At 41.4% G+C, this 72089-nt stretch overlaps 3 protein-coding genes across 5 annotated transcripts; all 3 read left to right on the forward strand.

Moving 5' to 3' along the window:
* The first annotated feature begins 17788 nt into the window (after positions 1-17788).
* On the forward strand, positions 17789-37503 carry LOC127784306 (E3 ubiquitin-protein ligase UPL1-like). Of its 3 annotated transcripts, XM_052311523.1 has the most exons (17): positions 17789-18066; positions 21317-21412; positions 21490-21696; positions 21867-28538; positions 28647-29702; positions 29788-30105; positions 30689-30887; positions 31061-31326; positions 31412-31698; positions 32844-33948; positions 34030-34176; positions 34261-34341; positions 34430-34655; positions 34737-34876; positions 35654-35760; positions 35854-36017; positions 37169-37503. In XM_052311523.1, exons 1-16 carry the CDS (start codon positions 18034-18036, stop codon positions 35954-35956), a joined length of 11043 nt encoding a protein of 3680 aa, XP_052167483.1. In that variant the 5' UTR covers positions 17789-18033; the 3' UTR covers positions 35957-36017; positions 37169-37503. The 3 variants fall into 3 exon arrangements, with proteins under 3 accessions (XP_052167483.1, XP_052167481.1, XP_052167482.1); XM_052311521.1 differs by having other exon boundaries at positions 21867-29702; XM_052311522.1 differs by having other exon boundaries at positions 21870-29702.
* Positions 37504-44521: 7018 nt separating this feature from the next.
* Positions 44522-47330, forward strand: LOC127785470 (protein NOI4). The gene is made up of 3 exons (XM_052312926.1): positions 44522-44689; positions 45969-46163; positions 47067-47330. Exons 1-3 carry the CDS (start codon positions 44681-44683, stop codon positions 47109-47111), a joined length of 249 nt encoding a protein of 82 aa, XP_052168886.1. The 5' UTR covers positions 44522-44680; the 3' UTR covers positions 47112-47330.
* Positions 47331-67568: 20238 nt separating this feature from the next.
* On the forward strand, positions 67569-70547 carry LOC127783949 (uncharacterized). The gene is made up of 4 exons (XM_052311102.1): positions 67569-67836; positions 67911-68004; positions 69136-69201; positions 70401-70547. The coding sequence occupies exons 1-4, from the start codon at positions 67739-67741 to the stop codon at positions 70545-70547; spliced, it is 405 nt and encodes a 134-aa protein (XP_052167062.1). The 5' UTR covers positions 67569-67738.
* Positions 70548-72089: the final 1542 nt, after the last annotated feature.

The following is a 72089-nucleotide window of genomic DNA, read 5'->3' on the forward strand; positions in this document are numbered from 1 at the left end:
GTTGCCAAGCTGGTTGCTAAGTGCACCCTGGACCGTGCGCTGGAAAGTATTCCCAGCGGTTTTCAGTCCGAACGGCATCTTAACATAGCAAAATACCCCGAACGGCGTGATGAATGCTGTCTTTTCTTCGTCCTCTTTTGCCATGCTGATTTGGTGGTAGCCAGAGTAAGCGTTGAGGAAGCTCAATAGCTCGCAACCGGCTGTTGAATCCACCAGTTGGTCCATTCGAGGGAGTGGAAAGTTATCCTTGGGGCACGCCTTGTTGAGGTCGGTGAAGTCGACACACATTCTCCATTTTCCGTTGGCCTTCCGCACCATGACTGGATTGGCTAGCCACTCAGGATGAAGTACTTCTCTGATCAAGCCAGCTTTGAGAAGTTTGTCGAGCTCTTCTCGTATGGCTTGTTTTCGGTCTGGTGCAAATCTCCGTAGTCTTTGCTTTACTGGCTTGGCATCGGGTCGCACCATGAGTTTGTGCTCAATCACCTCCCTGGGGACCCCCAGCATGTCGGACAGCTGCCAAGCGAACACGTTGGCATTGTCGCAGAGGAAGGTGATGAGCGCGAGTTCCTATTTCTTGTTTAGTGTCGCCCCGATCTTGACGGTCTTGTCGGGGTTGGCACTGGAGAGTGGAACGATCTTGATGGCGCCGTCTGGTTTCGGCGTCTTGATTGTCTTGGTCACTTTCTTGGGTGGCTCAGTCGTGGCGGGTGGGCTGGGCGTTTGCTCGACCATGTCGAGGCTTCGCTTGTCGCATTGCACCGCCAGCTTTGCGTTCCCCTGAATAGTGATTGTTCCCTTCGGTCCCGGCATCTTAAGCACTTGATATGCGTAGTGAGATGCGGCCATGAAATTCACAAGTGTAGTTCTCCCGATGATGGCATTGTAAGCTGTATCGAATTCAACAACATTAAAGGTGATCTGTTCTGTTTGGAAGTTGTTGGCTTGGCCGAAAGTCACGGGCAACGTAATCTTGCCCAAAGGTCTGGACGATGATTGGGGAGTAATTCCATGGAAGGGTTGATCAGTTGGTGTCAACTCGCTTTGCGGAATTCCCATCGCGTCCAAAGTGCTGGCGAAAAGAAGATTGATTGAGCTGCCACCGTCAATAAGAACTCGCGTTACCTTGATGTTCTGAATAGTGGGTTCGACCACGATCGGATATCATCCTGGGATAACGGCGGTCTTGGGGTGGTCTTCTTCCGAGAACTCTATCTTCTGCTCAGACCACTTCATCTTGGGTGCAGCCCCCTGCCATGTCGAGCAGACTTCACGTTCCACTTTCTTGTATTCTCGCTTGGAGGAGTACGTTGTGGAACCACCGAAGATGTGTGAGATGTGGAGGTCGGAGTCTGGATACGCTGAATCCGATTCGTGAGGAGTCGTCTCTTCGTTCTTCTCGACAACGCGTACTCGCTTGCCTTTTTCAAATGCCATGTGCTTCTCAAGCGACTTTTTGAAAACAAGGCAATCTTCCAGAGAATGTATATCCATCTTGTGTATGGGGCACAATGATTTCTTTGTGTCGCTGCTTTGTGGGTCTGGGCGTTTGGGAGGGTTCGCGTATTCTGCTGCGAGGACTTTTGCTTGAGCTTTCCTTTTCCCATTTTTGCAATTTTTCTTCTTGCTTGACTCAGATGCGTTCGTGGCTGGTTTCTTCTCTCCCCCGGTCTTTGGCTTATCGTTCTTGCGTCTTAGCGCATCATCAGCGTGGGCGCATCGCTCAACGATCTCGAATAATCTCCGAGTGGTTGTGATGCGTCTTGTCGCCAACTCCTGGGTAGTGTAGCGATCTCTGACACCGGATTTGGAGGCGCGAATTACAGAAGCGTCGGTGATTTCAGGAATTGTGTTTCTGCACTCGTTGAAGCGTCGAACATATTCCCTCAATGATTCACCCAAGTTCTGTGTCAACGCATGTAGGTCGTCTTCGATCGCGTGGCGCTTGTATGTTCCTTGGAAATTGGCGATGAATTGTTGCCACAGGTCTGCCCACGAAGAGATTGAGTAGGGAGGAAGATGCATCAGCCATGAACATGGAGAACCCTTCAACGCGGTTGGTAAATAGTTCGCTAACACGTTGTCGTCTGCTCCGGCAGCATAGAGTACTGTGGAGTAGACTTGAAGGAACTCCTCTGGGTCGGTGCTCCCATCATACTTTTCTATTGCTCCGGGTCGGAATCTCTCAGGCCATCGGACATCACGTAGGGAACGACCGAAAGCCCTACACCCAGCGTTGGGGGCAGTGGGTTGTCGGCGGTCGTGTGTCCTTCGTGGATGTCTGTCTGACGATGAGGAGGACGCGGATGATGACGATGACAATGGGTCGCTTGGTTCCGGCGTACGATTACAAGGATGATGGCCTGGATCTCGGGAATCCTGTCGTCGTCTTCCGCTGTTGTCTCGGCTCCGAACTCCATCGTCGTCGTTACGGCGGCGGCCATGACCAGTATTGTCTGGCACCCGTCGTTCGCGATCGTTGTGATCGTGGTGGTTGTCGTGGTCCCGGTCCTCGTTTGAGCGGTCTCCTCGATTTCCGTTATCATGGCACCGTGAAGAGACATGACGCCGAGAGCGATTCACGTTGTCTCGTGTGCGTCGTGCTTCTCGGCGGCCGTTGATTTGATCTCGAAGGTCGCCAGTGCCGCGAGGTGAAGGGGTAGCTCGTTGAGGTGATTCCCTCCGTTCCGGATCTTCACCATTGGCATCACCAGTTGGTGGCTGCTTGTGGTGTGCTGCGGTAGCGGCTTCTTCAAACGCGTTGCTGAGGTTAGTCACCAATTCCCGTAGTCGTTCTGTCCAACGCTCGAGGTCATCATTCAGAACAGGATCGTTAAGAAGTTTCCCTCAGTATCGCTTGAACAGCCCTGATGTGCTGGGCTGGAGTAGTCGATTGATTCCCCGCTTCTGCGTTGGCGTGCGCTGACGTGCCAACGTCATCGATAGCCAATACCTCCCGCGGCGCGCTCGTTGTCGATGACCCATAGTCCTCGAGGAGATGTAAGACTGATGGTTCGTGAGGATCGATATCGATTACCCCAACGAATCGATCTGAAGTTGGAGTCGCTCCTTGTTCCTTGCCGTTATCCCTGATGGGGACATATGACTTAGGAGACGGAGCTTTCATGGCGCCGAGAAAGACTTTGCAGCTCAAGAGGTCGTGATTCTTTGTCTTGTGAATAGGACAATAGACATCCCGAGTTGGAGAAGTACGCTGAATTCCACGTTCTTTGCAGGCGCGAATTTCAGCACGGACGTTGAGGAAAACCCAGCAATCCTGCAGAGTGTGTTTCTTGGTTTTTTTGTGGATAGGACACCAAGACCTTGTGGCTTCAGAAGTCATATTTGTCGGCTCGTGGTTCATGTCGGAAGGACAAGGTTTGGCCGTATCAGAATCCTTCTCGAGCTTGGATGTCGTCGATGTTCCGTTCTCCGTCTTGACGGGAGGATTTTACGACATGGAATCGCCTTGGTTCGTAGCCACTGCATTCTCGTCTCCGGTCATTGGAGGACCGGTTGAGATCGGCGTCGTGGTGTAAACCGGGAAGACGATTTCGCCGACTTGAGTCCATACCAGCATTGTTGAAGCAGGGAGTACTTGGCTGAGGCTGGTGCTGACGTTATTGTCAACGAAGCTGGATGACATAGTAGTAGAACCTTGAGTACCAAGGCCCCCTACCTGGCGCGCCACTGTCAACGGGTGATACCCGTAGACCAGATATAGAGGGTATTGGGGTACGTTGGTACAAGGATCTACATAGTACGACATCAAGCAAACAAAAGACAAGAATTATACTGGTTCAGGCCCCTTGATAGGTAATAACCCTAATCCAGTTGATGTGGGATTATATGGTAGAAAACACAGGTTACAAAGGGAACAAGGGAACTTGTCGGATCCGGCGAGATTGTAATCGAGTTGTCTCGACTAGCTCTCGATGACTTGGCTCCTCGTAGGCCCCGACTTCGTAGGCTCTGTGGGTTGTGTTGGCTCTGAGATTCGATCCCCTAAACCCTCTCCGGGGGGTCCCTTTTATATCGCAGATCTGGAGGTCTCCAAGTAGAACTCGGAGATATCAGACCCTATACGATACGTCAACGACCCAGTTCTGCCCGAATAGGATTCTTCCCGTCTGTAGATTCCGTGAAAGGTTTCCTTAGAATATACAGGAAATATCCGCATGCGCGTGGGTATACGATATCGATATGTAACGTATATCGAAGGGTAAAGGGTATGCCTAACCCATAACCCTGACACAAATATAATTAAATCAGATAAGATCGGCTGACACTCCGATGCTACCCTAATCGACAACTAGAAGACAAGCTAGAGATTGATATTCTAAGCACGACTTAATAGATCAAACTCAACTGATGCAGCATTAAGTATGAAAAGAAAAACAATATCTAGACAATCAAGCCGCTGGAAATTTCATAGAGTGGTAGATATCTTATATAATTTGAGTCAACGTCAGAATCTAACCTAATCGGCTGCCTTCCTCGATAGATGTTAGCCGATTGTAGGTTAGATAGCGATATTACCAGAGATTATGTAAGATATATGATAACTCGACGAATCACATAAACAAGATTAGAGTATCATAAAGATGGAAGCGCTAATCTCAAGAACGCAAGCCGTCATAACAAGTTTTACCTCTTATTGAAGATCGAAACCGATGCAGCTCAACCCGAAAGCAAGAACTCGTCGAAACAAAACTAAAGTAAAAAAGGTGGCGATGCGCCGAAATTGTATTGAACGTGTGTTGAAAGTTACATAGGGCTCAGGTCTATATATACCCGAGAATTATAAGATATGTCCATAACGGACACGACTACTATCTCTAACAAACTCTAAGATACCATAAGTCTTTGCGGCAGACTTTTGCCCAAACATATCTCTAAGGGAATTACATAAAACATCCTAATTAATAGATACAATTGCCTCCTCAGGACTCTATCCACGTGCGGCAATCACCTTGAAGCACCTCAATCCAACCCGACATCACACGTCAAGTTGTATTATCGGAATCGGTTGTATCGGCTTTCCTAGTCCGACTCAGACCCAGCCGATCCTAATCGTAGCCGATACGGACTCCAGCCGATTCCTGCTCTGTTTCCGAACTCGATCTCCGCCTCCAACTTTGCTTCGATCTAATCTTCTTTCCTGATGCTGATGTTAGCAAATCCGGTTGTTAACACATGCCCCCCAAGTCCGGAATATTTTGTAATGTTTCGGATTTGCTGCAAAACAACTCCGAGCAAATTTTGCACTTTTCTATTTTCCGACCGTTATTACCGAGCTTTAAATACTAACCATCACCTTCGAGAAATCTCACACTGTGACTTCCGTTTCCACCGCTCAAGCGAAACCTTGTCCTCTTTCTCTCCGGCGATTCCTCCGACGCAAAAGCAACTTCCAGGCAACTTCATCTTCGGCAAGATTTCCGCCCGCAGCGATGTCGTCCTCCACCAACCCATCTGATGCGCCATCAGCCAAGTACGCTGAGATAAGTCCCCGTCGGCTAGATCCCCTTTCTTAACAGCAGATCGATTTTCTCCTATCTTACATCGCTCTCTTTTTCTCGGTTGTTTTGGATTTGTAGCATCTCTCCAATCTAGTCGTGATTCCAAGCCTCTCACACAAAAACTACTACTTTCTCGGCCCAGTCGACAACCCTGATCCTGCTGAGTTTATTATTGGTGAAACTAATAGGATCCCCTTCAGATTAACCAACCCAGATCTAGGTCACTGGAAGAATACCTTCAAATCTTGGCCGTCTCTAGAGAAAGTTCCACCCGAAAAAAGTTGGACCACATGGTTCAAACGTGTATCAGCAAGCAAAAGGGTTCACTGGGATGAAATTGGAATCGGCCAAGCACTTGACCTCACTATAGCAAACTCGGCCAAAGATGAACCCCTGATGGCAGCTGCTTCTTACTTCTGGTCAAACACCGTCAATGCCTTTTTGTTTAATCAAGGGCCGATGACTCCAACTTTAATCGATATCACCATGATTACTGGATTAGATGTAACTTCATCGGCTAACCCTATGAGTATGAACACCAAGAACCAATTTGACTTCAAGACCAAAAGCATAGGTGGCTGGTCTGGCTATGTGGCGGCATGTATGGGCCAAGGGTCTGTTACCCCTCGAGAGCATGTAGCTTTCTTGCTCATGTGGTTGGAAAAGTTCCTCTTCTGTGGATCCAGTTGTGGCCCTACAACCAACTGGCAATTTGTAGCCGAGGCCTTAGAATCAAAGAAAGAATTTCCTTTGGGCAAAATTCTTCTCGGCTATCTGTACCAAATGTTGAACAATGCATCGGCTAAAATAGCCGTCAGCTCAATAGTTGGAGCAGGTGGACCATGGTGGCTGCTGCAAACTTGGTTAAACCTGATAGTCATGAAGGTTGTCAATCGGCCATCCGTAACAGAAACTGATTTCCCAAGATTAGAGCCGACTGTTAACGATGACGGAGAGGAACTCACTCATCGGAGATGCACATCATATGGAGAGTATGCCTCTACACCAACTGATGCAAGAGCTAAACTATCGGCCGAGCTGCTCAAGATTGGTTTTGTAGCTTTATAAGGGGTTCCAAAAGGATGCTCGAGTTTGGTTTCTCTATGGAGCCTCAACACTTCTGGAAAATCCATGGGACTTCAGATTCGAAGACATCAACAATGACATATATCAAAAGCCGAGAGAAATCTTCTTATTTGCAATCACCCCATGCATCCTTCCAGTCGGAATTCATCAAGGGAGAAACATCCGAGTTTCCTACGAGTTTTATCATCCAATGAGTTCTGCCAGACAATTTGGAATGGGCCAACTCCCAATCGGCTTATTCTTTGCCGATAAGATCCAATGCCGAGGAGAAATCTCATCATCTTTATTGATGGATCGGCTGCTCAATCTCCAAGGACCTCCTCTAGGCAGCATTGACACCATAAAGCTGGCAACCTTTAGGAGCAAAACATTTGACAGATGGTGGGGTGAATGGAAGCTACACTTATTCCACCAATCGGCTTCCATGTATATGACAGATCTTTTTCCAGATATTGTCCCTCAAGTAAGTCCTAACTCACTTGATTTTATTTGAACAACTACTTGGTCGATTAGTCCTTAGCTAACCTTTCTCCTGATTTGCAGACAATAGAATCTTCGCCCCCTCACCAAAGCAACAGCAGCAACGATATCAAGTATGCCCCAGGACTGATCCCCAACGGAGGTGGGCCATCTCCCCCCGTCATCGGCTATAATGCCCCCAAGACTTCAGCTCTTCTCCAAGGGCTTATCAGAGAACCAGCCGATGCCAGCAAGAAAAGAAAGACCAGATCATCGGCTGTAAATATTTCAGCCCCAGCTCCAAAGAAGACAGCTAAGACAAAGAAAACTACACCAGCTGATGATCTGCCTGCTCTAGATCCATCCATTGAACAAGCTCTGGATGAAGAAATAATTGAAGATGACGTTGATGAGGCTGCAGCCGAAGTAAGCGATACAGAACGAACACCATCGGTTTCACCCAAGCAAACGCCTCCAACTCCTTCCACCCCAGTTCATTTTACAAGAGTAAGCATCTCTTTTTGACTTCTACCAAAATTACTTCCCTCTTCAGCTAATTACCCATACACTTTGTGGTTGCAGAAAAAGAAAACTGCTATGAAGAAAAAGCCACCAACAATGATTGCCAAGTCGGCTCCACCAGTAAGATGTCTTTAATTCTTTTACTTAATCAAACTCTACCGGCTCTATATAACACTTGTCTATTCTACAGCATTCGCCTGCTTCTCCTTCTGTACGGCAATCATCAAGTGACCAGACTCCATCAGCTGCGGGAAGTCATCACATCGAGGAGGAAGAACAACCAGTTGCTCCTGTTATCCCAGTAAGTCTTCCTTTGTCTCAACAATTAGATCGGCTATAATTCACCCAGCTCTTACTCTTTCCGAAACCATCTCTACAGGTTCTAGCCGATCTTTTTTCTTTTGACATCAGAGATTACCTTGATGAAGCAGAAGATATTTCAAGCAAAGCCTTAGCTCCCCTATCCGATGATGTGAGAAAAATACTGGAAGATATTTCTCATCGGCTAGAAGCATCACTAGATAACTTGGTGACCAACTGTGGCTCGATCCGGGCGAGGTTCACGGACATCCAAGCTCTACTCCCAGATGAACTAGCCGATGCCCTTACTCCAGCCGTTTACCTTGAGCAACACCGATTCAAACTGGAGAAGGCTAGGCAGAGATTAGCTGATCGCCGGGAACGCAAAGACATTGAAGCTACAATCCAGCACAATCGGCAGCTTGTGCATGTAGAGAAGTCCAAGCTTGACCAGCTGTCTGAAGGCCCAATCAAGTCAAATATCGATCGGCTTGAAGCTCGAAAGATTGATCTCATGGCACAACTTCAAGAATGCAATGCCGAGCTGGATATGGAGCACAAAAAGCTAGCCGATCTCCCGCAAGCTGTTGAAGAACAAAAGGCAAAGTTATCCCTGGAACTGATGCTCAAGATGCCCAAGCCATAGAAGAAGTGGAACAGATTAGGCAGAAGGCTATATCGACTATCCAGCAATACTTGTCTCAATAACTTATATGTAATAGAACTTAGAAATTATGTAATCGGCTAAGACGTTATAATACTTTACTGTCTTGACAATCCTTTGTGCCGATTAATATGACTTTGAAATTAGCTCAAAAAATTTGTAAGCTGCATTGCATTTTGATATATATGTGCCCCCCTAATTTTACAATGTCAAAAGCATTGATAAAATTATAAAACAACTAAGGGCGATATAACAATATCGGCCATTGGACATCGGCAAACCACAACCGATTACACCATAAAAACAACTAAGGGCGATATAACTATATCGGCCATTGGACATCGGCAAACCACAACCGATTACACCATAAAAACAACTAAGGGCGATATAACTATATCGGCCATCTCAAGGCGATGGAAACACATCGGCTGTCATGCATCGGCAATACAAGCCGATCATGCATTAACCCAAATACTTGGGTAATATTTCTTCAAATATTTGCCATTGAGCACTCGCCCATAGACTTCACCATCAAGCCCTTGCAACATATATGTTCCCTTAGACACAACCTTACAAATTTGGAACGGTCCTTCCCAATTCGGCGACCACTTGCCGAATTTGCTGTCACGAGTACCAATCGGCAAAATCAACTTCCATACAAGTTCTCCTTCCGAAAAATCTTTAGGTACCACTTTCTTATTACAGTGCCGAGCAACACGTTCCTTATCCTTGGTAACCTTTGCAAGGGCACGCAATCGTGACTGAACCAGATCCTCCCTCTCATCGGCCATAAGTTTGTAATATTCATCGGCTGTTAAATCGTTTTGTAATTCCGTTCTTCGAGAGCCGATTCTAACCTCCCATGGCAAAACAGCCTCATGTCCATAAACAAGTTTGTAAGGAGGGACTTGGATCGATCCATGACAAGCCATCCTATAAGACCACAACACTTCTGCCAACCGAGTATGCCATCGCCGAGGATAATCAGAAATTTTCCGCTTAATCAATTTGTCAAACTTTTATTAGATGCCTCGGCTTGCCCATTAGCTTGTGCATAATAAGGTGAAGAATTCAACAATTTGATACCCATGCTATCGGCAAACTGAACAAACTCATCGGACACGAAGATTGAACCCTGATCGGTAGTAATAGTTTGAGGAATACCAAATCGGTAGATTATATGTTCTTGAATGAATTGAATGGCATCCCCAGAATCAGCTTTCTTCAAAGGAATCGCCTCCACCCACTTGGTGAAATAATCAGTTGCCACCAATATAAATTTATGTCCTTTACTTGATGGTGGGTTGATCATACCGATCATATCAATTCCCCAACCTCTGAATGGCCATGGCTTAATAATAGGATTCATAGCCGACGCCGGTGCTCGCTGAATCGCTCCAAACTTCTGACAATCTTGACACCCCCTTATAATATCTGAAACAATCTTCCAGCATTGTCGGCCAAAAGTACCCTGCACGCCGAAGCAACCACTTCATCTTATGAGCCCATTGATGAGTACCACAAATTTCTTCATGAACCTCGCCGATTGCAACCTTAGCATGATCGGCACTCAAGCACTTAAGTAATACTCCATCAATCGTCCGATAATAAAGCTCATCATCCAACAGTGTATACTTTAATGCCTTATACCTTAATTTCCTAGAAGCCGATTGAGATGGATTACTCAAATATCGATGCACATCATACCTCCAATCATCGGCTGTCATTGCTGCAATTTCAACTTTAACATCTTTGATCATCGGCTTATGTCCCGATGCCCCTTAGGCTAAATCATTAGCTTCAATATTTTGCTCTCGAGAAACATGCTTTAAAGTAACCAGCCGAAACTCTTTCATTAGTTCTTGGCACTTCTGATTATAAACCATCAATGTATCATTCTTGCATTCATACTCTCCTGCCAATTGACTGATTACTAACAAAGAATCCCCCATGATTTCAATGGTATCGGCTTCAACTTCCTTGAGTAGTTGCAACCCTTTGAGCACTGCCACATACTCAGCTTGATTATTAGTCGCATACGGTTTAATAGTATAAGCAAACTCGAAACATGCCCTCCTACGGGAGATTATGACTAAGCCGATACCATAGCCATGAGTACACACCGATCCATCAAAGAATAAAGTCCACGGTACTATTTCAACCGAAGCGATTGAATCATCACGATGCTCCACAATAAAATTGGCTATAGCTTGTCCCTTAATTGCCTTCGGAGACTCGTACCAAAGATCAAACTCGGTTAAGGAAAATATCCACTTCCCAACCCTTCCTTTCAATATTGGAGCCGATAGCATGTATCTGACTACGTCGGCTTTACATATAACAGTACACTCGTTAGATAGTAGATAATGCCTCAACCTTGTACACGAAAAATACAGACACAAGCATAACTTCTCCACAGGGGAATACCGAGTTTTAGCATCCAAAAGCCGACGACTAAGATAAAATACGACTCGTTCCTTCCCTTCCAACTCCTGAATCAAGACTGAGCCGATTGACTTCTCACCGGCCGATAAATATAACCTAAACGGTATTCCTTTCTGTGGAGGAATCAAAAAAGGAGGAGAGCTAAGATATTCCTTAATATCATCCAAAGCCTTTTGCTGCTCTGCCCCCCAAGTAAATTGTTGATCGGCTTTCAGTCTCAACAATGGTGTAAAAGGTTCTAACCTTCTAGACAAATTAGAAATAAACCTCCTAACAAAATTTATCTTGCCGATCATCTCCTATAATTCTGTCTTATTCTCTGGAGGCTGAATCTTCTTGATCGCATTAACACTCCTTTGAGTTACCTCAATCCCCCTTTCATGAACAAGAAATCCCAAAAACTAGCCAGCCGATACACCAAAAGCACATTTCGTCGGATTCATCTTTAGGCCATATTTTCTGGTTCTCTCAAAAACCTTCCTCAAATTGGCTATGTGGTCCTCTATTTCTTTAGACTTAACAACCACATCATCAATGTAGACTTCAACCAACCAGCCGATTAGATCATGATATATATAATTCATGGCTTTTTGATATGTAGCTCCAGCACTCTTCAAGCCGAAAGTCATGACAACCCATTCAAACAAGCCGATTGCACCAGGACACCTAAAAGCTGTCTTATGAATGTCTTCTTCAACCATAAAAATTTGATTGTATCCCGCGTTTCCATCCATAAAACTCAAAATCTTATGTCCCGAAGCAGCATCAACTAATTGATCGGCTACTGGCATTGGGTACTCATCTTTCGGAGTGGCCTTATTCAGATCTCGGAAATCAATGCACACCCTGACCTTGCCATTCTTCTTAATAACTGAAACTATACTAGAAACCCATTCAGCGTATCGGCAAGGACGAATAAAACCAGCATCATACAATCGTTTAATCTCAGCTTTGACAGGTTCAAGCATATCGGCTTTACATCTCCTCGGAGATTGCTGGCGTGGCCTAAGCCCTAGTTTGATAGGTAGCCGATGTTCAACAATCGATCGGCTGAGTCCAGCCATCTCATAATACTCCCAAGCGAAGCAATCTCTAAACTCTTTTAAGAACTCTATCAGCTTGGTTCTAAACTCCGGAGATAAGTTCTTACTAATAAATGTCGGCCTTGGCCGATCGCCTGGACCTATGTCTATTTCTTCCAAATCATCGGCCGACATGAAACCTTAACCTTGCTTGTCATCGAGATCATCTACTGTATCCTTAGTGTAGACATCTGAACCCTCCACGATGCCCTCAAAATAATAGCTTGGGTTCTCCATCTTCAATTGGCTGTATATCAGAATCGGACACTTTTAGAAAATCTCCATCCCAGACTTTTCCAGATAAACAATCAAGGCCATCCATCTCCCAAAGGGCTAAATCGGCACTGGCAACATTAACTGACCTGTCGGCTGGCACGATCTCTATCTTGTCGCCTTGCCATTGAATCAAACATTGATGCATAGTCAAAGGAATGCAACAATTAGCATGAATCCAATCCCTTCCAAGCAACAAGCTGTAAGAACCCTTCCCATCGATGACAAAAAACGTCGTAGGAATAGTCTTACTACTGACTGTCAGCTCCACATTCAAAACACCTTTGGTTTCCGATGGATTACCACCAAAGTCTTTGAGCACCACATTTCTTTTGATGAGATCCTCGGCATTTCTCCCCAACTTCCTGAACGTAGCATAAGGCATCAAATTTACCGCGGCCCCACCATCAACCATCATCTTAGACATCAGCTTCCCATTGACATAGCCGTTTATATACAATGGTTTAAGATGCCGATGCTCTCTCCCCTCGGGTTTCTTGAACACTGCCTGTTCTGGTGACAGAACCAACTTAGCCGATTCCTCTTCAACCTCGTCGACATCGGCTTAATCGATCCCGAATTCAGCTGGCAAGGTAAAGACCATGTTAATTGGTGCTGTCACAACACTCTTCCCTTTTGCCAACCTCTTTGCCTCATCGGCTGCAACATCATCGGCTACAGGAACTTGATTCTTAACACGCCACTCCTGTCTTGGCTTTGCTTTCCTCAGCCGATGATTAATTTCTTGTTCAACCTCCTGGAAGTGCTCCCTTTTCCTCAATCTTTGAACCCTTCTCTTCTAATTCTTCGTGAAAATATCAGAAGGACACCATTGATTCTTCCTGATTACCTTGTCCTCTTGGTCACGATCTTGATTCACCGGACCCAATCTTTGATGAACAGAAACTCTCGCCTGCCTCACTGATTACCCCGATTATATGATCGACTTGAGCTACCGACGATATCACTGCACCCAGGGCAGTTTTCAATAGATGGCAACCTCATCCCTTCATTCTAGCAGAATCTAAAAAACTCACAACCCCAATGAGGATCAAAACCATCATCGTATTCTTCATAATGCTTCTCCTGCTGCTTGTCATACTTCCTCTGATATTTGTTGATTATCTTAGCCGAATTCACCTGAAAACCCTTTGCGCGGACCCTATCGGCTGTTTGGCCAGTTGTATGCACCATATTAACAGGAAAAGGATTACCATCGACCTTCATCGGCTTTTTGGAATCATCAAATCTAATCTTGCCCCCCTCAATGGCCACCTGAATCTGCTGTCTAAAAACCTTGCAATCGTTAGTAGAATGAGACCCAGAATTATGCCATTTGCAATATCTCTTTTTGCCTAATTCCTAAGCCGATGGGATCGTATGACCAGCAGGAAGTTGAATCTGCTTCTCTCGGAGTAGCAGATCGAAGATCTTGTCAGCTTTAGTAATATCAAAGTCATACTTCTCTTCTTTTCCAGGACTTTTACCCACTGGCATGGTATGACCTTTTTACTCCTCACCCATTCAGCTGCAGCTATTTCGGAGTCGTCCTCCTCATCATCTGACCTATACATGTACGGACAAACATGATTAACCTTCCTAGAGCTTTTCCTGACTTCCACAGACCTATGCTCGTGCAAGGTTACTTTTTGTATCAAATACGACAAACTATCAAAGTCTTCAGACGAGAATTTCTCCCTGATCGGAGCAATCATACCCTGAAAGGCTAGATCGGCTAACTGGGCATCAGTTAAACTCAAGCTGAAGCATTTCTTCCTCATCTTCCTGAATCTCTGAATATACTTGTGCACAGGTTCATCATGCCGCTACTTAATTGCTGTCAAGTAAGATAATTTCATCTCATGAACCCCACTGTAGAAATAGCTGTGGGATTACATCTCTAAATCGGCCCAACTGTTGATCGACCCATACGGCAAAGAGGAAAACCAAGTAAATGCCGATCCAGATAAAGACAACCAGAATAACCTAACCTAACCTTCAGAGCGTCTACAGCCGATGCTTCACCACACTGAGCCAAGAATCGGCTAATGTGCTCATAAGTCGACACACCATCTTGTCCTGAAAATTTTGAGGAGTCCGGAACTTTGAACCGATTGGGAAAAGGAACTCTCTCAAACCACTCAGGGTAAGGTTGCCGATACAAGCTTCCAGTCTCTTTTGGTTTAAGCCCAAACTGTTCCCTCATCACATCAGCAATCACATCGGCCCACGGTCGCTGCTGAGCTGCACCTTGTGGCTGTTGCTGCATGGGCTCGAACTGACCGTATTGAGATGCAAACTGAGGTTGAGCCAATCCCCCTGGCTGATATTGGGCTTGCAGGGAAGGAGGTTGATATTGATAACTCAAGTTACCCCCTTGGTAATTATGAAGGTTCGGCTGGATATTGCGCACCAAGTGCTCAGGAACAACCTGAGGCATTACTGTGACATCCGGCTGTACGTGGTGAACCAAATGTTTTGGGACAACTTGGTTTAGACATTGTTGTACAGGCTGACCACCAGGCGTTGCAAACCCGGCCGATGCGCTTATTGACCGCTGGTGCTGAATCGGCTGAACGATTTGCTGTCTTAACGGAGTCTGTTGGATCGGCTGCAGAGGCTGCTGCCTTGGTGGTGTTTGCTGAACTGGTTGCACGACCTGTTGCTGGATTGGTTATACAACTTGCTGAATTGGAGGTGTCTGTTGAATCGGCTGCTGCTGTACTGGATCAACCGCATGTTGAGGCGGCAAAAACATGGCAGCAACTTGATCTTGGGTTGGCCGATTCGCAACCTGCTCACTATGCTGTGGATGCTCTCTCATTAACAACCGATGGTTCATCGGTTGGCCTGGCGCCATAGCTGATGTAGCAGGTAGGGGAGTTGATGCCGGCGCCGTCGGCTAAGTCGTGGGTGCAACGGAAGGAACCGCCTGAATAGATGGCTGAACATCGGTGATCAAAGACCGATAATTTGAGAAGACACCTCCTTGCAAATAAACCGGGCCTACAGCCTGATGTTCATCTATTGAACCATTGGCTATCGACTTCATCATGTTTGATAGGGTATTGACTAACACCCCAGACTGATTGATCAAAGCATGACGCATAGTGTAATCAATCCGATCTTGGAAGTTATTGAAAAAGTCATGTGCCACATCACTATTAAGATTTCCTCCCTGCAGCCCCTGAGCACCGTCACCTTGAACTCCATGCACCCCGTCACCTTGTACTCCATGGACTCCTTGAGAATTGTCGCCTTGATTTCTTAGAGAGCCGTCAGTAGCACCCTTGATACTCGGCTGAGCCGAGCCGTCTGGAGCTTGTTTCCCATCTCCATCCTTAGAAGAACTAGTCCCAGGATCATCAACAACGACTTTTATTTTGTACTTTCTGAACAAGTGTCCCCTTGCGGGTCTGCATGAACGAGTTCAAGAACTGATCCAGTGCTTGTTGCAACATTGCTTCAAACTCTTTTTTCTGCTCAGGTGTGAATTTTTCTGGATCGACCGGCACGACGTTTCCTTCATTAACGTCAGTCAATCCCAACTTCAGCATCTTTTCCTTAACAGAGCCTGGGCTAGATGGCGGTGGTGGTTGTTTTTCGGCCATGAGAAAGGATTGTTGGCTGACTTCTTAGTGTCCCACTGGGCATGCCAAAAGCATGTTGACAGAAAACACGAGGCCTGGGAGATCTGCTTAACTCCAGTGCAGGTCCAAAGCTCGCCTTCAGGTGTGCTAGCGTGCCAGTTGATTTGATCCTGTAATCAACAAGAAATAGAAGCAAAGAAACCGCGGTTAAATCTATAAATGATAGCCGATCGGCTAGATGCCGATGACATATCATTTATCTTTGAGCCGATGTCATATGTGAATTTATCGGCAGTTGCAAATAAACAATAAAGAACTAAATCTATTCAATCGGCTGTAGATATTTCCAATATATAATTCTTATGTCGATATATACTTAAATCAAGTGATTGGGATAGATCGGTCGCCATGCCGAGACAGTATAAATCACATAGATCAAAATATATATTAATAACATGACTATATATATTTATAGCATAGCCGATCAGATAGATCTAGCATGTATCGGCTAATATTCCGATACTACTCTATATCAGGATATTAAATCAGGTAAAATATATCAAACAAAAGCCTAATATACTTAAATACAACAATATCTTGACATAGAGGGCAGATTTAACATGTCAATGAAGCATATAGAGCAAATATAATTAAATCAGATAAAATCGGCTGACGCTCCGATGCTACCCTAATCGACAACCAGAAGACAAGCTAGAGATTGATATTCTAAGCACGACTTAATAGATCAAACTCAACTGATGCAGCATTAAGTATGAAAAGAAGAACAATATCTAGACAATCAAGCCGCTGGAAATTTCATAGAGTGGTAGATATCTTATATAATCTGAGTCAACGTCAGAATCTAACCTAATCGGCTGCCTTCCTCGATAGATGTTAGCCGATTATAGGATAGATAACGATATTGCCAGAGATTATGTAAGATATATGATAACTCGACGAATCACATAAACAAGATTAGAGTATCATAAAGATGGAAGCGCTAATCTCAAGAACGCAAGCCGTCATAACAAGTTTTACCTCTTGTTGAAGATCGAAACCGATGCAGCTCAACCCGAAAGTAAGAAATCGTCGAAACAAAACTAAAGTAAAAAGGATGGCGATGCGCCGAAATTGTATTGAACGTGTGTTGAAAGTTACATAGGGCTAAGGTCTATTTATACCCGAGAATTACAAGATATGTCCATAACGGACACGACTACTATCTCTCATAAACTCTAAGATACCATAAGTCTTTGTGGCAGACTTTTGCCCAAACATATCTGTAAGGGAATTACATAAAACATCCTAATTAATAGATACAATTGCCTCCTCAGGACTCTATCCACGTGTGACAATCACCTTGAAGCACCTCAATCCAACCCGACATCACACGTCAAGTTGTATTATCGGAATCGGCTGTATCGGCTTTCCTAGTCCGACTCAGACCCAGCCGATCCTAATCGTAGCCGATCCGACTCCAGCCGATTCCTGCTCTGTTTCCGAACTCGATCTCCGCCTCCAACTTTGCTTCGATCTAATCTTCTTTCCTGATGCTGATGTTACCAAATCTGGTTGTTAACAGAAAACTACGCATTATTTTAATAATATAAGAGGTATACTATACAAATAGTACTATAACAACAATCTCATGAACCATCCCAACCGTTTGGCACCGCTGGGGACCACCGTGGGCGCGTTCTATTCCATGTGCATCATCCACCGTGTAACACTAACCGACCTTCCACCGTCGTACGCGACGCGTGCGCATCAGCAGCGGCACGGCAGCCTCCATCCGTCCCCTAACTCTTCTCCCTTCTTCCCCTTTTTTCCCCTCTCCCCTCCACCCTCTCTCTCACGCGCATCTCCCTCCTCCCCCCCTCTTCTCCCCCTCGCTTCGGTTCCGATCGCGCCGCACCGCACGCGCTCGCATCGCATCGCATCGCAGCACCTCCCCAAAACCCTAACCGCCTCCCCCCCCCCACGCCCCGCCCCTTCCCCCCCGGCGGTGGTCCACCGCCGCCGGAGAGACGGCGGACGACGCCTCTGGGCCCCTCGTGGCGGCCGCCCCGCCCGGCGATGCGAATTGCGGGATGAAGCTCAAGCGGCGACGCGCGGTGGAAGTGGTACGTGGCGACCCTCCCTCCCTCGTCCTCTCTCTCGATCGCCGCGATCTGGGGCCCGATCACCCTGATCGGCGGGCGCCGATTTCCCGGTGGGGTACGCGGTCGCGTTCAGTGGGTTGGAGAGGTTTTAGCGGTTGGATTGGGCCTGGAGGATTCTCGGTTCCTGTATGTGACTCTTCTCGGTGGTTTGGTTGCGGGGGAGATTCGATCATGTGGGTGGTTTTCTGGCGGGGAGGGTTCCTGGTGCGTGCTAAGAGCTTAAGTAGTGAGGTGATCGTCCTCTCCTTGTTTGATCAGGAGAGGAGTTGTTTGCTTGATTACTTAAGTCTGGCTGACTTTGCCCGATTACTTAGTCTGTGTATTTGTGTCGATGCAAAAGCTATGTGTTAGGGAACCAATAAGCAATTTCGTAGATTAGTGCCCACAAAGATGTTCTGCAGGGTTTCAGTGGGGAATCGACAATAAGGCATATGTTTTGTCTGTAACCAGTATGCTTACGATTGATCTCATGTCTATAAGAAAAGACGATCGGACCTTGCAGGATTTTGTTAGGGAGTAGTTTTCTGCAGCTCATCACGCAGAAGTGCAGAACCAGATGTGGTTGGGTTATTTGCGCTTTATTTCTTTCTTGCTCAACTTGCCTGCTATAAATTTGGATTTGCATTTCCCATTTGTTCATGTGAGATGTTCTACATATATAACTTGCCTCCCTGTATATGTATTATGTTTGGAATATTTTGTTTTTATTCCTAGTACTAGTTGGACGTTTGATGCGTAGAATAGTTCTTGTTTTAAGTAGTAGGAGGAATATGTGCTAGTGTTTTGATGACTATCAATGCTCTATGACTATCTATACCTCTTTAAAAAGAAATAGTGTTTTGATCACTATCAATGCTCTTATGTTTATGACTCTATCTATACCTCTTTAAAAAGAAACAGTGTTGGTGGTGAATCTGCCACTGCAACTCCTACCACTACATTTTTTATGGACTCCCTGACATATTTTTAATGTTACATACTAGGCCTTTTATATGTTATTCTCTTATTTGGCTTTCTAAAATCACAATTTAAAATGACAAGTCTAAAATGTCTGAACATATAAGTTAATTTCACAATTAGCACATGTAACGCTACCAAGTTCTTTTGTAACAAAAAAGAGTGAAGAACATGTTTGATCACATTGTTTGAACAATATAAGGATATTGATGATTCTTTATGTCCATTCCAAGCACCACGGGCATTAAGATAGTACCAGTAAAATATATCTGTTGTTTAGACCACATGCACTTTAGATACTACTCCCTCAGTCCCAGAATATAAGAAGTTTTAGGATTGGACACGGTTATTAAGAAAGTAGGTAGAAGTGAGTGGTGGAGGGTTGTGATTGGATGAGTAGTGGAGGTAGGTGGGAAAAGTGAATGGTGGAGGGTTGTGATTGGTTGGGAAGAGAATGTTGGTGGAGAAGTTGTTATATTTTGGGACAAATCCTGAGGGCTAAAAGTTGTTATATTTTGGGACGGAGTGAGTACTTGATAAAGAAGTGAAAGTTCACTCAAAGTACTTGAATCTGTAAGTTACATTATTATTGCCATATGCATGAACTAAAGAATAATATATTACATGCATTAATGAACGTGTAAGAGCTATGCCTGTATGATTGTATTCAAAGTCCTAGGTATAGATTATATAGATTGCTTTAATATATTCTGGAGTGTGTGTTTGAATGCATTTTGATTGAATTTATTAGATGGTTGATTATGTATGTCCGAAGCACAACTTACGGAACTTACGGGAGCGTATCCTATGCACACAGGCCCTCGCGTGTACACACCATGTACACCAACTAAAAATTATCACAAAAAATTCTAGGAAAATTCATACATGTACTTTCAATAGTATTACATCTACGTGCAAAGTCGCATCTTCAAATTCATTCTACATAGAGAATAACAAAAAAGATAAAATTCTGACAAAATTGCAACCTTAAAACTGTCAGATTTTTTGTTTTTTTTGTTACGGCTAAAATATAATGAATTTGACGTTAAGATTTTAACCCTAGGTGTAATACAATTGAAAGTATGTGTATGATTTTTTCTAGATTTTTTGGTGACATTTTTTAGTTGGTGTGCACGTGTGTACACGTGAGGGCATGTGTGCATAGGATATGTTGCCGGAACTTACACCTCCATCTACAACTACAAAATACATTACAGTTTTCAGGATTGTGTCCTACTGTGGTTGGTGTATATGTTATATATGATTGGAAAAGTCTTCGAAAACACTTAACAGCCATAGCTTTCCTTGATATATGTAACAACTTGCTTACATGACCTATTTGTCTTTCGCAGTCTTATTTTTCCAAACATAAAATTGTTTTTTCTGCTTTGGACAAACCTTGCAATTTCTCATATGATTTTTGCTGATTTTTGATACCTCCGACGTAGCTTACCAGTCGTATTTTTGATTGAAAAAAACTATTTCTTTGCAATTTGTGTATAAACCTTGAAAACCTTGATTCTGAACTTTATAGTTTAGATATTTGCATGTACCTTTGTTTTGCTCCTGAAGATATTGACAGGGACCAGTTATATTTCTCTGCCTAAGCTTACGGAACGAGGTAAACCAGGGCAAACAAGGCACCTCTAGACTGGGGGCTAAAGTGGGTTTGATCTGACGTCATATCTTCCTTAAACCTCTGATGTGATACGATCTACATCGATGCTATCAAATCTTCAGTATTTTGCATGTAATACTAAAAAAAAATACAGTTACAAAATAAGATGAGGACATGCATGTAATAATAAAAAAAAATAGCTTTTGGTTTTTGAATCTTATCTCTTACGTTCTAGTCAGGACTCTAAATACTTTGAACAGTGTTTGGGGAGCTAAAAATTTGTTGTGAAGTTTGTAGGAGAAAGTACAGCATATGACTGTCACTTACAACACAAATTTGAGTTGTAAACTTGTAATATGAACCTTCATTTTATTTTTGATTTAAATTCAAATTTAACCTTTTTTCTGTACTCTGTCAGGATTTCAGTTCCTATTTATGACTAGAGGATGCCTTCTCCGAAATTTATGTTCACTTGAATCATTTAATTACATTTGCTTAGTGTCTGATAGTGCATGAGAATAGGGGCTGCTATTGCATTAATTAAGCACCTAATTGCAAAACCATTGATTAATCTGATTTAGTTGCTGTTCCCTTCTCATATATCGTTTCTTATCAGTGACATTCTTTGATTTGTAGCCTCCAAATATAAAATCTTTCATTGACTGTGTCACTGCCACTCCTCTCGAGAATGTAGAATCCCCGTTGAAAGATTTTGTGTGGGAGTTTGGGAAGGTATGGATGCCCTACCAGCTGTCGATAAGTACTTTTATGAAGACGACTTCTAATATCTTCTCATCAAACATCTGCAGGGGGACTTTCATCACTGGCTGGATCTTTTTAATCACTTTGATTCTTTTTTTGAAAGATATATAAAACCAAGGAAAGATTTACAACTTGAAGATGATTTTCTTGAGGTGGACCCTCCATTTCCTAGGGAAGCAGTTGTCCAAATCCTTCGAGTCTCGAGATTAATATTGGAGAACTGTACAAATAGGCACTTCTATAGTTTGTTTGAGGTGAATGCTCTATACCTCTTTCCTTTTGTTCTGTAAATCCATTTATTGTTTATTAATTATCCATCCTTATGGACCTTATCTCAAATTTCCATCAACATAGCTTTGTGTGTTTCCTTAGTTTGTATTTCACAGTACTGATTTGTGTCAATTTTTCTTGTTACTGGTTACAGCAGCATCTTTCTTCACTACTAGCATCTACAGATGCGGATATAGTTGAGGGAAGCTTAGAGACATTGAGGGCATTTGTAAACAAATCAGTTGGTAAAAGCTCTATACGGAGCGCATCACTCACATCGAAGTTATTTGCCTTTTCTCAAGGTTGGGGTGGTAAAGAAGGTGGTCTTGGATTAATAGCTTGTTCTCTACCCAGTGGATGTGATCCAATTGCCACTGAGATTGGCTCCACACTCCACTTTGAGTTCTATCGAGGTGCTGATAAATCTGACAAGTCCCAATCTATAGATAATTGTCACAGGTTGGAAATCATACATTTACCGAGCATCATAAGCTGCAAGGAGAATGATCTTGAAATATTGGAAAAGTTGGTCAAGGATTACAGTGTGCCACCATCTTTAAGGTTTTCTCTTCTTACAAGATTGAGATTTGCAAGGGCATTTGACTCTCTGGCATATCGTCGCCAATATACCTGTATTCGCCTTTCTGCTTTTATCGTTCTTCTGCAGGCAAGCCATGACTCAGAAAGCCTAGCATTGTTTTTGAACAACGAACCAGAATTCATTGATGAATTATTATCGTTACTAAGCTATGAAGATGAGATACCGGAGAAAATTAGGAGATTGGGGATCCTTTCGTTGGTTGCTTTGTGCCAAGATAGGTCACATCAACCTACTGTTTTGTCCTCAGTAACTTCTGGTGGTCATCGTGGTATCCTTCCCAGTCTCATGCAAAAGGCAGTGGATTCAATCATCAATGGTTCGACAAAATGGTCCACAGAATTTGCTGAAGAGCTTCTATCTCTTGTCTCCATGTTGGTATCATCAACTCCAGGTTCTTTAGCTCTTCAAGAAGCAGGCTTTATACCCACTATTTTACCCCTCCTCAAAGACACAGACACACATCATCTACATCTAGTTAGTACTGCAGTACATGTCATTGAGGGCTTCTTGGATTACCACAACCCTTCTTCTGCATTGTTCAGAGATCTAGGTGGTCTAGATGACACTATTGCACGCTTAAAAATAGAAGTGTCGCAGGTTGATATTGGTTCAAAGAAATCAGAAGAACCTCAGTCTATGAGTAAAGGTAAAGAAGTTGAAAGTAGTTTGCCTCCGCCAGATATGCAGACTGTTCATTCTGAAGCGTTAATTTCTTATAATCGAAGGAACTTAATGAAAGCCTTATTGCGTACCATATCTCTGGCAACATATGTGCCCGGTAGCTCTGCTCGTGTTGATGGTTCAGAAGAGAATGTATTGCCTCCTTGTTTATGCACCATATTTAGGAGAGCCAAGGAGTTCGGTGGTGGGGTGTTCTCACTTGCTGCTACCGTCATGAGTGATCTCATACACAAAGATCCAACTTGCTTTACTGTCCTTGATGCAGCTGGTTTGCCGCAAGCCTTCATTGATGCCATCATGGGTGGCATTCTTTATAATTCTGATGCTATCACATGTATACCACAGTGTTTGGACGCACTTTGCTTAAACAGCAGTGGGCTTCAGTTAGTAAAGGACCACAACGCTTTAAGATGCTTTGTGAAAATCTTTACTTCCAGATCATATCTGAAAGCTCTGGGTGGGGACACTGCAGGGGCTTTATCACTTGGACTTGATGAATTATTGCGTCATCAATCGTCACTGCGATCTTCTGGAGTGGACATGCTTATTGAAATCTTGAACACCATCTCAAAAGTTGGGTGTGGCGGAGAGTCTAGTTCTTGTACAGAATCTGGTAACTCCTCTACGCCACTTCCCATGGAAACTGATGTGCAGGGAGGTACTTCAAGGAGTGAGGTTGGAACTTCTGAGGTGGGAAGTTCTGAGAAGATGGTAGATGCTTCCCTAGATGCAACATCATCGTCAATCGAGTCATATCTTCCTGAATGCATATGCAATGTTGGTCGTCTTATTGAAACTATTCTGCAAAATTCTGACACGTGTAGGTTGTTCAGTGAGAAAAAGGGCATTGAAGCTGTTCTTCAGCTGTTCAAATTGCCATTAATGCCGGTATCTGTTTCAGTTGGACAGAGTATTTCAGTTGCTTTTAAAAACTTCTCATCTCAGCATTCAGTTTCTCTCGCCAGAGCAGTTTGCTCATTCTGTAGAGATCATCTTAAGCTGACTAATGAACTGCTGGGTTCAGTTTCTGGAACTAAGCTGGTTAATAGTGATCATGTGAAGCAATCACCTCTCCTGAAAGCACTTTCCAGTCTTGAAGGGTTATTGTCTCTTTGCAATTTTCTTCTGAAGGGAAACGCCTTCATGGTCTCAGAATTGGCTTTTGCTGATGCTGAGATATTGAGGGAACTAGGTAAGGTCTATATTGAGGTTACATGGCAGATATCTTTACTTAGTGATTCCAAGGTGGAGAAGCAAGACATGGAACAAGATGATGTGCCTGGAGATGCCTCAGTCTCAAATTTATCTGAAAGGGATAGTGATGATGACACAAATGCAGCATCAGTTACAAGACATATGAATCCTGTTTCAGTGAGAACGTCCTCTGTATCACCATGGAATATGGAACAAGATATTATATCAGCAGTGCGTTCTGCTGCCAGCATACATCGCCATGGTCGGCACACGCTATCAAGGATACGTGGTCGCCTTAGTGGAGCTATGGATGCAGCACATACTGATATAGACAGTCCTTTTTCTCCAGGAGAAAGTTCACAAAGTCATGATACTATAAAAAAGAGTCCTGATGTTGTTGTTTCTGAACTCCTGACGAAGCTTGGACACACGATGCGTTCCTTCCTTTCTACCCTTGTCAAAGGATTACCAGCTCGCCGTCGTGCTGACTCAAGTCTGACTCCAGCCTCTCGAAGTCTTGTGATTGCTCTTGCACAACTTTTTCTTACTGCTCTTGGTTATTCTGGACATTCTACTGCTGGCTTTGAGATGTCATTATCTGTGAAATGCCGATATCTTGGGAAAGTTGTGGAAGACATGGCAGCACTTACCTTTGACAGCAGGCGTCGATCTTGCAATTCTGCAATAGTTAATAGTTTCTATGTGAATGGAACATTCAAGGAGCTTCTAACCACCTTCGAAGCTACCAGTCAGTTACTTTGGACACTACCTTTCTCAGTCCCAACTACTGGCTCAGATCAAGCTTCCTCTATCAGTGAAAAGGTGTCTCACAATTCATGGCTGCTGGATACATTACAGAGTTACTGTAAATTGCTGGAATATTATGTGAACTCTTCATTTTTATTGTCTCCTTCTCATAATCAGCTTCTTGTTCAGCCTATGGTCACTGAACTGTCCATTAATCTGTTCCCTGTGCCCTCAGAGCCTGAATCATTTGTTCGTATTCTGCAATCTCAAGTTTTGGAAGCAGTCCTACCTGTTTGGAATCATATAATGTTCCCCGAGTGTAGCCCGTCTCTTATCACTTCCTTGATCTCCATTGTTAGCCATATATGCTCTGGTGTTGGTGCTCTAAAACAAAGCCGTGCAGGTGTTGGAGCTGCGAACCAGCGTCTTACGAGTCCCCCTCTTGATGAGTCCTCTATTGCTACAATTGTTGAGATGGGATTTTCGCGAGCTAGGGCAGAAGAAGCCCTAAGAAGTGTCAGAACTAACAGTGTCGAAATGGCAACAGATTGGTTGTTCAGCCATCCAGAAGAGTTTGTTCAAGAAGATGTCCAGCTTGCACAGGCATTAGCTTTGTCACTTGGAAACACCACTGAAGCATCCAAGGAAGATGGTTGCAATAAGAATGGTCCAAGTGTCGTTGAAGATAAAGGTGTCATCTTGCTTCCTTTGGATGACATTCTTGCTGTATCAACAAAGCTCTTCTCTTCTGGTGATGACATGGCTTTCCCATTGACTGATCTTTTAGTTACACTGTGCAACCAGAATAAGGGAGATGACCGTCAGCGGGTTATCTTATATCTTTTTGAGCAACTTAAACGTTTTCCATCAGATTCTTCAGTTGATGCAGGCGCATTATATTCTTTTGCCCGTTTGCTGGCCTTACTTCTGAGTGAAGACAGTAGCATTCGTGAAATTGGTGCAGAAAATGGCGTGGTCCCTCATGTTCTTAATTTATTGGAAAACCTTAAATCAAGGACAGAGAAAACAGATCAAACTTGGAATTCTATCAGTGCTTTGTTGCTTATATTGGACAACATGATACAATATGCTCCAGCACTTGATATAGAAATGCCGGAAGGGACTTCTAAAGTTTCTTCTGATGCATCAAATGCTGATTGCAAGGTAAATCCATCTCTGTTTGCTGAGAAGAAAACTGAAACTGATTATTCAGCAACATATCCAAATGTTCATGTGTTTGAAAAGGTTATGGGAAGATCCATTGGCTATTTGACTGACCAGGAGAGCCAAAAGATACTGTTGTTGTGCTGTGAATTCATCAAGCAACACGTGCCAGCAATTGTTATGCAAGCTGTTCTGCAACTTTCTGCCCGTTTGACAAAAACACATACCCTCGCTGCCCAATTTTCTGAAAATGGAAGCCTTGCATCTCTTTTGAATCTTCCGAAGACTTGCATCTTTCCTGGATATGAGACTTTGGCATCTGCTATCGTGCGTCACCTCATTGAGGACCCCCAGACTCTGCAGAGTGCTATGGAACTGGAAATTCGACAGTCACTAAGTACCCGTGGCAGCCATGCCTCGCGCTCTTTTCTGACAAATATGTCACCACTAATATCTAGAGATCCTGTGATCTTCATGAGGGCTGTAACTTCAGTTTGCCAACTAGATTGCTCAGGAGGTAGAACGAATGTAGTTCTGTTGAAGGAGAAGGAGAAAGATAAGGAGAAACAGAAAGTTTCTACAACTGAAAGTGGTGCACTGGGTAATGAGCCTGTTCGGGTGACTGCTGATACTAAGACGATTGATACAGTGAACAGATGTTCACGAAACCAGAAAAAGGTTCCAACTAGTCTTTCCCAAGTTATCGACCAACTTCTGGTGATCATTATGAGCTACTCATCCCCAAAGAAAGAACAGAGGTCTGATGGTTACTTTATGCTGTCTCCTATGGATGTTGATGAACCAAACACAAAAGGGAAGTCAAAAGTTAATGATGAACAAAATCTTGATGGCTCGGAGAAATCTGCCTTGATGTCGAAATTGGCATTTGTTCTTAAGCTGATGAGTGAAATACTACTCATGTATGTACATGCAGTTGGGATAATACTTAAACGTGATACGGAGTTATCGCAGTTGCAGGGTGGCGATCAAGTAGCTGGACACAGTGGGTTACTGTATCATGTATTTAATTTGTTATCTTCTGACAGATCTGCTGATGTGTCTGATAATTGGATGGGGAAGTTATCTGAAAGAGCATCTTGGTTCTTGGTAGCTTTATGCTGCAGATCCACTGAAGGCCGTAGAAGGGTAATTTCTGAAATCATGAAGGCGTTTAATTATTTCATAGATTCAGCAAGCAGCACCTCCAGAGGGTCTTTGATACCTGACAAAAAAGTATTAGCTTTCTCTGAGCTGATAAATTCAATATTGTCTCGAAATAGTCAGAACAACTTGCCTGTCCTTGGTTGCTCACCTGATATTGCGAAGTCTATGATAGATGGTGGCATGGTGCAGTCTCTTTCTGGTTTGCTCAAAGTGATTGACCTGGACCACCCAGACGCTCCAAAGGTTGTCAACCTTATTTTGAAGGCTTTGGATAGCCTCACAAGGACTGCAAATGCAAGTGATCAAATCCAAAAGTCAGATCGATATGCTAAGAACAAACTAACTGGGTCACATGAACAAACAAATGTGGCTAATGAAAATGTAATCCATGAACAAGGTACTAGTAACGGACATGGTACTATTGATACTGTTCAATCTACAAGGCAGCAAGTCCAGGAATTATCTCATGATGATGGGAACAATAATGCTGGCCAAGATCAGCCTGTCGAGCAGATGAGACTAGATTTAGTTGAGAATACTGCTGGTAACTCTTCAACGGGTGGTGTGGAGTTCATGCGAGAGGAAGCCACTGAAGGTAACTTGATGACTACTACGACTGATGCTGGTTTGGATTTCTCAGCTCGGCACCAAGCTGATGACGAAATGGTTGAGGAGGAGGATGATCTAGGGGAGGATGGTGAGGATGAAGATGAGGATGAGGACGAGGAGGAAATAGCAGAAGAGGGAGCTGGTTTGATGTCAATAGCTGACACAGATATTGAGGACCAGGAGAATACTGCCATTGGTGATGACTACAATGATGATATGATGGATGAAGAAGATGACGATTTTCTTGAGAACCGTGTTATAGAAGTGAGATGGAGGGAAACATTAACTGGGATGAATCGTCATCTGAGAGTTTCCAGGGGTCGTGGAGATGCTAGTGGTTTTATAGACATATCTGCTGAGGCATTTCGTGGTGTTGGGACGGACGATATGTTTAATTTGCATCGTCCGTTTGGTCTTGAGCGACGTCGCCAAAGTGGAAGCAGGTCTTTTACTGATCGATCAAGGTCTGATGGAAATGCTTTCCAGCATCCATTACTCTCCAGGCCAGTGCAATCTAGAGATGGAATTGGTTCGGTATGGTCCTCTAGTGGAACACCCTCAAGAGATTTGCACACATTTTCTTTTGGGACTTCAGATATTCCTTTTTACATGTTAGATGCTGGGTTGCCACCTGAAACTTCTGCTCCGGTTTTTGGCGAGCGTGTTGTAAGTACTGCTCCCCCACCTTTGATTGATTTCTCTCTTGGTATGGAATCTCTCCGAATTAGGCGGGGCCTTGGAGATAATTTATGGACTGATGATGGTCAACCTCAGGCAGGTAATCATGCAGCTGCTGTTGCCCAGGCTTTGGAGCATCATTTTATTACAGAGTTGAATGTGTCTACTTTGCTAAATAATGCAATTCCATACACTGGCAATCGTGTGCTTGATATGCAACCTGACCAAACTGGCGATGATGTAGATGACGATTTACCATCACAGGATGATGACATATCAGAACATGTGACAACTGATTCCCCTGCTTTGCCTACTAGTAGCCCTCAACAATTTGGAACTACCAACCAAGCAAACGGTAATGTCTGTCCTATGAATGATCTAATTTGTCAACAGTCAGCTGATGTTGCAGATGTTCGTACTGAAGAAGAGATGCATCAAATAGCTGATGACATGAATGTTATACCTCAGAGTAATGAGGATACTGCTGACAGACAGCATGTTGCTCATCCTGATAGGGACTCACTGTCTGGTAATCTGCAAAGTTATGATCATGTTATGCAGGATGAGGTAGAAATACCTCAACGTGGCCAGATTGGTAATGATATTAGGGACCCATCTGATCTGGAGTCAAGTTGTCATGCTCTTCTCACTTCCACAAGTGCAGCTCCTGAGCTGAGCGATGCTCATGTTGATTCCACCACTATGAATACAGATGTTGACATGAATAGCATTGATATTTCTGAGAACCTAGTAGAAAACTCAGCTCCTGGTTTGTATGGCAATGTTGTTTCTGTTAGGCTAGATGAAGGAGCTCCTCAAGAGACTATGCAGCCTGATCAATTGAATGCTAACAATGAGGCATCTAGTACAAATGAAATCGATCCAACATTTCTTGAAGCATTGCCTGAGGATCTCCGTGCGGAAGTCCTTGCTTCTCAACAGAATCGCGCTGCACCAACTGCTTCCTATACTCCACCAGCTGCAGAAGAAATAGATCCTGAATTTTTGGCTGCTCTCCCCCCAGAAATACAAGCTGAGGTTTTGGCTCAGCAGCGAGCACAGCGGATCGCTCATTCTCAACCCATTGGGCAGCCAGTTGACATGGATAATGCTTCGATTATAGCAACTTTCCCCCCTGATCTACGTGAAGAGGTATGGTTTACTCAATTTGAAGTGTTTCCACTCTGCTTTGTCGTATTTGAACTTTAATAATGTTGACCTATGCTACTTCATTCAGGTGCTTTTGACCTCGTCAGAGGCAGTTTTGTCTGCCTTACCTTCAGCTTTACTTGCTGAAGCTCAAATGCTTCGCGACAGAGAGTTGAGTCGTTACCGTGCTAGGGGAAGCCTTTTTGGAGGAAGTTACAGGCTTGGAGCGAGGAGGTTACCAACAGACAATCAGACTGCTGTTATGGACAGGGGTGTTGGTGTGACTGTTGGTAGGCGGGTTATTTCTACTGTGTCGGCAGGCGCTAAGGGTAAAGATGTGGAAGGGACCCCACTTTTGGATTCTAGCGCTCTAAAAGCACTTATTCGTCTTCTGCAGCTAGCTCCGGTAATTTCTATATTGCTCTCATATTAGCTGTGAACTGGTGTCTCTTTTTCTTAATCATTTGGACATGATTTATTCTCAACAAGTTCTACATTATCCTGCTTGCTTTGTCTTCTGTTTTCTCTGCAACATCACATTTATGATAATTGATAAGAGTAGATTTTTCAATAAGTTAGTGATGTATTCATCTACCATCTCGCAAGATATTCACGATAATAAAAGGGAGATTTTTTTAAAATTAGTCATTGTGGCGAAAGCAAGATACACATGCCACAAGTGGTATTATCATTCCTTAGTAGCAAAAATAAAAATTTCCTATTGTTGCATGTGAATTTTATTTTCCTAATGAGTGGCAAAAGTGAGAAGTATTTTCATGTTATGTGGCAAAAATAAAGGTCTGTGGTGGCAAAAACAACATTTCCCTAACAAAAACAGGATGTTTTCTTATGCAGAAAACATTTCCCTAATAAGTTAGAGACAACAGTATATTGAGAATTGCCCCCATACATTGTGTGTGTTTTCTTCTTTTCTTTTGCAGTAGCTTGTTGCATTTCCAGCTGTTCTGTTTTAACTTCTCTTTTTGCAGCCACTCAGCAAAGGCCTTCTTCAAAGGCTTATGTTCAATCTTTGCGCGCACAGTGTTACGCGTGCTACATTGATTGGCCATTTACTCAACATTATTAAACCTGAAGCTGAGGGGCTTAATGGATGGGACTGCATGACTACATATAGGTTACATGGATGTCAGTGGAACATTGTTTATGCACAACCACAATCTGCAAATGGTAATGTTTTTCTCTATATATGTTGCAATTTTGATTCTTGGTAGTTGTTTTCTGAATGGTTCTTGATTCTTCCTATAATATTCTGTTTTATCTTTGTCCTTTTTGGGTTGTTTGTTATCTTATTCAATAGTGCTACCACTGTATTAATAATATACTTCGCTACTTCTGTACAGGTCTACCTCCGCTGGTGACAAGACGACTTCTTGAAGTGCTTACATACCTTGCTTCAAACCATCCATCTGTTGCAGGTCTCTTGGTCTACTTTGACCCTTCAACAAGTTCAAACTGTATGATCCTAAAGCATGGTAAAGAATTATCTCAAGAAGGGCTACAATCGGATATGATGAAAACGTCATCTGAGGGTTATACCCCTATCCTGCTATTCCTTAAGCTCTTAAACAAGCCGTTGTTTCTACGAAGTCGAGTATATCTTGAGCAGGTATTTCTCGGAATTTGTTATACAGAGCCATAGGCCTAGACTATTTCATCATATAATTATCCGTAATTCTGTTATTTTCCTTTAGGTGATGTGTTTGCTTGAAGTAGTGGTCAGCAATGCTGCTTCCAAAGTCGATTATCCACCTCATTCAGGGCAAATGGTTAGCACTTCTGTGGATGAAAACAGGGCACCGATTGAAACACATGGAGAACCATCTACTATGGAGCAAGTTCCTATCCAAGAAAATAGTCAAAATAAAGATGTGGTGGTGCCAGCATCAGGTCCCCAACAGTCTATTAATGTGCATGACATTCTTACTCAACTTCCAGACTCTGAATTACATAATCTGTGCAATATTCTTGCACTTGAGGGGTTAGTTTTTCACCCTGCCAATTATGCTAGAAAATCGATTGCTTTCAATTATGTCAGATATGCTTTGATTTCTTTGGTCTGAAAATTATTTTCCAAGGGCAGTGTGGGAATAGATAATGTTTTTTTTCCTGATGGAAATACAGGAAGTTGGTTCTGTATAGGTGTATAAAATTAGGCCACTGAACTTTCACATACATGAAACTATATTTTGTCACTAAGAATAGCTGAATTCCTTAATAATGGATATTAGACTACCTCCCCGAATATAAGGATAATTACATAGGCAAAATCCCTTCTGTTTGGGGATGGAGGTAGTACTAGATACAAATAAAAAATGATTTCAGTATAGGATATTGTTCATTGTTCTTGTTTATTGTAATCAAGGTTCCATTTGATGACATGTGATTGAACATTCCGCTCCAGAAAATTTGATATTTTTCTGTTGTTTCTTTTGCAAAATATAATAGAGCAGTGTTAGTGTATGATAATTATATTGGTTGTCTGTCGACACTTGTTAGTACTGAGTTACTGACTAATCTAGGGATTGCCATACATGGTATGAGTAATTGAGAGATTTTGTTTCACAGGTATGTTACTAGTAGAATACTTCCTCCGTTTCATAATGTAAGTCATTCTAGCATTTCCCATATTCATATTGATGTTAATGAATCTTGTCTAGATTCATTAACATCAATATGAATATGGGAAATGCTAGAATGACTTACATTGTGAAACGGAGGGAGTACTAGGTAATGCACATGTAGGTCAGTTTTCCTTGTTTTGAGCACTTCACTTTGAAAAGACATCTTGCATCATAATATTATTTATTGTCCAAATAGATTGGTTGGATGACAGCATGGCACCATCCAGAATCCTGATCTTGCCAAGTACTCTTCCTGAACCAAACACTGATCTTGTAACATTCTATCTGACATTTGTTGCAAGAATTGATGGTCTTGGAATATACCGTCATTCTTGAATATTAATACAAAACATACCTGTTATGTATTCTTAATTAGTTTTTCTGATTGCTATTTTGCTGGGAGTCTCTTTGAAGTAACAGCTTCTGAATAATTTAACAAACTTTTATCTTTCCATTTTTCTAGATGATAAACTTACATTTTCTTTATTTGAAATGAAACCAGTCTTCCGGATAAAGTCTATACGCTTGCTGCGGAGGTGGTAAAAAAATTGGCTAGTGTGGCGGTATCCCACCGGAAATTCTTCTCTATGGAGCTAGCCAGTGCTGCTCAGAGCTTAAGTTCTTCAGCAGTAGAGGAGCTTGTAACATTGAAGAACACACAAATGCTTGGGCTCAATTCTTGTTCTATGGCTGGGGCTGCCATCCTGCGGGTCTTACAGGTCCTATCTACATTGACCTCAGATATGAGTGGTAATAGCCAGGATCAGGCTGTGGGACAGGAAGAACAGTCTATTTTGTGGGATTTGAATATATCACTTGAGCCTTTGTGGCAAGAACTAAGTGACTGTATAAGCACTACAGAGGCAAAACTTGTTCATAATTCAAGTTTCAATCCCCAGGTTCCTTTGATGGATGCAATAGAAGTTGGTGCCTCATCCTCTACTTCCCCACCTCTTCCTCCAGGCACACAACGCCTTTTGCCATTTATAGAATCCTTTTTTGTTCTGTGTGAGAAGCTTCAAACAAGCCAAGCAGTTGTGCCATCTGATTCCAATGTGACTGCTACAGAAGTGAAAGAACTTGCTGGGAGTTCATCGTCCCCATCACTAAAGACTGGTGGAGTATGCAATATTACTTTTGTAAGGGTGGCAGAAAAACATCGGCGCCTCCTCAATGTGTTCATTCGACAGAATCCAAGTTTGCTAGAAAAGTCACTTTCTATGATGTTGAAAGTACCAAGGCTGATAGACTTTGACAACAAGCGTGCTTACTTTAGATCACGCATTAGGCAGCAACATGATCAGCATCTTTCTGCTCCTTTGCGGATTAGCGTTCGTCGGGCATATGTTTTGGAGGATTCATACAATCAGTTGAGGTTACGTCGTAGCCAGGATCTTAAGGGCCGCTTGACTGTACAATTCCAAGGAGAGGAGGGGATTGATGCTGGTGGACTAACTAGGGAGTGGTATCAACTTCTATCTAGAGTTATTTTTGACAAAGGAGCTCTGCTCTTCACCACTGTTGGGAACAATGCAACTTTCCAGCCTAACCCCAACTCAGTTTATCAAACAGAGCACCTTTCCTATTTCAAGTTTGTTGGTCGAGTGGTAAGATTTCTTGAATGTCCTTGTTGAACTATATACATTTATCTTTGTTTTTGAGACCCTGTTATCTGGGATTTTGGGCAGGTTGCCAAAGCCTTATTTGATGGCCAATTATTGGATGTTCACTTTACCCGTTCATTTTACAAACACATACTTGGTGTTAAAGTGACTTATCATGATATAGAGGCTGTTGATCCTGATTACTACAAAAATTTGAAGTGGATGCTAGAGGTATGGTTTCACCATCCATTATTTTGTGGGAATAAGTCAGGTGCATTTGTGTGCCAGAACTGAATATATATATATTTTTAACAGAATGATGTAAGTGATATTCCTGACCTGACATTCAGCATGGACCCTGATGAAGAAAAACATATTCTTTATGAGAAAAATGAGGTAGAGAGATGAGTTTCTATTGTTTACCCAAAGCTTGTTTACTGTTGACATGTCTTATGGTCTGTTACTTAATGAATCTGTAATTCAGGTTACTGATTATGAGCTCAAACCTGGTGGGAGAAACATCAGGGTCACTGAAGAAACAAAACATGAGTATGTCGATCTTGTGGCTGAACATATATTGACCACAGCAATTCGCCCTCAAATTAATGCTTTCCTTGAAGGATTCACAGAATTAGTTCCAAGGGAGCTCATTTCCCTATTTCATGATAAAGAACTTGAACTCTTGATCAGTGGACTTCCTGAAATCGACTGTAAGAGCTTCATCTCAGTTAAAAATCCTTACATTTATTTCTTACATTCGTCTTATTATTATTGTTATTATTATTTGCCAGTTGATGACCTGAAAGCAAATGCGGAGTATATTGGGTATTCGCCTGCATCTCCGGTCATCCTGTGGTTCTGGGAAGTAGTTAATGGTTTCAGCAAGGAGGACATGGCAAGATTTCTACAATTTGTGACAGGAACATCAAAAGTAAAAAAAAAAACTTCATTTGACAGTTGATTTTGTTATATCTATTTCATTTTAAAGCATACATCAAGGTTCATATTATTTGTTTAACATATTGTAGAGATTCATTTTTTTGGCTGAAGTTAGAAACACTGCATGTGAATATCCAGTGAAGTGTTGCATTCGATGTTTTTTATTCACTTGTATATTTTACATATAGTTGATGAATTGGTTGTTTGCTTTTCTGTTAAAATTAGTTGTTTAAATTATTTGGAAAAGGTCACCCTGAAATTTTGCATTCATTTTCCTCCTGAACTAAGAAACATTGCAATTTACAGCTTTAAACTCTGAAACCCCTTTTTACGAAACAAACCCTGAGCCCTGAATGAATTTTGTTTTACATTGATGTGGCAGTGGTTTTGATAGTCATTGCTGATGTGATATCATAATTAGAATCCTCTGTTCGTCCCACTGTCTCTTCCTAGTTTAGTGTCCTCTATCAAAATATTTTTGTTAGGTGTAAAAAATACCGGGAAACCTCATATACTGTTAATTGTTGTGTTGTCCAGTGTACATTGATTGTAGGGTAAACTAGTTGGCCTACTTGAAAGTTTGGAGTATATAACTATTCCGTTTACTAGCAGTTTCGCTTGCTGTATTAATAAGATGGGTTTCTCTTCATGTCAAGTAAGATGCAAGTTGACTATAGAGCTAGATATTCTGGTAAAACATACGAATCCTTATGTGATTTGCTATGTTAAGAACTTAAGATTGGTTTCTCTTCATGTGATGGTGTTGCAGGTACCATTAGAAGGTTTCAAAGCGCTACAAGGTATTTCTGGTCCTCAGAGATTCCAGATTCACAAGGCTTATGGAGCTCCAGAGAGGCTTCCATCTGCCCATACTTGGTAATATTTATATTTTTCAATCACTGACTAGAACACTCATTATGTAACTGTTTATGCTGTTTCAATGATGCTCATTTCATACATAATGTGCAGCTTTAATCAACTGGATTTACCAGAGTATTCCTCAAAGGAGCAACTAGAAGAGCGTTTACTTCTTGCCATTCATGAGGCAAGCGAAGGTTTTGGTTTTGGCTGACGTATTGAACAAGTGCATTGTGTATGCACTGGGTCATTGGTTTTCTGTTTGCCATGTACAGGTATGCGTGTCTTATAAGCTGGTAATCTTATTGACTATTGGCAAGATTCCATTGTCATCGTCCAAGTTTATGTTTCATTTCGTATCATTTTCTTTGTTGTGTTATAAGTTATCTGACAAATCCAAATTTGAATCCAAATTTGTCTACTATCTTGAAAGAAAATGAGCTACCTGACAAATCCAAATTTGTCAACTATCTTGAAAGAAAATGGAAGTATACATGTGTTTGCCATCTGAAAGAAAATGGAAGTATTCATGAGTAATTCAGACAGAAGTATACACATTTGTCATCTGGCTTGTGTAGACCTAACCTAGCTAGGCGTTTTTTACATGAACATACTTTTTGAGGTCTATCACACTCTGCCTACTATCCTATCCATGAACATAGCTGTTGGGATCTTGGCATCCTGCTTCTTTTGTCCAAACTAGGTTGTTTGCGCATATATTTGGAAATTTCCAGAAGAATTTGCTCTGATGTACCATTAGCTTATCTTCAGAGTAATTCACAGAACACGTTTGTCATCTGGCCTGTGTAGGTCTAACTAGGTGCTTTTTTTTCCATGAACATACCGTACTTTTTGAGGTCCATCTCACTCTGCCTACGATTCTGTCCATGAACATAGCTGTTGGGGTCTTGGCATCTGGTTTTGTCCAAACTAGATCGTTTGCACGATATATTTGGAAATTTCTAGAAGAGTTTGCTGTATATTCTTTAGTGATAATAAGCTATAGCGGCATTGATAAATGTAGCTTTGGATGTTGGTATCTTGGTTGATTGGTGCTACTACTACCATCATTTTAACAAACAAGATGCTAGTAAATAAATTGTACATTGTGTGTTCCTAAGGCTGAAATTGCCCAGGATTTTCATTTCGGGAACTTCTAAATTAGCTTAAGCTTGTGGACGATACTCTTAGCTGATTGAATTTGCTTACATGAACAGCAGATTCATTTAAGATGCATGCAAACTCAAATCATAGTCCCACACTAGTCCTGGACGTGCAGGCTTTACCTGCTTTAGAAAACCTTAACCAATAGTCGCACAGTGGTTTTGCTGTTGTCTTCATAGAATTAAGCATGGCACATCACGATTCAATTTCCATTATCTATTATCGTGTTCTGATTTCTGATTCCCTGTACCGCTGTTTGCAGATTTTGGCGGCAAAATTGAGAGCATGGTCACCAGATGCTACACATTGCATAAACCAGGCGAAAAGAACGCTTAGAGAATGTCCTGGATGTGCGTCAGAATCCAAAAAATTTTGGAGTAGTTGATCGGGGGATGCCAGGCGGGTATAGCTGGGGGGAGCTCTGACGACAACAGTGGTGATAGATGTTAACTTGTTTCCATTTGCCCTGTGTGGTCAAAGGGCGGAGTGTAAATTCATTGAATGCTTAATCCCAACCATTGCTTTCCTACTGCTTCGATCCTCAGATTATGGGGCCAAAAGCAGTTTGCAAATAAATAAGATTAGTTTCTGGTTACATGCCATCGTTTGCTCGTGTGCAAATGGCCTCATGCTCTGCTGTGTCAGCTGCTGGACCTAACTCTCTCAAATCAGCTGGAGTCGTCTTAGTTTAATGTATCGTTGGGCTCATCATCGTGTTGGTTTGAGAGGTTGAAAGCGTTGCGATGGATCGGTCATCGGTGCCAGGTGGGAAAGTTTGCTTACTACAACTGCCGATTCCAATTCAGACAGGTTCGGTATTTGCACGGTACTATCTGCGTAAGCAAATTAGGTTGTCAGTTTGCAGTAGTTCTGGGTTTGGAATTATAATATTTTCATTTTAGATGTTATAGCGTTACTTGATAAGAGGGAACGCAGAAAGAGGGAAGTCCCATTTTCTATTACCTCTGTTTTAATTAACCCAAATATGGCTACTTCTATGTATGTTATACTTGCTCCATTTTATATTAAAAGTCGCTTTGACTTTTTTTTTCTAGTTAAACTTTTTTAAGTTCGATTAATTATTTTTTAAAAAAATAGCAATATTTTTTATACAAAACAAATATATTAAATGTTAGTTTTAGCTATACTAATTTCGTGTTGTAAATGTTGCTAATATTTTTATAAATTTGGCTAAACTCAAACGAGTTAAACTAAAAAAAAGTCAAAACAACTTATAATATAAAATGGATGAAGTATATAAGTCCGAAGTTAGGTAAAACTACAAAAACCAACCCAAAAGTCACTTGAGTTTTGATATTTCACCTCATAAGTTATTTTGTTGCAAATGATCAATCCCTCTCGATTTTGCGACAAAAACCACCTAGTACGCTGGTGCTTAACTGAATTAGCCTGTTATCACTGACTTAGAGCCCCGCATGCTAAACTAGCCAAGTTAATTTTGTTCAATTGTTTGCATTAGATTTCTTCATGTTTCATTAATTTTTTTCTACTATATATGTGGAATTTCCAAAAAGAAAAAAACAATGTCTAAGACTATACTGGTTCGGTTAAGCATATGTGTACTCGGGTGATCTTGTGTTTATATTGCACACTCACATTCCAAGATCACCCATGTCCGTGTTTAACTATTATGCCTACACATTCACAAGACAAGACGAAGCATTCATTGCACAACAATTGCTCGCCTCTTACACCCACTGCACACTGGTTTGCACGTTTACCTTCCCATCCCTTAAATTTTGGGTTTGATAAATTCTGATCATGGAATATCTAAAAAAAAATTTAAACTCAACTTTTAAATTCTATTGAAACAAATTCAATCGTAAGCAAATCCTGTCACCATTACACCACTACTTCGGTACCATCTTCCCGCGTCTCTGGGAATAGAAATCTCCACATAACAATCTATGGAGAGGTTCTGATCTAGACAAGAAATGACCTCCTATGATAGCTTGGATAAAGTTTTTAAGCCAAAGAGAAATGGAGGTTTGGGAGTCCTTAACTTGTATTTACAGAACAATGCTTTACTGTTGAAAATGTTGGGTTTAGTCCCACATCGGTAATTGATGATGGGGGAGCACGACTTAAAAGGTGGGAGCGGTCCTCACCCATCAGACTAGTCTTTTGAGTTGTGGAGGCCTAGGATCTAAAATTATGGCTCCGGTTGGGCTTGTGTTGGAGCAGGCCCAATGTGACCTGGGTGGCCCCACGGTTGGTGAGCCCCGCACACTCTAACAGAAAAACCTGAATAAGTTCTATAACCAGATTGATACAGCTGATTGCACACTCTAACAGAAAAACCTAAATAAGTTCTATAACCAGATTGATATAGCTGATTGCTATTGGACCTTTTGAGACAATTATACGTTCTAAAAGGTAGTTCTAATTGATCAATAAAAATACAATTCAGTGGAATTCTTTTTTTGTTTTTCTTTAGATTAGTTAATCTTTTTTGAAAGCTTAAAGGGGGAAGTAAACCTGTTTTTATTTTCTTGGAAACGAGTACCCTCTTCCTCCGTGTGAAGAAAAGGAAGAAATAAATCAATCAAATTACGAGAAGCCTCATAAAGCGCTTCCTTAGGGTGGTCCATATTTCTAGAAAAAGTATCTCATATTTTGCATTTCCATTCCCACAAGCAAAAATACTATAATTCACATTTCATTCCCACAAGCAAAAATACTATAATTCACATTTCGAACAGGCATGGATACAGCATCTATAGGATAACTTCCATCATGAGTGTTCTTTCTGACTTCAGTGTGATATCCGCGATCTCTCTTGATCCGTAACTCAATACGGAAAACCGTGGGTTCTGTCAAGTTAGCTATAGGTTGTGCTGTATCAACGATTTCTACGGAAGGCGGTAAGATAATATCTTGGGCAGTTATGTATCTAGGACCTTTGACGCAAATTGATGTGGTTCTAACTCCATAGAGATTACTTCTCAATACAATTTCTTTCAAATTTAGTAAAATTTCTTGTACCGATTCTTCAATACCTGCTATTGTAGAATATCCGTGCGGCACACTCCCAAATTTTGCATGTGTGATACATGTTCCTTCTATTTCTCCAAGTAAAGCTCTTCGCAGGGCAATACCAACGGTATCCGCTTGACCTTTTTTAAGCGGGGACAGAATGAAACGACCATAATAAAGACGCTTACTATCTACTCTTGATTCAACACACTTTCACTGTAGTGTTTGAGTGGATCCTGCTACCTCCTCTCGAACCATATAGACTAGTATTATTATTTGATCATTGAATCGTTTATTTCTCTTGAAAGGGGTTTAATTCTTTTACAGACGTCTTTTTTTAAGGAGGTCGACACCCATTATGCGGCATAGGTGTTACATCGCGTATACAACTTAATCGTACACCGCTTTTAGCAATGGCTCGTAATGCGGCATCTCTTCCACTACCAGCACCCTTTACCATAACTTCTGCTCGTTGCAAACCCACTATACGAATAGCATCTACAGCTGTTCTTTGACCAGTATAGGGTGATGTTTTTCTTGAGCTTTTGAATCCACAAGTACCCGCGGAGGACCAGAAAACCACCCGACCTTGCGGATCTGTAACAGTTATAATAGTATTGTTGAAACTAGCTTGAACATGAATAACTCCTTTTGTTATTCTACGTGCACTCTTCCGTAAACTAAAACGCGCATTCCTACGCAAACCAATACATACTTTCCTACATGAACCAATTTTTGGTATAGCTTTTGTCATATTTTATTATCCTCTAGCAGCTATGCTACGCCGATAGACCTCCACACAGAATCAATGAGGGATCCTTTTGGTGGAAGGATAATAAAAAACTTGCAGATTTATATAAAGTTCTGGCCAATTGCCAACCAAAAAGTGGTAATACAGTGTTATTTCGGAAAGATTGTCGGCATGGACATTTGCTCAGGAAAAAAAATTGCCACATCTTTTTTTAATTCATAAACAGCCCTAACATTACTCTAAGAGAAGTTATGAATCTTGAAGACAAAAGCTCATTTTTTCAGCGGCCACTCTCAATCGAAGCTTATGAACAATTTCAGGAAATGCAACACATATTTGACAATATAATCCTAACAGAAAAAAAAAGACTCTTCGACATATATCTGGAATTATGGGACTTACACATCAGTGAAGGCATATAAATGTTTTGCCTCCATCTTTTAAGTGGCTCTGGGCAAGTTGTGTGCAATCAAAGCACAAGGTTTTTTCTGACTTTTGTTAAATGATAGGCTAAATAAAGAAATCTGCTGAGAAGGAAAATTTCGAGAGGGCTAACTATAATTATGTACTTTGCAATCAACAACATGAGGAGACACTGCAACACCTCTTCCTGACTTGTCCATTCTCTCAATGTTGTTGGAATCTCATTTGCCCCAGAAAGAGAAGAGACCATACAGTCCAAGAAGCAGTAGAAGATATGCGAAAAAAGTTGCAAGTTCCTTTTTCAATGGAGATTTTAATTTTGATGGCTTGGAGGGGAGCATTTGGATCACAAGAAACATCAAGATTTTTAGAAATATCCCTCCCCTTTTTCAAATTTGCATAGATAAATTCATATAGGAATTTGCCTTGGTTATTCATAGAGCAAAGATAGCTTAAAACCTCTCATGTTACGATGGCTAGAAAACATTTGATTCTTCTTTCATACATAGATTCTCTTATGGTTTTTCTGTTAGAGTGTATAGCCCGACCCACCAACCGTGAGCCACCCAGGTCACATTGGGCCTACTTCACCACAGGCCTAACCGGAGCCACAACTTTAGGTCCTGGGCCTATATAATCCAAAAGAATAGTATGATGGGTGAGGACCGCCCCCACCTTTTAAGTTGTGCTCTCCCATCATCAATTATCGATGTGGGACTAAACCCAACAATCTCCCCTGTCACACATCGGGCCCAACAATCTCCCCCATCACATCAACCCATGTGACCCCGAAGACTTGTTACCTGACCTCCCCACCATGTGACCCATGGAAATTGTTCCGGGTCCCAAACCTAGGCTCTGATACCACTTGTTATAAAACCGGCCTTGAAATCACATCGGAAACCAAATCGCGGAAGAAAATGCAATAGGAGATACAAACATGATGACGACATCGAGGCACGATATTTGATAACGGAGTTCAGCTGAGGCCTACATCTCCGGGACACTGATTACAGGCACTCCTTCCTGATCCAGCATATTACAGCGTATCAGAGTTACAACGACTCACGGCCGGTCGCCGCCGACAGCCGCTCCCTCTCGCTACGCTATGTCGCCATGCGGTTACAACATGCACGTCCCTCTATTTATGAGAGATCTTAGGATAGAGTCCGACTCATACTCTAGTCCTAATATCTATTACAACTCCAAGTCCTAAACTGTAACTGACTATGTACACATATTCGACACAAACTGTAACATTTTCATTAAAAAAACATTATAAAACCAAGATTAGTATTATGCCACTAGCCCTCCTAACCTGGTGTTAATCTGCAGTGATATACTTGTCATCGTTTTTTTTTTTTTTGGGGAGGGGAGGGGGGGGGGGGGGGGGGAGGACTTGAGTTTTTTGGTGTGCATTTGCATGAGCGTATTCATTAGCAACAGTTTCAATTTCAACAAGTTGTGCTGCTCCATTAAAGTAGCTAGCGTGTCGTCTCGCACAACTCAGCAGCAGCAGCAGCTAGCCAGAGATTTGTATGCACTACAACATGGAGTGCAGACGAGGTCAAACCAAAGTAGTGTAGGAGTACGCTATATATCTAATCTGCCATTTGATATTGATGGCTTTATATCTCCAGCACATTTTGCATGGACAAGCTGACAGTCTAAGAGCCTTTATCAGTGCAAGTATCCTGTCAACTTGTCAAGTGCCTTGCTAATAATTTGCGTCGAATTGCAGGACACATAAGAAAATTGGGAATTAATTAATATCAAACTCCATATATAATTATTTTCAGGGAAAATTTACACTGTAAGATAAGGCAACATGTACTTACAAAATGAGCATATATACTTGCAACGGCTTTTCCATTTCTAACTCAATACATTTGTTTTTTTAAAAATGCATAGTCCCTCCGGTCACCAAAGAACGTCATTTTAGACTCTTCAAAATCAATAAGCACATAATTTGGATTACCAAATATTTCGGCGTAAACTCAAAATGGTTGCACACCATACCAGTTTGATATGTCCAAAACTTATATGCTATCCAATAATTATGGTCAAAGTAACCTTATCTTCACTGCACGGATTACAAAACAATGATTTATCTTGTACTTGAGGGATCAAGTGTGTATATATATACACACACGCGCGCTAAGGTCGAATTTGCTTATGTGATAGTAATTGCAAACAGACACCATTTTGTTTTGAAGAAAAAAAAGAAGAAGAGAAGATAATCGAGTGTTGAATTGGCTAAGTTAATTAACCTTTCCCCTATATATGGCATTAACGCCACCAACCTCCTCACTATTGGCACCCTCTCACAATCAGTGGTTCTATTGTCACCTCGCTTCTCCTGCACCCAAACCGCTAGTGTCATAGTAACGGCCCTTCTCTAATTATGCTGTTACTCACTCCAACCTGGTTGATTATTGCCACAATCCGTAATGTGCTTGTAGTCGATCATTCCCATTCTTGCTCTATCGATCCTACTACTTTGGTCATTCGGTTTATGGTGCAAGACATAAGCACAAGATTAATTACTTGATCTGCTGATTCTAATGCAAGCCAAAAACAGCCAACTAGCAAACAAATCACACATCACTTGGGTGCGGCACGAGGCCAATTTTGTTTGCAACTGTGATATATAGTTTATAGATTTGTGCATATTTATCATCTTTATCCAGTCTTAAAAAAATTTCTAGATCCACCATTGGTTTTATCCAAAATAATTAACCTAGCGCAGGCCGACGTTACATTTCTATTTTCAAGATAAACCATGTCGGTTTACTGAAAACAAATAAAAACTGATGACATTCAGTCAACTCCTTATGAAAACCAGCTAAAACTGATTGATTCCCATAAATCGGGCCCTAGCGATTTATAAAAAATCATCATAATTGCTAATCCTAGAGTGCACTCTCTCTGTGAAAAAACAATATGATGTGATATACTATAGTACTACGAATTTAGACAAATAACTATCTATAAAGATTTATAGTATTAGAATATGTTACATTCTATTTTATTTTTTTTATTTTTGACAAAAAGGACCGAATAACTTCATGATAATCCTCACTGAGAAAGAAAACGTTTCTTCATGACCCTCTTTGGGAGTTGTAACTTGTGAGTCGGACGTTTCATCTATCCCCACCCTGGGTAGTGTTGGACGACCACAGTCCACAGAGCCACACCACACGCATGAGTACATGACACACCACACAGCCAGACACAGAGGAGCTGGCCCATCTGCCACGGACAATCCTGCACAAAAACTGGGATTCTTCTCCTCTCCTCTACACAAACACACAAACACAGACACTGACAGACTGCAGCGCTGACAGCCAGCCAGCCAGCCTACAGGCAGGCAGGCAGGCAGGCAACGCAAACCACCACCCAACCCCAACACCAACAACTACTACTAATACCAAGCCAAAATCAAATCACCCTACTAATTTAATCGCCCCCCACTTAATCTAATCAAACCCTCCAAACCAAACCGATTCCTCCTCTTCTTCTCCTCTCCTGCTCCCAACCCCACCCTTCCTTCCTCGACCACAGCAGCGGCGGCGGCGGCAGGAGACGGAGAGAGGAATCGCGATGGCGGCGGTGAGATTCCGATTCCCCTTCCCCGACCCTCCTCTCGTCCTATCGCTGTGTCGTTGTTTCCCCGAATTCCGCTGATTTGGTTGCGTGCGGGGGAGTAGAAATCCCCCGGGTTGGAGCTGCTCCTGGAGCGGATTGATTGGTTGGTTTGATCTGCGTGGGTAACGGGTGCGGCGGCGGTGATCGGCGGCTGGTTGCGGATTAGGTGGGGCTAGGGTTTGCTGTAGGTTACCAGCTTGGTGTTGAAGCCGTTTCTTCTGGTTTAGGGTAAGGGTTTGGAATCGGGCGGTTTCTTGGTTGTGGTTGATCCAAGAATGGGGCCTTTCCCGTGAAGTCCAACGTCCAGCTCGTAGGGGGGACTTGAGATTCGTGGCTGCTTACTTCCGTGCTATTTTTAGGGTTGGTTCCACGAATTTCTCAAGTTTGGGGAATGGATTCTGTGTTTATGTTGAGAGCTTAGCTGCTTGGGAGGATGAGTGATGTTGGAGTTGGATTTCCTGGAATGGTTGATTGGTAACTTGGCATGTATGTAGCTTGTGCACACTGCGAATTTCATTCATCGGAACTAGGGGGGATGAGATTAACTTCTCATTGTAGTTTCTGCTTTCGTGAACTGAATGTAAGTAGGTTTATTTGCTATCAAGGAGATTCTGTGACAATTTTTCTATGTTTAGTGCAGTTGCCTGGCAGTTGTAACTAGGAAGGACATCCTGTTGCTGTGCAGCTTCTGTGATGTTGTTGGTTACTGTATCACACAAGCCACAGTAGTCACGCATGTGATGTCTAAATTGGACTAGGGTGTCTATATTTAGTTAGTGGGACAATCTTTTGCTTCTGATTGCATTAGGTGATTAATTGTTTGCAGAACCCCAGGTGGTCATACATGTGGTGTCTAAATTGGATTAGGGTGTCACAATATTCTGTTTTGTGGAACTAAAAGCAATCCTACATGTGGTTTTTGAATGGATTAGGGTGTTGCTATATTTTGCTATGCCCCACTATTGAGATAAAGCTGACAGCTTGCTTTAAAGTTTTGATTTTCTTTATACCCTGTTGCAAGCATAATCAAATTACTGGAACTCTTGTGGGTCCTAATAGAGTGATAATGTGGTATCTTTGTTATTTTTTCCTTCAATTAATATCCGGTTTGTTCTTTTTGGCACACGGCACACAATACAATTTTGTTAATGATGGCTATTCAGCTATTTCCTCCTGTCCTGAGCAAGCATTCAGATATATCTAATATGATAGTGTCTGACAAGGGACCCCTTTGCACTTGCAGGAAAAAGGAAGTCCGTTGCCGAAGTTTGGGGAATGGGATGTCAATGATCCTGCTTCAGCTGAGGGATTCACTGTAATCTTTAACAAAGCTAGAGACGAGAAGAAGACTGGTGGCAATTCACAGGGACAAGATTTGGCCGCAAAAAGTGAACAGCCATCTGGACAAGGGTTGTATCCAGCAAAACCGAACAGTTCTGTAAGTATTCTGTTCTTTCCATTTCCTTCTCATGGGCTTTCCAACTCTTTCATGTTGAGTAATGATAAAATGGAGTTCCGAAGTCCAAACTTCCAATTAAGAAGGAAATACACACCTGTCATGATCTTGTGGGCAAAAGGCCAATTTTCTGATAAAAAAATTTCTTTTTCAATAAAACACATGCATATTTCAATCAAAATCTGGTCGCGAATGATCGTATATGCTGTTGCTGAGTTGCAGCTGTACTTATAATGAAAATTAATGATATTTATGCTGTACGCTTCCTATGGTGGTGTGTGGTTGTTTAAGCCAATGAGACCTTTCTAAGGCCATCATTGCTGGTTCAGGGGGTATTTTTTTGATCGAGGTTCAGGGGGTCTGCTATTTAATGTTCAGGTAGGATGTCAAGTTCTTGGAATACCGTAATTACATAACAAAAGTTAGTTAACATGGATGAATTGTCTAACAATCAGAAATGAGCAAGCATATGTTGTTGCAATATTGTTGGAACCACAACCGTCTGTTTTAGCATAGAAATTTGGTTGCTGAAGTACACAACTGTTTCTACCTACCAGGCAATTCTGGTGATTTCATTTACCTTGCAAGTCCATAAGTGTTTGGTTGATAGGTAATCTTTGAGCTCATATGTGAAGACTACCTATTAACCTTTGGGCTCATAGATAATCTTTGAGCTCATTAATAGGTTAATAGGCAAGATTTCAGATACTGTCATGCATAAATATTTGATGATCACTGTCCTTGGATAATTTTCTTATAGTGCAAGGGAACAGGTTATCCTGAAACATAACTTTACTCCTGCAACTCTTGCATTGGAATGCTTTTTTAACTTGGTAAGTAGTTTCGTTGTTTTTATCATGATGTAAATATTTTTTTTATTTGCAGAAGAAATGGTTCTGCTGCATGCAACCTACTGCTGCTGAATCTTGAAGATCATGGGCTGATTGGATTGTGGAAGCGTCTACCTTGTTAAAATCAGAAAAAACTCCACGATATCCATGGGAACTTGTTTGTGGGTTTACTGTGTGGTGAAGATGTTATGGCGGAACATGTAATATTACTTCTATGGTGTGTACATTATTTACAACCTATATATGTGGGAAAACATCAGTGGTGTATATTGATGCATAAAGTTGGTATTTCGTCAAATTGACTCAATTCTTGAATGTTCATTCTGTTTAAAAGGGCGAGAAGAAAAGGCAAAAGTAACACCGAAAGGCCTCTCAACTTGGATGTGCATGTTCTTCTTTTGTGTGCTGACCTATATGCTGCTTTCCACAACAGAGGGGACTTATTCGTGCACAGACGCTTTCTATTACTCCTTTTTCTTGAGTGAGATGACTTTCTGTTGCATTCAGCATGAGACAGCGGGTTTACCTCTTGATAATAGGTATTCAGTTGGTGCAAGTATGGTTTTGATCTTGCAGATTATAATTTATCACGAATGTAATGCAATTTATGCTTATATTAGTTGTGATGTCACAATCAAGCCAAATTTTGACGTGTCGACGTGGTCTCAGGATCATGCAATATGATATATTTCTATATCATGGATTGGCTCGTATACTGCGCGGTACTCCAGCTGTGAAAGCAGTGCGTATGTGTTAACTAATAAACTGTGATTAGGGATGCAAGCGGCGGGCAAGCGGCCTTTTTTTTTTTCAGTTTATCTTACTTCTAGTTTATTTTTTCTTCTAATTTTTATACTAACATGCGAGAAATAAACTAGCAAGGGTTTTTTATGTGGATAGCCACGGGACTACCCACTTACATCCCTAACTGTGATGGCTCGTGCCACGGGAGAAGTGGAATTATGTTTTTCTTTTCACATTTTTAGGTCTATTTTCTGTAAGATAACAACTTGTGCCATTGCTTTTAGGCTCCATTTCACACAGCTCTAAATCTCAGATCCATGCTCAATTTAAACTTTGTAAGTTAAATTGAAGTTCTTGCAAATTTTATATTTCTTCTAAAATATATAAAAAAAAACTCATTCATATGTTATTAATATAATCGCTAGATCCATATATCTGTGGAGCTATGCAAGGTCCTAGTTATAGGATTCTAAAAGAATATTTATGACAATATAAAGGTTGGGACTCAACAATGCATCGTCTAGAGGATTACTTTTTTTTATGGTGGGTTGCCAACAGAATTATTTAAGCTTAGTCCTAGATTGGCACATATGCTCGTAACTATACTCAACTATTATTCTTTTAGTGATATATAACATATCTGTCATTAGTGAGACATTCATGATAACTTTGTCAATGCTAAGATATGGGTTAGATGAGTTTGATCATGTGACATCTGCATTGCACACACATTAAAATCTTCACTCAAATATTTTTTGTACCACTTGTTTATTTTCACCTACAAACAAACAATATAATGACAGTATGACTTTATTCTATATTTTTAACTGATAACCTACGATTTATGATATATAAAAATATTATATTTGTTATTCAAAACCGTTGGTTTAAAATTCTGAATACGCAAAAACATCTTACGAGTAATACGAATGTGTACTCCGAATGGTATTGTAAAGTCTAGGGCATGCTTGGAATACCTGTCTTAGGCCCAAAACCGGACGTCAACCGCCGAAGGTCCCTCAACTTACATGAGGGGCCAAACGCGCTGATTCAGCCGCTACGTCGGATAAAACTGGGGTCAAAACCACCGAAGGATCTAAATCGAACGGTTTTGTTAGATGAGGGACGTCCGGTATCCGGTTTTGCTGTTGGAGGACGATTTTGTAACTCGACGACAAGTTGAGGGACCTTTGGCGTACTTTTTCCTAAAATACCGGCTTGTGACTTATTTTTAGTCGGACCGTAAAATCGCGCTGGGGTGGCCTGTATCCCGGATTATAACTCGGCCCAAAAAGCCCATTACACTGGGAAAAGAAAAATCTGCTATCGAGGCCAAAAAAACAGACTTCTCTCTGCACCGGCGCCATCCTCATCTCTGGCGCCACCGAACCCTTCTAACCTTCTCCTCCGCCAGGATCCGTTTTCTCTCAAGCCAGCCGGATCCTTCTCCACCGCCGGGATCTTCTTCACCACCACATTCTCCTCCCAGATGCCGCTGCTGCCACCGGACACATCCACTTTCTCTCGAGCTCACTGGAACCGCATCATCTTGGAGCTCACCGGAAGCCCTTCCCTCTTCTCCGATCTCCTGATTGATTGTCCAGCATCGTCTTGGAGTTGCATTGTGTCTCCATCACTCGGTTCCAAATTTTCTTTTGTGTGCAAATCATTTTCTAGTGCAACTGCAGGTTCCAATTTTTGTAGGTGACATGTATGATTCTTTTCTAGGTTCCAATTTTTTATATGATTCTCATATATCTTCTTCTCAATATGAATTTTCTTGTTCCTGTTCGATGTTCTGCTCTAATTTTTTATGAACAGCGATGTCTGAATCCGAATTTACTATTGGTTTATCCAGATTTGTTGCTTTAGATTGGGGTTTGGATCTGAAATTTCCATGTATTATTCAGTGTTCATGCTAACTTTTTTATGGGAAAGAAAGTTTTCACCTTCTGCAGTTCATAGTGCTAGAAAAGTTTTTGTTTCCTCTCCCAAATAGCTCAGCCAGAGGAGTTTCTTTTAACCTGTATTTTTGGGTAACCAAAGTTACCCGTGATTTTATTTACAACCGAGAAGAAAAAAACCCGAAACATCCAAGTAAGCCCTTAGGGTTGGTTTTAAATTCTAGGGTACTAGATGGACTTCCATCCAAAGTTAGGGGATATTTGGACTTTTTCTTAAATTTATTAAAATATCACAGCAGTTTCCTGATGATCAAATGTCTGTTTCAGTTTCCCATGAAAATTCTTATTATTATTATGCTTCAAATTGCCAAACTGGTTTTAGAGTATTTAGCCATATTGTAAAGCTTCATAATTTTTGAAACTCTTATGGTGCTGCCCTGAGTCCTGACTATGTTTTGTTGCTTCATCGTTTTAGCAGAATTAAGTCTTTGTTTTTGTTCGAATGGAATTGTATTATTTTCTTTATGAAACATTTTGGAATTTAGGTAAATTCCTCCTAACCAAGTAATTTCCACTTATGTGATCCTGTATACGTGGAATAAGTGTTTGCTGCATATGATTTTTTAAAATGAAATGCATCACAACGATTTAGCTACACTTGTCATGTTTGAATACCTATGTATTAATTCAGCCTAAATTGAATGCGTTGGCATATAACTCATGTATATAATTATGGTTTAAATTAGTAAGTTTGCACAGCACATACGCTTCATTACTACTGCAGCAAAACAAATCAAGCGACATGTTTAAAGAATACAGAACATCTGGTAAGGTTTTTTCTATGAAATCTACCCGCTTGGTTCTAAATGTCTGTCTCAGCTCAAGGGTTCGTATTTATCACTATTTATCCTTTTTTAGGAAATATTCCCGTCTCAATATAAATCACTCTAACTTTTTGGAGGTACACGTACAGTAAGAATGGATGCGTATTTGTGAGCGTCTACTTTGTTTAGCAAGAAAATTATGGTACACCTGAATTGAACTCTTCAAACCCTCATATTTGACATGCAACTCTGCTATGCAATGCACCCGCCCATGTGTTCTCTGTATGTTTTATGTTTTGACACTTTTTAACAACTTATTTTATAAATATATTATTAAAAAAACTTATTCTAGTAATAGATACTTTTCTCAGTGCAGTGACCCTTGCATCGAGGTCCAAACGTCTTGGCGCTAATGATGCCGGCGCGGACACCCTCGTCCTCCTCGTAGCCGAGATGTAGAGGGGTCGGTTCCAAATATATTGGCATTGAAGACCTATTTGTAAAATATTTTTTTTAAAAAGGATTAAAATGTAAATTTTTTTATAAAAAATAGGTTCTTAGTGATAGTATGTTTGGCGTTAAGGACCTATTTGTAATAAAAGGTATTTATATTTCAACCCTTTTAGGAATTTTTGATAAATAAGTCATTGGCGCAAGTTTTTTTTTTTTTGCCGACCCCTTTACATCAGCGACTTTGCTACCATAGAAGGTTAGGGTGTCGGTACCAAGACATTGAACCTCAACGGTAATGACTTTGGGCTGAGAAAAAATATTTATTTATGCCATCATATACGGAGAATTAAATCATCCATGCCATCAAATTATTTGATACTAGCTAGATATAGTAATCAGCTGAGAAAAAAAAAAGACCCTTCAGATTAACCAAAATAAAAGGCTCGCGCATAGCTCGGCCGAGGGGCGATACCACGTAAAGCTTTTGCTAAGTCGCTACAGTGCCACGGGGTGGTTTTTTTGCGAGAGGGCCCTCCGCTTTGCACGTAATTCGATCGACGTCCCTCGCGAATAGTACCCCTGAGGTGATACTTTACGTGGGGGTCATTCGGAAATACGGATATTTCGTTTGAAGGAGAGAAAACCGCGATTTAGGACTGCGTTATAAATTACGGAAACGTAGGGGCTTTTCTGCGGAGCACCGCGCGGTTACGGGGCCATCGCCCACAGCCCTAGCCGCGTCTGCTGTGCGCCGCCCCCTCCCCTGCCGACCCACGCAGCAGCGCTGCTGGCCCCTCCCCCGTCCCCGCCTCCGCCTGTGCCTCGGACTGCCATCGTCGCCATTGGCGCACTTCCCGGTGCCATCTTCTTCTCCGCTCCGTTTCGATCTCCGTGTTTGCTCCGTCTTCGCCTAAACTGTTGCTGGCCGCTCCTTCATGCCGGCGTGTTGCTTGTGATCTGGCGCGGGGCCAGCCTGTGTGGTCATGATGGTGTGATGAGGTGAATCAAGGTGGAGAACAAATTATGGTCTCTTGCTTAGTAATGTTTTTTCTTTCACCTGTTTGTTTGACGGTGCTGGTTGGTTTCCATTATAGGGGAATTCTATCTATTATGCGTTGGGGGGGGGGGGGGGGCTCGTGTGGAGGACAGAATAAGGGGATTATGGGATGTTTACGATGGGTTTTCCTGCTTCCTACTTTTCTCCGTCTATTTTCCCATAAATTGATTTTTTAGGTGCTTATTGTTCAGATTTAATTAAGTGCTAGAGTTTGTTCTTGCCAAATCTCCAGCTTGACGTATGTATCATGATTTCCTATTGCTATCAGAATTCTTCCCCGAATTGTTTGGCTATTGCCTCCGAGATAAAATTCCACCAAACATTGTATTTCTAATGAGAATGCTTGATCAATTTAGAAGATCTTAACATGGAATGTTTGTCTGTGATAGGTTCAGTCAAAAGGGTTCATCATGTTGTTGCAGTACATTAAGTTTGTGTTTGTAATGGTTACTGTTGAGTTATGTGTTTCAGTACCTTTCTCTGTTATTTCCTTCCATTTTCTATAAGCCAGCATGGTTGTTTGCGCTTTAATTGTCGCAGCAAAGCCCGGTTATACTTCTAAAGCTCCATTAATTGATGTATTGTTCAGAAAGCTTTGACTGTCTCTTTGGAAGTGCAAGAATAGTATTCTTCATAGGATAATGTAAGCCGGCTATATTTTATGATTGAGTTTTACGGAAAGAGCCAATTGCGTTTTATAGTTAGTTTAGTTTCTATGGATGCACGGTTGTGGTTCTCTTTGTATTCCTTTGTGATGTTGCAAGATGGCAGGGTTCAATGAATAGATGGAAAATATAAACTGTTAGTTTTGTTAGGTCTGTTGTATCATTTTTTCCATTTATGGTCTGTTACGTGCTGGTGCTTGCAATAGGGCAATTCATGTTTTGTCTAGTTTTTAGGGCCTATTCAGGTGGGTGCTTTGCTTCATTGCAATGGCATGTGTTTCAACACGTCCGCCCCTCCGCTGTCGCTGTCGACCGCCGGAACATCGTCGCCGTCGTCAAGCCGGAGGTCGCCGCCGCTTCTTCTTCGCCGCTGTCGCCGACCGTTGTTCTTCCGCCGTTTCTTTGGTCACCGGTGAGTTCGCCGTGCCGTCCGCTACCCGTAGGTGCTCTCCGTTCGCGCCGCCGCGCCGTCGTTCGCCGGCGAGCTCGCGCGGTTCGGTCGCCGCCGGAGGTGACGTCACCGCTGACGCCATCGGTGCCGACCGCTGTGGTCTGGCTGTGGACCGATCGATCCCGGCCGTTCGTTTTGGATGGATCGATCTCGGCCGTCCGTTCTCGTGAACCGTCGCCGTGCACCCGGTCCACCGCAAACCCTAGCCGCTGACGCAATAAATCCTCTTTTCCTTTTCAAAAATAATTCATTATTGCGTCATAATTCAATTAAAATCCATATAAGTGTTTTAATCCGATTTAATCTTTAAAAATTCATAACTAATTCATCTTAGCTCGGATTTAGTTGGTTCAAGTCTCTAAATTTTTCTAAAATTGAGATCTACATGTTAAAAATATCCACATGTACTGTTCATGCTTGTTTATGTGCTGTTTTGGTGTTTTGCTCTTTTTTGTTTAGATTCCGACGTTTCCGGAGAGTCCGTTTTCGCAGGAGAAGAATTTGAAGAGTTCCAAGGCCAGCAAGGCAAGTCACACAGATCCCAAACAACCCCTTTGAGCATGTTGATCCCATTTAAAGCTATTGTTTATATTCAACTATTGCATTTATTTTCGAATGTCATTGGGTGGAATTAACCTATTGTTTGTTATAGCCCTTTTGTTCTTGATTACTTTATTCCTTGATACCTTGGGTTCTTATAAATTGACTAGTTGAGCTTTATATTGGTTCAGCTAGATATTAGATGTGATTGCTTAGCCATGCTTAGAAACTTTAGCACACTATTGGGATAACTTATGACTCACTATTATTTAATGATGGCTTAATGATGACTCATGATGGTTAATCATGATTGGTAAATTAATTAATTTTCCAACTAAAACCTGATAATGGTGGGTTGTGAGCACATGGTTTTGATGGTCGTGCTCATGACAATTAAGGACCGGTTCACGAGTTTCGGTTGTGAAACATTAACCGTGCCAACCACAAGCCAGCGTGGGCAACGGCTTTACCTTTTGTATAGCATGGTTCATGGCGGGGCACCAGACTGAGAAGTGGCGGAGATAAGCCCACGGGGGTCGCTGGGGAGTCCATGCCTTGTTTATAAGGGGGTGATTATGATCCAGGAACGGTGCGCTGTGGTGGATTGTGTTGTGCGAGGGGTACTGTCACAGCTCCTTTCTGAGGTACCGTGGTGGTATCAAGGCGCATGGTGACATGTCGTGGGGCTGTGTCTTGTGGGTACAATGGTACATCTCTGGTCAGAGTAAAACTATTCGAATAGCCGTGCCCGCGGTTATGGGCGGGTCTAACAATGTCTTTCGTGATTAGTCTCACACCTCTCATCATAATAAAAGATACTATGACTGGTAATAATTTGATTAGCTCCTGGTTTGGAATGGAATATTCCTGGTTTGGAGATAGAACTGTGCAGCCGGGATTGGTTGTTCAGAATGGTTGGGCCTATGCAACAGGGTATGTTGTATAGCGTTGGTTTAATATTGTTTAATTATTACTCAACTGTTTTACTAAATTCTGAAATGTTTATTAAATGCTGTTTATGCAAATGAAACCCTACTATGCCATCCTTTGTTATCCTGTGCACTTGCATATTTGCTGCGTGGCTTGCTGAGTATGTCATATACTCACCTTGCAATCATTCATCAGAGGAGGAGTTCTACAGTGATGCTGATGGTGTGGAGGATTAGGTGTAGCCCTGGTCAAGCTGCCTGTGGAGTGGAATCGTCTGCGCCGTTTATCTTATTTTCCGCTGCTTAGATCTTTATTGATTGAGAGGAACTATCTACCTCTGTAATGACATTTTATTCGCTTATTAATTAGAGTAATAATTGTACTCTATTACCAATTTGTTATTGTGTGCCTCGGCTGATTCCTGGACGAGGGTTCGCGCACATGTAAGCGTTTGGAATTTTGGATAGAAATTCCGGGCGTGACAGTTTTATAGTTAGTTTAGTTTCTATGGATGCACGGTTGTGGTTCTCTTTGTATTCCTTTGTGATGTTGCAAGATGGCAGGGTTCAATGAATAGATGGAAAATATAAACTGTTAGTTTTGTTAGGTCTGTTGTATCATTTTTTCCATTTATGGTCTGTTACGTGCTGGTGCTTGCAATAGGGCAATTCATGTTTTGTCTAGTTTTTAGGGCCTATTCAGGTGGGTGCTTTGCTTCATTGCAATGGCATGTGTTTCAACACGTAGCATCCATACCGTACTGTTGCATGGTTGGTTACGGATAAAGCCACATGGAAAAAATGTATTAGCGGATATGTGAGTGGATCTACCTTGGTCTACCACATGGGTGAAGATCATACCTATATTTAGATGTCCTGATTAGCCATATGGTTGGTCAATCTATTTAGCTATACATATGTCTAAAGTGTGGGTAAAAAACATACTCTGTACTGTGGTTGCTCATATCTCTTATTTTTGTTTCTTATTTAAAATGAGCGAATCATGTTCATAGTTCTACTTTTTCACTTACGGTTTTGGGGTTATCTTTTTGTTGTGTATTCTAATTCTCATTCCTCACTTGGCTAGAACCTTTGTGTGATGTGATACATATTTTCATGTTGCGGTTTGGTATTGTTCTAGGTACAAGTTTGTAGTTGGGTGTTGGGAATCGAGTGCATCACAAATATTACTTTGGTGTTGTTATCCTGATTATAATTGGGTGTGAAAGATGATTATCCTCATCACATGCTTTGCAGGACCGATTCGAGGCAAATGAATAAATGAGCTCCATGTTGTTTGCGATGTCATGGTATCGTTATTGGTTATCAGGAAAGAGTCAGGCCATGCACTGCTCTTGGCACTTATTGTAAGAGACATGATGATAAACCCATGGTAAGGTTTGTTCAGGAAATTTAGGTATCTGATTTTGTTTATAGCACTCACAGGTTTGGGCCGAGACAAAAGAAAAAAAATACATGTAGATCATGCTTAGTTGTACCTTTCTTACGCTTCCGGCTCGATTGTTTTGTTTTGTTCAGTGTGTGCTTTTACATGTGAATTGATTTGCACTTCGTTGCATATGTTTGTTCCTCGTATCTATAGTTCAATGGTTAGGAGCATCTGCCTGTTAGCTCCTCAGTGAATCTGATAGATCTCCTAGTGTTACAGATAATTTGCAATTGATGCTTTGGTATACCATGCATAGACTGACATATCATGTATTTTGTATTCTTCAGGCTTTTTGTTTGTCAAGATTAAATGCTTCGATGGGAGCAGCTTGTGGAAAGTTGTAATGTCTTCCCTGAAGTATTATGTTAGATTTACTTTACTTCCAAGGAAATGTAATCTCCATTTTTTTTATAATTCCTTGCTGAATTGTAACTTGCTAAGCAGATGTATGCTCATCTGGTAGTTCAGATTCAGGACAGTTAAACTATGCTGGTCATTATGTTGCCAGGAATAAAGGGGGCATGCCATACGGCACCTTTATGCTGGTCATTATGTTGCCAGGAATAAAGGGGGCATGCCATACGGCACCTCCTCATTGTGTGTCCCTCGCGGTGCGAATTGTTCTGCTTAGAATTAGATCGATGTGTTTAGGGTTTGTTTCCTGGTTGGATTAATCCCGACTGATTCAGGATGTTGGGGTCGTGCAGCTGCTGTAGGGGCCCACGGTGCATAGGCCCCCAGACTCAGTGGATATCGTTGTGTATCGTTTGTGTGCTTACGGGTTATGTACGTTGAGTGGTTCCTTTTGTGATACCACCTTTGTTATCTGTGTAACCGGCTCAGTACATAACTGTTTGCCTTACGCGTGGGTCCATTTCGGTTAGGTCTGACCGTGCAACAGTTGTGGTTTTATTGGGTGTCAGGTTTGTGCGTGCGGGGTCGCGTCGCCCTCCGTGATTGGTTCAAAGATTTGGTTCACTCGCTTGAGTTGGTTTGGTCAAAGTGCCTTCCTCCGCCACAATTCGCATCAAGACAGAGGAGAGATCGACAATCACATGTGACCATGCCACTGCTTCAGAGGTTTCAACATATACATCATGTTGGCGGTAAGTACACTCAGGTATACGAAAGGCAGCAAAAGATTCACCACATCTTTTACTCATACTTATCTTTATATGATTGAGACATGAGCATACATGGTTATGTTTCTTGTGTCTATTTTCATATGCTCTGGTTTGGGTGTTTGCACGAGACATCTATAGGCTTTTTAAATTAAGCATGGTGCTTAGGTTAAGATAGTCTGCTTTAATCAGATTAGACATGGAGTTGAGTTTGATTAATGAACTCTTAGAGCTAGTATGTTCATAGACATTGGATATATATCCCATGTGAACTAGATTTTCAAATTCATGGGTGAGTCCTCAAGTTCAATTCACACTGGAAGTAAGACAGGGCCCAGGAAATGAATCAATAAATTGCAAACATGCAACGGAGTAACGCATCACCTTTCAAGGTGCACGATAAATATGTTGTCAATTGCTCCTTTGTTACGATAGTGCAATTTTATCTTAAGCCCTGTATAAGTTGTGCTTAATTGACAATTTGGTGAATAAAAAATGTTTTTAAGAATAAAAGATATGTCTCTCGAAAAACACGATAATAATAATTGGCAAACTTGTGGGATCCACGCTTCTTAAGTTTTGAATCCAATTCTTTTTTAGTGTGGATGTGAACAACTAATCTTGAGGCTATGATAAAACCTTTTCAAATCATTGTAGCCCCTCGCCTATTTGTTGTCCATTAACCTTTTGCATGGAATAAATTGATAACTAGAGAGCAGTGTACAATAACCCCAAGATTCGGATAACGCTCCTTGGTCTCATGGGACAATGGATGCTCAGGGAACCAAGTAGAACAAATGCAAGGCTTTGTTGCATTAAATTTGGTTCTGATCTTGGTAAGATCCATCTAGTAACAATCCCAAACACCTAGTGTATCGTCGCCTCATATATCCGCCCTGCTAGGATACTCATCATGCTCCTTGTTGCCATTAAAAAAATTAATTAGATAAAAATAAAATAAAATAAAATAAATTTAGGCACTTCATGCGCCTAGAGTTATTTGAATAAGATTTGGCTCACCGGTATTTCACCCCGATGGAAGCCCATTTGCTTTTTATGTTTTTTATTGAATAAACACAAGGTAAAAAACAAGTGTGGGGGAGTCTTTCCGGAACTCCCGACGTGCAACAACATCAACTTGACACATAAATATGATGAACACCAGCCCACGCCCGTGCACAAAATTCAGCAGCTAGAACCAAGTCCTGATTGGGTCGGCCGAACCAAGTGTTTACTTGACCTTTTTCTGGCCCGATTCTGTCATCCTTCGCCGTATGGTCAGGTTTGCGTGTCTTCTTCCTTATCCTCCCATGTTTGTGAGTCAAACCTGCATGAAAGATTCAAATACAATTTAGTTTGGCTCCAAATAAAAAAAAGCATTAACTTTGAACAAATAAAATTTTCCTATGATTAATGACGTATACTTTTTATTCTTTGCTAACACTCATCACTTGTGAACAACCATCTATGATAGGGAACCTTACTCATCTAAGTAATTGATATATGTGATATGGTTTTGACAAAAGAAATTCATGTCCAACTGTCATGATACTTGGGATTTTATTTTGTGAAAATAAAAAAAATCTTTTTGAGCAATACTCCTCACTGACTATATTATTAACTACCAAGGCCATATATGATTCTCATTGCAAAATCCTGGTATATGTTTAGGCTACTTAGCATTACATTGAGCCTTGTTAAATTATTGTGACCCATGTAAGATGCTTTTCATACTTTCATGATCAAGATCACACGCACACTCCACATACACACATGTATGGAAAACTTCTACACTAGAAGCTAGCATCTCTCATCCATCATTTATTTTATTTTATCCATTATCCACAAAATAAATACTCCAAGTCATTTATGCCTTTTCCTCCAAAATTCTTTCAAAGAAAAAAAAGAGAGCGAGGCATGGCTATGCAAAAGAAGGAAAAACAAAGTCTTGCTGAGAGAAAATAGAAAAAAAAAATCTTGCTCATACAATGTATGGGGCATGATAAAAAAAAAGAAGTGCTTTTCAGATTTCCAAAGAGAGAAATATGGAGGAGGAGGTATACTAAAGGAGTTGCTATCTTTTATTTCCGTTCTCCACCCACAAAATAACCATACACATACACACACATGCACATTAGAGTATGACTTGTCATCTCCTTGGGTCCGGTCTTTTGGCTTTGCAAAATATGTGATGCAGGTATACCCCGATTGATCCCTACCGAGCTCCACTTATACAGCCTTTTAAATAGGGACATTTCTGCAAAATATGCCTTGGTGAGGATCCACAAATCAAACCACAAGAGTGATTTGAGAAATAGTCATTTGAGGAGTAAAGCTAATTTGCGAAAATATATGAAAACCCCTAGAGATTTACAAGAGGAACAAAAAGGACTTAAGTCACGGGGGCGCCTAGTTGGCGCGTGTGCGTCCCCGGCACTCGTTTCTGGGACTATACGTACAGTTAACTAATCAATTAGTTTTAGATAATTACTGTTTGGGATAATAATGGTAGTAGTTAGAATTTTTTTTCCACGAGATTATTTTTAACTAACAAATTGAAAAGAAATCTATATTTGAAGTCAAATTTTCAAAATTTTAAATCCAGATTTAAAAATTTTAACTCAAAAATTTGAATTTTTAAATCAAGTTTTGAAAACTTTCAACTTTTCATCTCAAATTTGAAAAACTTTCAACTCAAGTTTGAAAACTATCAAACTAGATTTGAAAACTTTCAACTTGAGATTTGAAAACTTTCAACTCAGATTTGAAAACTTTCAACTCGAGAATCGAGATTCGAAAACTTTCAAGTCCAGATTTGAAAATTTTGAAAACTTTCAACTTGAGATTTGAAAATTTTCAACTCGAGATTTGAAAACTTTCAACTCAAAATTCGAAAACTTTCAAGTCCAGATTTGAAAAATTTCAAAACTTTCAACTTGAGATTTGAAAATTTTTAACTCAAGATTTGAAAACTTTCAAGTCCAAATTTAAATTTTATAAGTTAAGATTTAAAAACTTTCAACACAAAACATTTGAAAAACACGTGTTGTTGGAAGATTAAAAAAGCAAAAAAAATCACGGAAAAAAGAAAGCGAAAAAAATTAAAATTAATCAGAAAAAGAAAAGGAACAAAAATCATAGAAAGCGAAAAAAGAGAAAAGAAGAAACGGCGCGAAAAAAAAGAAAAGAACGCGCGCGCGTGCGTAATACGCGCGCGTGAATTAGGATTCTCACTTAAGTCACTGTTGGTATTTCTTAATGACATTACTAGAAATATAATTCCCAGCAATGGCACAGAAATACTTCTGGTATATTATGGTTACAGAGTTCATGTGCAAGCACACGGATATACCATTGTAGCATTTCACCCGAGAGTATTCGAAGGGTATCATATTTATTTTATCCTATGGGAAGATCATGTAGAGAGAACTCAACTAATAATTTATATGATAATCATATTCTAAGTAAGATAATCCAAGGGTAGAGTGACACACAAGCATTCAACTACTCATCCTCATAATAAATAATCTAAACTAGGTGGAAAGAAAAGAGAAAGAGAATATATTACTATACTTCTAATATACATAGTATACATATATTCTAGTTAACTGATATACTAGCTAATACCCTCTATCCGATGCCCTCCTGGTACTTCGAGAAGCCACCCCTGACTGCCGAGTTCCTTACGACAGCCCGTCATGACCATCCAACCGGGGCTAAATATGGAGGAATACCCTCCTCAGGAAATTAACTTAGGATTATATATAGACGCGGAGGAATACCCGTACTGAGCTGTCACCATCAGCGGCCCATCTCTCATCCGCAATATATATCCCCAAATAATGATATCCCGTAATCTAGACACCATGTCTAAACTACCAGATACTACTCTAATATCATCGTCATGACATAGAGTAATTGCATATGCAAACACTATACCTGCACCAAAGCATCTCCCAGATAAGCTAGCAGTATATTCAGTATAACATGAACATAATGTAAAGTTGGTACTCGTATACTCGGATTGTATTCCAATACCATAAATGTATATAGTAGAGTATTCTAATAAAAGTACAAAGCTTACGAAAGAGGAAAGGAAAGCTACTGGAGCCATACCCGAACTCTTCCGAAGGCTTCCGGACTCCTGATTCCTATTCTAATTGTATTCCACCAGCTAGATACTACTAAACTAAACTTGAGAGGAATGAGAGAGCTATTGCTTGAGGTGTGTGAGTGAAGTGAGAAGGTGAAGTCCTTTTATAGCTGAACTATGATGGTTGTGACGGTTGGAATGGTCGGTAATACCCTCCAATCGTCATTGGGGCTTCATCTCCACCGTCCAGCCAAAACCTGGATCCAACGGAGGCGAGGGAGGTTTGGCTGAACCTGGGGCTGGCCCAATCCAGCCTAATTTCGGCTGGCGGCCTCCTCTGCTGCTTCATTTCGTAGACTTGTGAATTTTGGCCTGATTCATTGTGTCAAGTCTGCGTTCTTGGCCCATCCATACACAAGTCTAGTTCTCGACATCGTCCGATTGATTTATCGTCTGAGTTGATGTCGATTCTCCTTCACTTTATTGTCATTCTCTGTAAAAGGTTAGTTGACCTAATACTAGTGGAATATTATTATTCTAACATATTTATGCATTGCAAGCATCACTAGTTCTGTCCTGTTTTAGTAATATTGACGGTCGAAACTGATCGATAACGACCGTCAACAGTCACGACCATTCCATTCATCAATTACCCGAGATGGTAAGTTAGACACTGCAAAGTTCACAGGTACAAGTATGGCTTAGAATAATTTGTGTACTTTTATTTTATCTTGGAATATTTTATTCCACATTAATCCTTAACCTTTACATGGGATTATGACCTCCCAATGACGGTTGTGAGTTTTATACCTGAAGAAACCGTAATAGACACTTGTCAAGAGGAGAGAAGAGATGCTCTTTGGATGCTTAAGCATCTCCACATTCCCAAGGCACCTCTAGGCCTATAAATACCCCTCTCCTCTCCCTCATTCACACACACTTGAAGCATGAGCTGAATTGCAAGAGGCTTTGTAACATCCTAAAATTTTAATTAATCGACTTAAGTGGAAATCGGGGTATGTCCTAAGTAAAAGTTGGAAGTTTTAAAGCTATTTGGGTTCAAAACCTCATTCGGTTCATTTGTGTATAAAAAAGATGGGTAGAAATTGAAACCATTTTCCCAAACTGTTGGTTTGAGTTAATATGAAACTTTAGTGATCATTATAGGTAGACTAATGACCCTACAATTAACCTTGTGGTACATAAACAAAAACTTTTTTTTAAAGACTCGTCCAACATTCAGAGAGTGTTTTGGCGCTAATAAAATCTAGCAACACTTTTGAGGAGTAACTTGACTAATTTGTGTTTTCTCTTCCACGAGGGGAACCATGTTTCAAGAGACCAAGTGTAACAGCCTGAAAATTTAACTATTTTCTAATTTTGCATCATGCTAATTCTTATGTTCTTAATAACCTTCTAAACCTAGGAAAGTATAATTAGCGGGACCTCCTAAAACTGACTTGTATAAAAGCCTCTATGGTATTTAATCTCTTTTGTGGTTTTCATTTAAAAATATATTTGGTTAAATTGAGGTATTTCTTGATTTGGTTCAAAACCTTCTTTTGACTAAAAATCTTTTTATTCAATTTTGCTTGAAAACCACTTTTTTTTTATTATTATGAATTGTGGTCCAAGAAACATTCCCAATTTTGCCCTTGAACCTAAACCAAAATAATTCCAATCTCATTAGAATTATTTGTTAATCCATCCTTTGATTCTAAACCTATCCTTTGATTCTCAATCCAAATATCCAAATTCCTCCTTTTGATTTAGCCACTAATTTAATTTCTGTGGCTTGATTTCCTTCTCGGCACAAGAATAAAATTATTACGAATATTGTGAACTCTTGTGCTAAGAAAATAGATTATATCTTTGTCATCCAAATTTCCTATTAGCCTCATTCTTTGAAACCCATGCCATATATTTTGAGGCTAAAACCCTATTTATCCTTCTCCAATTATCTTTTTCCCACCTTCCTATTTACATATTAAATTTTATTCATTTATCCCTCACCCTTTCATTTGAGTGCATCAAATAAATTCCATTATATACTACTTCTAAAATATTGCACTCAAATAATTAGGAAATCTCTATTTGAAAATTACTTCCAAAATAAATTCATCTCAAAGGTTAGCCACTTAAATTTCTTCCAAATATTAATTTGGATTCAAACTCCATCCCTCAATTCCCTACACAAATTAGAAAGCCTTTCTATTCATTTGGGCCGAATTCTCCCTCTCTTCCTTCGGCCCAGACCGGCCCAATTCAGCCGATCCGCCTTCTTCCAGGTGCGCGTGTGCAACACGCGCACGCCGCCGCCAACCGTCGTCGCTAAGAAATCGGTGACGTGCTTGTTTTCTCCAGGTCGCCGTAGCCGTGTCTTCGTCGACCTTCTCCTCCGAACCGCCTCTCTCCACTGCCCTCAACCCCTATAAATAGACGGCAAACCTTTCCTTTTCTCCCCCACAAACCAAGCTCTCTCTCTCTCTTCTACCATGGCAGCCACCACCGGCTATTGCCGATCTCCCTCATCGGAGCAATGCTGGCCAGATCCTCGCGCCATCGGCTTTGCCTCGACGAGGCGAATCCATTTCCTCACTTCCCCTTCCTTTCCCCGTCCAAAATAAATCACCACCATCACCTCTTTTAATCGGCCGGACCAAGCTCTTGTGCTCGCCGTTCCGACCTCTTCTCTCACCCCCTTGTCCGGCTAGTGCCCTCCCTAGGTGCGCCACACCCGGGAACACCACCAGCCGCCGGAGTCGCCGTCTTTCAGCCGCCGGAAAACCGGCGCCCCTCCTCCCCTTCCTCTTTGTTCAACCGAAGGAGAGAAGAAGGAAGAGACGGGAGGAAGAAGAAGGAGGAGAAAAAGAAAAAGAAAGACTGACAGGTGGGCCCATGAATAGTAATCTTTCATATTTTCTAGATTTAATTCAAATCCTATTCTTTAGAAGCCCATATCTCCTAAACCGTAGATCCGATTCCGATGAAACTTGGACCTAAATTCATCTAAATTCAAAATCTATATGTTGATACCCAATTTGCTATTTTATAATTTTATTTGAATTTATTCAAATACCGTTTAAATTTATAATTGCCTTTTGCAAGCATTTCCTTTTAACCCAAAATATCTTTTAGCCATTAAAGAGCCGCCGGTTGGAACTTTACGCCTTTCATGGAGACGTTTGCGGTCACCTAGGCCCCGACGTCAAACCGTTGGTTGTAAAGCGCGGCAAAACCCAAACCCAAGGTCGAAGTGCTGCTCCTGGCACCCCACGCCTTGATGCGTATAACGGTCGGAGCTTTACTATTCCCTCGACCTCCATAGCACGCCGCACAGTTAGCTCTCTGGCTCTGTGTGATCCTAGCCACTCCGCCGCCACTCACGGTTGTCGGAGTAACACTTCCACCCCACTAAACCTACACAAATCTCCTATTCCTCTAGTCGTTATCCTTTCTGTTGACACTGGCTAGAGAAGATACCAAATCTAGCCGATACCTTGCTAGTCAAATCCCAATTGTTACCCAAATTCCATACCCTCTACAATACCACCTATCCACCATACTCTTAGCCACCTACTCTCTATCTACCAGAACCTACACATCAAATATAGAGCCTAGCCGATATGCTATCCTACTCCGCTATCGGCCCAAAAATACTAAACCCTAGGTATGATCCTACCAAAACCTACCATCAGCCGATACTAGCTATATATCTGTTTAACCAGTTCAATCATCCAGTATATTTCCTATCCTCCAAACTACATAAACCCACACATGAAATATAAGTGACCCTAGTTGCTTAATTCCTCCAGCCTCCAACCCTTTAGAAACCATACATGAAATATTAGCCTAATAATCCCTATACCCAATAAAAAGGAGATATTTATACCCCCCCAAACCCAGCCTTTCTCGCTCTTCATTGTTTTCTTGCTATTTCATGATTTTTATTGAATTTGGTTCTTCGTCTTTCTTAGTAGAGTCTATTTTATTTTGGATGGCAACCTGTGGTATTTCAAGGATCGGATAATCAGGTTGCCTATCTCGGATTTATTTGCGTTGGAGCAAGGCAAGTTATTATTCCTCTCCTTTGAGCATAAATGCCCTATATTCTATATCTTTAATCTATGCATTAGCCATTCATGATTTCGAATGCATAACCTAAATATAGTAAACCAGATATGCTAGCTTTTGCTTAGCCCTGCCTAGTTAGACTGTATAAAAATATAATGAACTTAGATTGGGACAGTACGCAGGAATTGGTTGATTTCCGGGTGGCTAGTACTGTCTCGGTCGATATAATTGCCACCAAATACTTATGTCAAACAAACGAGTACGACCGTAGCTTGTAGAATGGGGACAGACCTAGCTATTATGTTAATTAACAATGTGGTACATCTGTACAGTGGTTCCTTTTGTAAGTCCTCGCGCAGGAGGCAAATTTACGCCGCGAAGGGTGATTGTAATATTTACCGAGGCGCAGGTAAATATTTGAGATAAATTATGATGACTAGTCTGTTTGTGAACCCTGATTGCGATGACATGGTGTCATACAATCAGTTCTCTCTAAAGACCCCGGGAACGCCAGAACTCCTCTTGCTGCTGATAACGTTACGTTCAGAGCGCATGGGGATTAGAGTTCATGGAACAGGTGCCACAATTGTTAATAACCTAATACTAGGCCACGACTAAAGCCGATGATTATCAGCAAGTCGTGGACTGCGGGTAAAGCGTACATCTACTGCAGTAGAATATTCATGAAACTATTCGAATAGCCATGCTCACGGAATTGAGTAGCGGGACTCATATGGTATTTGGTTAGAAACCTAATTCAAGATTTTACTAAATACTGTTGCATTAAAGTCATTTCAGGCTTTCTTCTTCTACATCCTCTGCTTTCTGCAATTAAATCTAGCCCTACTTAAATGCTACTATTTCATACATTCATATTGAATATAATAGCTTGCTGAGTACATTGTACTCACCCTGCTTCAACCCCACCTTTTTCAGAGTTAATTTGGAGTTCTTATCGAAGCCGGGAGTTCAATCACATAAGTTAGTTCCCTTTAAACCTAGTCTTGAAGTCTACTATTGTTAGATGGTTTAATTCTATAGCAAAACGGCAGAGTTGAGTCATCATATAGCTTCTGCTGTATTAGTTAGCTACAAGTTTGTAAATACCCATATATTTTATGATAATACCTCCTCTGAAACTTTAATCAAATGTATGCAATGAAGATCCAGATCGTTAAACCTGTATCAATCTACTAATCCAGGGCTTGATACAGTCTAAACATGTCGGTTTCCGAATCATTAGTTTTGGAACCCGACACCAAGCTGACTCAATACTAGATAATCCCATGAAGCTCTGTTATTTTCTACTTCTAAGCTTTGTCCAAGCCTCTTTGTATATAGCCAAATTAAATGGTCAAGCAGTAGTTAAGAAACATTGTAGTATAGTCGTTAATCTTTCGCTTATTGGATAATCTACCTGATCATGCTTAGCAATTAGCTAGTAGAATTAGTAATTAGTGTTTGTGTACTTGTGCACCTGTCTGTAGCGAAGTCCAATTTATTGGCTTGTGTGATTTTTATGTCATCCATAATTGGTTGATGCATGTTAAATAAACCTAGAGACTATGCAATAAATCTAAGCAACATAAAATTCCTAGAAGCTCATCATGTCTATTAGACAACCTAAGATGAGCACTATGAAGGTTTCATAATTTTATCATTCTTTTGACTACCTCAAATATATCAGTCAAGTATAGTCGCACTTAGTTAATAGAAACCTAATCGGTAAATTGAAGAAATTTCTAAATGTGTATAAAATTGAACAGAAGTGTATAAGGACCATAATTTATTCAAATACTATTTTATTTATCTAAAGTTAATATAATTTTTCTATAAATTTTACACTTAGTTTTGACCTACTTAAAATTCAATTTATTTCTCAGCATACCCTTATTCACCTTTTTGCCCGAATTAAAATATTTCGAATTTTTGAGTGAAACTTTGAAAAATGGAAACTAGGTGTCTAGGTCTATCTCCACACCAAAGGATAAAACTTTATCGCTATTATTTATTGAACTAACTGAGTGTCACAGTGGAATAGGTGAAAAACTGCTGAAAATTTCTGAAATCTGCCCAAATTCTTGTTCCACCTCTATTCCAGCCTTTACCTCTTAGACCACCACGACTTGGGCCCACTTGTCACTGACCTTGGGTGAGCCCAAAACCCACCCTTGGCCGTGCGCCCCACCTCACCTCTGGACATAAGGTGAGCAGCAAAAAAAAACCTTCTTCTTCCTCCCCTTTCACTTCCCTTGCTTGTTTTTTCTTTTCCTTCTCAAGCTGAGCTCCCAGATCACTTCTCCTCCCCAAATCCCATATAAGAATCCAAGCTCAAGCTCTGCATGTTGGACCACAGCAATCCCCATCATCCAAGCTTTCCATCCATACCAACACCTTGCACATGCATGGAGAGTTGCGGGACATCGAAAAGGGAGAAGAGAGTGGTGGTTTCAGCCTGCATGGTTGCAGCAGCAAGATGACTTTGTTTCCCTACATTTGGTGAGCATCCTTCCCATCCATGGTGTCCCTCTTGTGTGTGCCGTTATGCTGAGCATTTCTAGCCTCCTCCACAGGTCACCGGTTCAAGATTTCAAGGCTAGGAGCAGATTGCAAGCTGTTCTTCTTTACTTGACTGACAGAGCTCGGTTTCTTTGCTTCCCTGTTTTGGTGAGGTGTTAGCCCTTCACCTCAAGCTGAAATGTGGCTTCTTAGCAGTAGGATAAAGTCCTTAATGTATGTTTTTCTTGCATGTGATGTTCTCTACATGCATGCAATAGATCGAGCCATCCAGTGTCGCAACGCTGCATGCATGGTGTCACGAACTCGCTGCCACTTGCAGCCGCCGCCTGCGTGGGTTCGGCCACCACTATCTGGGAAAAGTAGAGGAATGGAATCACAATATCTTTCTCTACATGTTCTCTTTTGATGTCGCCCCCATTCGCGCAACCGTTTGCCCGTCGGTGAGCTTGAGTTCGAGCTCAGCCATGGCTCTGTTGTGTCTCTATTCCGTTAGAGAAGAAGACAGGACCTCCTTGTAATAAAAATAAAAGCTTAGGGTTTGAGCTGCAAAAGTATAGTCCAAAGAATAATTGAAAACATATATGAGAACTAGGAAAACTTCAAAAATCCATAACTAATTCATCTTAAATCATTTTCGAGTGAGCCAAATTTCTATGTATTCGTAAATTCGTAGTTTTTTTTGTTGTAAATTAAAACTTTACAACTTCGGTACTGAAAAAGTCACTCAAATTGTGAGTTTCATAAATACACTTATTTTTGCACCTAGGAGTTGTATAATCTCTAGGAACTTTATGCTATATCCTAAAATTATGAAACCACTTTTGGTTACCTTATAAAGATGTAATCTTTTATCTGAAAAGGAATAATTTGATAAAACTACCTCCTAAAGTAAGTCTAAAACGATTAAGTAATCCTCTTTTTATTAAAGTTGTAAAATTCATAACTAACTATTTGAACTCCAAATGTAGTGAACCAAATTTTGTTAGAACCAGTGAGTTATGCTCCATTACTTGAAAATGGTAGCTTGTTAAAATTAGCTAGAAAATGTCAGTTTTTATATGACGTAGGGTAGTTCTTATGTAATTACAGAAATGCCATTTTCAGTGTATATGGCTTATTATTTTTATATCTCTCAAACCACAAATGTAAATGAGATGATTCTTGTTTCTAAAACCAGTTTATCATACTCTTTACCTACTGTAATTAGGCCATGATTTATAGAGCATGTTTATGCATGCTTATTTGAATCTTATTTGCATATTTGCCTCTTATCGGTAGATTCGGAGAATTCGGAGTGCGTGGAGCAAGACTTTGAGGTTGAGTGTGTTTCCACACAGCAGAAAGGCAAGCGTCTATGCATATTGAACCTATGATTTCACAAAACTCTGATTGCAAAAACTATATATATGCATGAGTCGATTTGCCTTAAAATGTCGGTAACGGGTAGAGTAGTTTATATCTAATTTCATGCATTTCCCTTCCTTTGATATATTGTTGCCATGTAACCTTGTCACCTTCAATTGTAAATGGTTAGGATGGTTTATTCTATCATCGAATGCTTAGTTTTAGTATCGTCGAAAGCTGATGGGTGGAGCCATTGGTAGATTCTAGATTGTCTTAGCAAACAAGGGCATAAAATCTGAGAACTAAACTATTGTTAATTTTGTGAACATGCTTTGATTTGGACGGGTGATAGGGCGATGACGGGATGGAGGTTTTCCCCGATGCAAGTAGCCCCATCTGGATCATCAAGGACCGAACATGTTGACATATATTCAAGCACACTACGTACTTACCACACGCTTTATTTGGGACCAGCTTGTCTTAGTACTAATTGCACTGTGATCATTTATACCACGTTGGAGAGTTGTGAGGGTAGGTAACCCTTTGGAGGGCCTCATTTGTGCCAGTTTGTTTGGGCAAGGGGTGCCTCCCGCGTGGTGCACCCGCCTTAGCCACATCACACATGCACGTGGCAGAATCGTCGGGAACCCCGGCGTGGTAGGTGGTTGGGGTAGGATTAGGAAAGGACATGTAATGTGCTTGAATGACTTGCGGACCACACCTGTGTGGTGTGTAGCACTTGATCCTTGTCCATTACGTGTGGGTCCAGTAGTACACCTCTGATCAGAGTATAATCTATTCGAATAGCCGTGTCCACGGTTACGGACGATGCTTGATGTGTATCTCACTCATGTTAGCATCAAACATGGTTCAAATGGTGTGGGTTTTTCATGGTGTGATGTTGGCATGTTGTGCCACATTGGTTTGGGCAATGGTTGCCCATAGTTGATGATGAGAGCACCGGTTGTGCTCATTTACTTTTCAATTTCATATTTACTTGCTTGCTGTCCTAAATTTCAGATTATGCTATTTCTACAAATGCTATATTTGCAACTTACTAATTGCTGAACAAAATTAGCTTTATGCAAAATCTGAACCACTTAGCCATTTTCTTTGATGTAGAAACATGCATACTCCTTTGTACTATCATATATGGTGTAAGTCTTGCGTACCTTTCGTACTCATGTTGCTATTTTCAGGTGAGGATGCCGGAGTTGATGTTGTGCCCTACTACTATCCCGCTGAGGGTGGCGAGGGTAGTGGGTAGTTGCAGCTTCGCTCTTGCCCCGGTTGGTAGCCCTTGTGGGGTTGTTGGCACACCACGGGTTTTACTTTTGCTTATGTGAATTTGCAAAACTTTCGCTGCTATATTTTGTGTTGTATGATGGCTTGTGAACCCCGTTTTAAAATATGTATCTTGCTGTCCTTTTATCCATAATTATACCTTTGTGATGCTTATCAATTGCTTCCGATGAAAGTGTGAGGCTAGTCGCTTTTCCTGGGGACTAGCTAAGCATGAGTATGGATTTTGAGCAATTGAGATGTTGTAGAGCTTTAGCAATTTGAGTCAAGTCTCCTGTGATGCGTAACACATTTGGTCGCCGCCTTCGTGTGGTTTGACGGGCATGTCTAAGGCTGAAGTTGACTGGCATGGTAAGTCCGAACAATATCTCCTTTGCTCATTATTCGGCATTGTGGATTTTATATCGAATGGTGTCAGTTTGTGATTATATGCACATTGAGGTATGAGTGGCTATTTATGCGTGTATGGATCCCACTCATCCAAAATTATGCGGTGATCACAAATTGCATTGGATGGTATAATTTCTGGGTGCCCACAGGCTCTATTGTATACTAGATTAAGGAGAGAGTAAGGTAGAAAAAATTGGAGGAATTTCGGAGTTGTTGGTAATCTGCTCTTACTTTTTGTATCTTGTTAATTACTCTCCTTTAAGCGAATATCATTCTGAGTAATTAAGATTTATTCTGTGAGAGTTATCTCTTAGTTAGTTACTAATCAACGTTATAATATATAGTGATTGCTTTAGCGAGTTATAAACGCTAAAGTAGTTATTACCTGTGTAGACGTGGTGTCTGGGTAGTTAATTTCCGGTGTTGCTTCGTATCCCACAGTAGGTTTGAGGTGGGTGTAGAGTTGATGACAGCCCTCAAGTACACTAAAGTCCTCGCTATCCGGGTACGTTGTAGAGCCATATTTGGGAGCAGCGAACAGGCCAGCGCCTGAAGTACCGCGTTAGGATAAAATAGAGTATTCTGTAGACACTATCTCTCATTAGTAAATCCTCTCTATCGTTTGCCTATCTTTGCTTCGTGTCCTTGGATGAACCTGGTGAAGAGCTGACACACACGTTCCCTGTGGAAATCGATACCTTAGAATACTCTCGGGTGAAGTGCTACATCGGCATCATCCATGCGCTTGCGGATTCTATCTGTGACGTCAAAGAAGGGTTAATTGGATCCATGTCACTGCAAATTTACAAAATTAAAAAAATGCCACTACTATTCATCAAATCGGCTACATGCCATTGGAAATTTCTAAAATTGGAATGATGCCACTCCCGTCCCTTTTTCCGTCTCCTCCCTCACACCGTCTCATTGCCCTGTTTAAGCGTTTCCATCTCCCTCTTCTTCTCTCTGCGACTTCAAAAGGACAGTGGCGGCGGCGGTGGCCGAGCACTCCCGCTGCGGATGGCGTGAACGACGGCGAGCCTCGGCGCTGGCCACCTTCTTCCGGTGGCCGAGCTCGCCTGGTGCATCGTCAAACACGGCAAGGACAATGGCGACGACGGCAGCGACGACTCCTGAGAACTCCCGCTGAGGATTGTCCGTCGCACACTCCCGCACCTTAGCGACCTCCTCCGCTTCCT

This window comes from Oryza glaberrima, chromosome 9 (assembly GCF_000147395.1).
Source record: "Oryza glaberrima chromosome 9, OglaRS2, whole genome shotgun sequence".
NCBI lineage: Eukaryota > Viridiplantae > Streptophyta > Magnoliopsida > Poales > Poaceae > Oryza > Oryza glaberrima.

Bases quoted from the DNA above. Each gene is read 5' to 3' on its own strand.
- LOC127783949 (XM_052311102.1), top strand. From the start codon at position 67,739: ATGCATGGAGAGTTGCGGGACATCGAAAAGGGAGAAGAGAGTGGTGGT. The intron at 67,837-67,910 runs GTGAGCATCCTT...CCTCCTCCACAG, and splicing joins ACTTTGTTTCCCTACATTTG to GTCACCGGTTCAAGATTTCA. The intron at 69,202-70,400 runs GCAAGCGTCTAT...TGCTATTTTCAG, and splicing joins TGTTTCCACACAGCAGAAAG to GTGAGGATGCCGGAGTTGAT.
- LOC127784306 (XM_052311521.1), top strand. From the start codon at position 18,034: ATGAAGCTCAAGCGGCGACGCGCGGTGGAAGTG. The intron at 33,949-34,029 runs GTAAGATTTCTT...GATTTTGGGCAG, and splicing joins TCAAGTTTGTTGGTCGAGTG to GTTGCCAAAGCCTTATTTGA. The intron at 34,877-35,653 runs GTAAAAAAAAAA...ATGGTGTTGCAG, and splicing joins TTGTGACAGGAACATCAAAA to GTACCATTAGAAGGTTTCAA.
- LOC127785470 (XM_052312926.1), top strand. The intron at 46,164-47,066 runs GTAAGTATTCTG...TTTTATTTGCAG, and splicing joins CAGCAAAACCGAACAGTTCT to AAGAAATGGTTCTGCTGCAT.